The following is a 67,711-nucleotide window of genomic DNA, read 5'->3' on the forward strand; positions in this document are numbered from 1 at the left end:
ATGTATGTGGAAGTTCGAATATTCATTCCCCATCTGAAATAAAAGGCCCCTGCTTTCTCTTGCTCAGGGAGCCACGGCTTTGGAAATAATTCCCCATGGTCTCCTTATTTGCTGCAAATAAATTACACTTCGCTTGACAACTATTTTTGGGGAAGGCTTTGATTTCAACTCACCAAGAAGCAAACCCACTTTGGTTTGGTTAGAACAGGGCCATTGGGGAAAGGAAGAAGAGGGGGTAGGATTCTCTGGGGTGGAAAACACTGGAACTGGTCCTCTCCAGGCCTCCTTGAGTCCTGGGAAGGGTGTGTGTGTGTGTGTGTGCACACGCGTGTGTGCGTGCGTGCTGGAAGGGCTGATGCTACGATTTGGGGCTGGATAATTCTTTGCTGTGGGGGGCTGTCCTGTGCGTAGTAGCATGTTTAGCAGCATCTCTGACCTCTACCCACTAGATGCCAGTAGCCCTCACTGCCAGTCGTGACAACCAAAAATGTCTCCAGACATTACCAATGTCCTCTGAAGGACAAAATTGCTCCCACTTGAGAGTCACTGGGTTGGGGTGAAAATTGTCTCCCCGAGCTTAGTTTAGGACGGCTGCCTTCCCTCAAAGAACTGTTGGGGATGAGGAAAGGCACCTCGGCTCCGAAAGCAGCTGCTTGAGCCAATCACCAGCTTCTATGACCACACTCCAAGCACAGCTTTCAGAATGATGTCATTGTTCATGCAGTTTGTGTCTCCTTTGGGAGAGAGTCAACCACGTTCCTCAACCTGCACCCCATCCCTTAGGGACAACTGACATGGAAGCCTCCCCGACTCCACCACTCCAGGGCAGTCTAGCACCCTGGATGTAAAAAGAAAGAGCTTTAACCCTTTTGTCTGGGAACTGCCTTCACTGAGTGACACTGCTGCCCTGATGGCGAGACCCTGTGCTTGCCGCAAGGCCAGCCAGAGGCAGGACCTCCCTCTAGCCTTGCACTCGGGAACCCCCACCATTAGGCCAATCTCTTCTCATTATCTGGCCCCTCCTGCCCAACAACCCATTGTAGGACCCAAGAGGACTCAAGACATGATCTAAGTACTCAGGAATCCTGGCTATGTAGAGAGGGTGCAGGCTGAAGCTACAGAGAAAGACAGACAGGACATCTGGGCGTCCTTCTATTCAAGCTCTGTGGGTGTTAGCATTGCAGTCAAGGATCGACCTGGGTCCCAAATGGAATTAGAGGGATACCCCAGTTAGTTTTTTGCTGTTGTTGGAAACGGATGCAGGATTCTATAGTTCTTTCTCACCTTTAAACCAAGTGCCCTGAGACTCTGTATGGGGATGGCATTCGCTGCAAAACCTGGAATAATTGGGGCCTCTTAATCCTTATATTTTGGTCAGAACTGCCGTGCTAATTCCTTTGGATTTCCACTTTACAACGCACATCTCCATGGCAACAGCAGCTCCGGGGCATCACTGCGTAAGTGTTTCCTGCCCAGTAATCGAAGGTTGATGGTGCCAGGGAGTTGTTAGCGCTGCTATCCAGTACCTCATCAGCGCTTATAATTTAGCCGCTCCAGACTAACTCCAGTAAGTAGGGGAAGGGAGGGTGACATAGGGCCACAGAGAGCTCACAGAATCCGAAGCCAGGATCCTAATCAGAGTCGGGGCTCACGGGACTGCAAGGGAAGCGGCCACTCTCTAAGCGATCTGACCTAGGCTTCTCCTCTGTGGGTCCATTCCATTCTCCTCTGCACACAAGCCCTCTCTGCTAACTCACAGGCATGCTCACAGGACCCCGGGATACATTTGGAGCTACAATTAGACCCTTCTTGTCTATAAGGAAGGCTTCTCTGAGGCTAGAGGAAGGGAGGAATGTCAGTTTTTTATCCAGGAGCGGCTCCCATTGATGGCCACAGGGCAGGGAGGCCTCAGCTGGGATGTGGGTGCTGTGCCCTGAGTGGGCTGGCAGGTGAGCTCGACTCACCTGGCAGACAGTTATTTTCAGCTGCGGCAAAAATTCATATGGGTTTGACGCAAATGAAATTTTCAATATTGGATAAAGAGCCAAAGCCCCTGTGATGGCACATCCTAAGAACGGCTGTCTGCGCAGCTGTGGCCCAGAGTCTCTCAGCTTCTTGTGGGTGGAGAGTGTGGCCTACCTGCTCTGGGCAGGTCATCACTGGGCTGCGGCCCATCCCTTTATCTCCGCCGCTGCTGCTTGTTCCACCAGGCTTTCCCTTAACCATTGAGTCATGACTGGCTCCTGCAAGCTGTTCGATGAAACTACAGGTAAGTTTCATCCTCTAAAGCTATAGGTAAGAAGATGGATATAGGTGGACATGCCTTCTAGGTTAGGTTAGAGACCAGGAAGTTGAGGTAAGTCTTACCTGAGAGCCTCAATTTTCTGTTAAGCTGGAGGCAGGGTGAGAGGGGAGAGGTCAGGTGTGTGAAGATCAGGACTTCCCACCAGGTGCCCCAGCCTGGGTGCCTCGGATGAGTTACAGGGCAGCGGAGACGTCCTTGGCACTCAAGATGGCCTATCAGGCTGTGTGGTTTTAGGGCAGTATCATCAGAAACAGGGAGGAGGGGGTTGGTATGGGAGATTTCATAGAGGTAGAAGCAAGAGCACTTGACAACTGGTTAAATGCCCAGGACGAGAGACACAAGGACGAGAGGAGATAATTTTGTGACCTCAGTGCACTGGGATAAGCTCAGAGTCTAGTAGTTCCTGCAACACCCAAACACTATCCGTTCTCTTTTTCTAGATTGTAACACCTATGGGAGAGGCATATGGACAAAATTATCTTTGCACCCTAGAGCCTTAATCAATTAGAAAATTAATGGTGGTTTATTCATAGATGAAACTCTTCTGGTCACCTCCAAGCCTCAATGAAGAGTGAACACTTTCTTCTTTCTCAGCCCATCCTCCTGGGTAAAGAGCTGAGTCATATGTGTGTGCGGGCGTGTGTGCATGTGTGTGATGGTGCTTGTGGTGGTTTGGGTGGAGAAAGTGCCCACAGGATGTGGATGCCCACAGATGACCAGGCCATTATGGGTTAAAGGAACGTACTCGAGGCTAGTACCTGGCACAGGGACTGTGAGCTGCAGCTGACTGGCTCATCCTCTCTTCCTGCCACATGGGGCACTGCCAAAGTGACTGATTCAGGAGGCCTGTCCAGTGTCAGCCCACTAACAAGGTCACTACTTTTCATTAATGTGGGCCTGTAGGAGGCAGTCACAGGGGATCTTGTGAGACATCGCCCCTCTATGCAAGGCGAGGGTGTCTAGACAGTCACCTTTGGCCAGTGTTGCATAAACCAGTGGCCTGCATGTCCTCTGGGCTGCACTCACAACCCAGCTGCAATACCTGATTCTTGCCACGGCTGTCAGTAAGGACAGGGTGCTGGGCACAGGGGTGGCCAAGGTGCCAAGGACTACAGGGTAAAATGAAGCAACATGCATGGGTGCAGAAAGAAAGGGTGCCCGGGGCTGGGGCATTTACAGGAGGCCAGGAGGTACCACCCCTCCCCGCGAGGGAGGAGGCAGTACTGAATTGTGGGTGCTGACTGTGGAGTGCAAGGCCAGAGAAGGGAAAAGGCTGACAGTTAAGTTTCCCCTCTGCTGCCTCCGCCATGCCCTGCAGGCTGGCTTCCCCCTCTGCCCTGCACCCTCAGCCAGGGGGATTAGAGCGGGGTCCTGAGGGTTGTTGTTGTAGCCCTTGACAAACATGAGTTAGATTTCTTGGTCCTTGTTCCTGTAGGGGAGGAGGTGCCTGAATTCAGCTGATGGGGTTGGACAAGGTTTGCAGTGGAGAAATGAAGCTAAAGGGATCTTGTGAGGAGCCCGATGTCTTTGCTGCTTCTACACCTGAATACATCACAGGAACTGATGGATTATACGCTTGCACTTTTCCAGTCCCTTAAGGGTTAGAGGGGGTTTTTCCATTCAGGGACTGCTGTATGTAGAGGGTGACAGTGGGACATGCAGATCACTCCCCAACCCACCTCTCTTTCCCCTCCCGGATGATCCAGCAGAAACAATAAAGAATATAAGGTTAAATCACAGTTTCACTTAAAAACTTGATTGCTGCCAGTGTTTGCAGAGAGGCCATTTCTCAGTGCAATAGCGCCGTCTGTCGGATGCAGACACAGGTACACCTGCTACTGAAGAACACCAGACCCAGGAGGCTTGTAACTCTCCAGCCTGGTACCCCTATTTGGGGGTGAATCAAGTCGGACCTGATGACCAACAAGATGAGAAGAGCCTAAAAGGCCTCGTTAGTCAAGTAGAAATGGTATACTAAAGAGGACGGTCAGCCTGGCCCCAGAAGGGTTTTTCACGAAAAAATGGCAGTATACTGCTTGGGGAGAAATCACCTAAAGCAAAGATGTGGATCAATGGGTCCCTCAAATCTCAGAGGTTTCCCTAAATGCCTGGGCTTTGTCTACTGATGTCTTAACTAAGTTGAAAACTTCTGTGGGCCATTGGGTGGCTGCTGCTTCCAGGCTCAGGGCCAGCTATGTAAAACTGAAAGCAGACATCACCACTGTGCTCAGGGGGCAGAGCTAAAGGCCATTCTCAACATAAGTCTGGCCAGCACTCCCCCTGATGGACCTTGTTACATTTTACTGACTTGGGCTGTTAGCCAATGGCCTGGCTGTTTGGTTTGCCGCTTGGAAGATGACAGATAGGGAAAATTAAAGACACCCTTTAGGGCAGCGAACTATGCAAACACCCCTTGTCTCTATCTGACAATTGGGTCATTCATGTGGATGCTTATGGTGGGGACCTGGTCTCTGATAAGACTGACTGGCACCAAGCTGTTGATCAAACCTGCACCTTCCAGAAGCTCCGTCTCCCTTCTGGTAAACGGACACCATCGAACCTTTGACACTCTCTAGGGGCTTTCCTGGTGCCAGTGACCCTGTTCCAGTCTGATCTGCTGACTCAGGCCACATCATTACGGCCCTTGAAACTAAACTATGTCATGTTTTAGGCTTTGAAGACCCTCTACAGTCTGACAATGGTGCGCCTTTTGTCACAAAAGCCACCCAGTAGGCCAATAGTCGGAGTGTTGGATGGACAATCCACGCTCCCTACCATCCTCAGCATCTGGTTGCCAAGCACTGGAACAGCCTCCTCCAAGTCATCTCTACCTCCCTGCCCTCCTCCTGGGTCCACACACCTTAGTAAGGCAGCCTGGTCACCGAATGTGACTTTCCCTGAAAAAGTTCGTCTCCTCTTGGTCAGCCATCTCTTGGGCAATGATCACGATGAAAGGAGTGGGGAGCTGTCCAGACTTATTTTGAAAATTAAAGACTCTGCCCTGACCATTCCTTGGGATGACATTTCTTTTTTTTTTTCCTATCCCAGGCCAGCCTGGTTGGTAGACCCACTGGGTACAGCCTGCTGAAAAGGGAGCCTAGGGAATTCCAACCTAAATCCAGTGCAGCCACAAAGATTCTCTTGTTGGACTGACATGGTTCTAGATCATGAAGACAATGACCAGTTGATTGAAGACACTGCTCTCCAGCTCCCCTCCAGTGGCCCTCACATGCTGTGGCAGGCCAAACGATGGCCCCCAAAAGATATCCAGGTCCTTATCCTTGGAACTTGTGAATGTTACTTTATAGGGTAAAAGGGATTTTGCAGATATGATTAAGAATCTTCAGATGGGGAGATCATCCTGGATTTACAATTAAGTTAAGGATCTTCAGATGGGGAGATTAGTCTGGATTATCCCAGTGGGCACTAAATGTTATCCCAAGTGTCCTTATAGGAGGGAAATAAAGATTTGACAACAGAATGCAGTGTGACAATGGGAACAGAGGGACTTGAATTTTTTTCTGTAGTTTTAAAATACAATGCACTTTAAGAAATGCTCAATGAATTTACTTCCAAAGCACGTATAAGCAACTGATTCAATCTCAAAGGCATCTTTAAATTTCACAATAACCATTGTTTTATGAGTTGTAAATTATCTCAACAATGTTTCAAAAGCATTTTTTTTTTTTTTTTGCAGGGGAAGATTCGCCTTAAGCAAACCTCTGTGGGCAATCTTCCTCCTTTTTTGCTTGCCCCCCCCCCCCCCCCCCCCCAAACCCCCCCTGCATAGTTGTGTATAGTTTTAGGTGTTTCTGGTTCTTCTATGTGAGCCACCACCACAGCATGGCTACTGACAGATGAGTGGTGTGGTTCTGCACCTGGGAACCGAACCCCGGGCTGTCGAAGCGGAAAGCGGGGAACTTTAACTGCTAGGCCATCGGGACTAGCTCTTAAAAGCATTTGAAACAACAAAAAGACAAAGGAGTTCTTTAGCATGTGAAACAGCAATGCAAATTATCAACTTTATTAACACCAGAATAATTCTTGGTTTTATTTTAGCATTCAGTCTAGCTGAAAAGCATTGTACTCCTTAGAAGCTGCCTACCATTGAAAAGAGTTACATTTTTCTGACTTCATTTTTCCTAAGTGAGGCATATATGATTTTCTTCCATAACCATCTCAATTGGCTGAGAGGTTTTCCCCTGGGGATTAGAATGAGACAAACTCTTTCTTAATTTCCCCTTGGCCAGAAGACCCCTCTCCCGCAGGATTTCTCCAGCCCCTTCCTTTGAGGATTGCTGGCCCTTCCACTTCCCTTCATCTGGGCTTCTAAATGGAGAGATTGCTTAATTCACATAAATCACCGTTATCACCAGAAAACATCTCCTGGTATCTGCTAGTTCTAGGTACCAGAATAGGCTCTGCAGGATCAAGACACAGGTCTCTACCTGCTTTCTAGAGCTTACCCTTTGGGTCAGGTACAGACATATACTAAATGAGCCAGCCAGACATGTGGGGGAAGCAGGAGGGGTAAAGGCAGTGTACATAACTCGCTTGCGTGTAGGAGTGCAGAGACGGCTGGAGTGAGTTAGGTTTGCCGGAGGTGAGCTTTGAAAGGCTGATGGCGATGGAAGATAGAGAGGGAGGTTGGGAAGGGTTAGAAAATGCCCGGGATGTTCCTAGTACTGAAGGTAATGTCACTGCTTAGGAGGAGGTAAGACAGGACATGCAGATGGAGCCACTCAAGACCAGGCTCCACCCCAAACTATTCATTCATTCACTCGCTCAAATATTTAGGTGCCGCAGCGTCAGGTACAGTGTTGGTCACAGGAGATACAACGATGAACGACACAAGACCCTTGAAGGGGTACGTGTGAAAGAAACAGACGTGAGGGCCAGTGTGGCTGCAGGGTCGCCTGCAGGCAGGGCTGGATCATGCAGGGCCTTGCGGGCCGTGGTTGGGAGCTCGGATCTTATTCTGGGGCAATTACATGATATTTCATTCATTTCGCAACAGCCTTAGAAACTAGGCAGTCTTATCCCAATTCTACTGAACTATAAGGATGCGGTGGGGTTAAGTAACTTGTTCAAGGTCAGCCGCAGGAAAGAGGCGGGATCAACCTCCACGACCATCTGTCTGCTCCGGGGTTTTGAAGGCCTGGAGCTTTCCCGGTCGCCGGCCGCCTGCGCCGCCTGCCGCGGACCGGCGCCAGGGCAGCGTGCGCCGCGGGGGCACTGAGCATGCGCCGCCTCCGTACGGAAACCGGGAGGGGGGGGCGGGGCCGAGGCTGGCGGGCGCGGGGAAAATGGCGTCGGCGGGGGTTGCGACGAACGGGACCGGAGGGAGCAGCGGGATGGAGGTGGATGCAGCAGGTAACGGGCCCCGCGGGGGCGGCTTCTGGAGACCCCCCTCGCGGGGCGTCAAGGCCTTCCTGGGCTCCGCCGAGAAGTCAGGAGGGCGGGACGGCAGCATCGCTCCTGGGATAACTTGCGGGAGGGATGTATGGCCCCGGCTCTGCTGTGCCCGCTCTCATCTCCCGGGAAGAACGTGAGGCCCGGGATCTCACCTTCCTTCCTTTTCCTCCACTCTTAGTAGTCCCAAGCGTGATGGCCTCCGGGGTGACTGGCAGTGTTTCAGTCGCTCTTCATCCCCTCGTCATTCTCAACATCTCAGACCATTGGATTCGCATGCGCTCCCAGGAGGGGCGGCCCATGCAGGGTGAGTGTTGGGCATAATTCTCCAACGTCCTGTCCTTGGTCACCTCCTTCAAATAGTGGTCTCTTCCCCTTCCTTTCCTGAAGCCAGCTCTCCCTCCCCTAAATCACTGTATCCCCAGTACTTGGTTCGGACCGACCTCACACCCTCAGGCTATAATAATTCGGAAAAAGTTTCGGGGTTTCTTACCTTCGCCGCTGTGTGTTGTTCTCTCCCCCAGTGATTGGGGCTCTGATCGGGAAGCAAGAGGGCCGAAATATCGAGGTGATGAACTCCTTTGAGCTGCTGTCCCACACCGTGGAAGAGAAGATTATCATTGACAAGGAATATTATTACACCAAGGAGGAGCAGTGTGAGAGGGGAATAGAAGTGGGGGAGACGAGTGGGAGTGGAAAAAAGCAGAGTGGGAAGATGGGGAGGGTTGGGAAGAAGCAAACAGAATAGGATGAGAACGGAGAAAAGTGAAGAGAGAGTAGCTGAAGAGATCTCAGAAAAAGAAAACATTCTAAATTGAGCCGGGATTTGAGTGGGGAGGGGAGAAACTGGTGAAAATACACCGGGAGCTTCAAATTAAGGAAGGTTGGTTTAAAGCAATACTGTGTGCTCTGGCCTCTTCCTCTCCAGTTAAACAGGTATTCAAGGAATTGGAGTTTCTGGGTTGGTATACTACAGGGGGGCCGCCGGACCCCTCCGACATCCACGTCCATAAGCAGGTATACATGTTGCCACATGTGCGTGCTGGGGGACAGAGAATAGAGGATGAGGAGAAGAAAGATGGGCATTGACACGTGTGTCCATCCTCCCCCTCTTCCAGGTGTGCGAGATCATCGAGAGCCCCCTCTTTCTTAAGCTGAACCCTATGACCAAGCACACAGATGTGAGTTATACTGACCCCACGCCCAGTTGTCATGCTTTGTCACTGTGCCTTTTATCCTCATCCCCTGCTCTCCTTTACTGTATGACATCTCCATTGAGTTGAATTTCCATTCTGCCACTTACTAGCTGTGTGACTTTGGGTTAGACATGTAACCTCTACACTGCATTTTCCTCAAGTGTAAAATGGGGTAATCCCTATTTCACTGGGTCCTTGGGAAGATTACATGAGAAAATCTAATGGGAAAGGGCCTAGCCCAGTTTTTGGCTCATAGTATAGGCTGAGGTGCATTTGATGTTAGTAAGAGCTGTTCTCCCTCCTCTTTATAGCTTCCCGTCAGCGTTTTTGAGTCTGTCATCGATATAATCAATGGAGAGGTAATGCCCTACCCTTCACTTCTCAGATCCTGCTCCTGGCATTTCTGGCTTTTGACTCTCCTTACGTGCCCTGTAGGCCACAATGCTGTTTGCTGAGCTGACCTACACTCTGGCGACAGAGGAAGCAGAACGCATTGGTGTAGACCACGTGGCCCGAATGACAGCAACAGGCAGTGGAGAGAACTCCACTGGTAATGGAGGCTGGAGGGGCTTCCTTGGAAGTGGGGGTGGGAGGTGTGGCCACACGCCTTCTCACCCTTGGTCTGTCCCCCATCCCCCTGCAGTAGCTGAACACCTGATAGCACAGCACAGCGCCATCAAGATGCTGCATAGCCGTGTCAAGCTCATCTTGGAGTACGTCAAGGCCTCTGAAGCGGGTAGGATAGGTGTCTGCCTGGCACTTTATACCACTTTTCCTCTCTCCTGGGGAAGTGACAGCATCTGCATTAACACAACCTCTTTTTGTGCCTTTAGGAGAGGTCCCCTTTAATCATGAGATCCTGCGGGAGGCCTATGCGCTGTGTCACTGCCTCCCAGTGCTCAGCACAGACAAGTTCAAGACAGACTTTTACGATGTGAGTGTAAAACCCAGGATGGGGAGGTGGGGCTTATCGGACTGTTGTTCTTCTCCAGGCAGCTGGTTTTTTCTGTTCCCTCTCAGCAATGCAATGACGTGGGGCTCATGGCCTACCTTGGTACCATCACCAAAACGTGCAACACCATGAACCAGTTTGTGAACAAATTTAACGTCCTCTATGATCGACAAGGCATCGGCAGGCGGATGCGGGGACTCTTCTTCTGATGGGGTACTTGAAGGAATGATGCACAGGGGTCAGACAGTAGCTGTCCGGGAGGGGAGGGGTGCTGTACTTCCTTCACAGAAACCTGTCATTAATAAAAGGGGGAGCAGCCCCTCAGCACCCCTTCCAGTGGCTCTGTCCTCTCTGTTAGGCACCACACAGGTTTCTCAAGATGGATCTTAGAGGCTGTTGGTTCCAGACCTGCTCAGGGGCACGAGCCCCATCTTCAACTCTTCTTGACACCCTCCAGTGATTGGGAGCTCACTGCCACTTGAAGTGGCCCCATGTCCAGTCAGGTGGACTGTCTTTATATTGAGCCAAAGGCTGGCAGCTTCCACCCAAGAGAGCTGTCAGCCTATGACATCAACTTACAAAGACCAACCCTGTAAATAAGACAGATGACTACTTGCCCAAGCTAAATTGTTTTTCACACACAAAAAGGGGAGTGGGAGGAAGCGGGATATTAAGCACATCTGTATAAGGGGCTATGGGCACCACGTATTGCCAAGAGGCAGGCGTTTCTCAATTACTGCTAACATTTATTGAGTGTGCCTGACCCATAGGGCCCCTCAACCCTAGCAGGCAGCAGCTTGTACTTCAGAGGTCAGGAGATGGTCTCAATACAGGGAGTGTTACATAGTTACTTATGCCAAGTACCATATTTCCATGTGCCACCCTCCAGGTCCCCAATTTTCATCACCCCCTAAATAAGGCTTCAGAGTGGGAGTTGGGACTAGGGAAGTATGAAAAATGAGATGTCTGATGTCAAGACGTAGAAATGAAGGAGAGTTGGCTCGGAGAGGCTCTGGATCCCCAGAACCTGAGGGACACACAGAAGTAGGCCCAGTAAATACTTGAGACGGCAGGAGGGGGGATCAGAGTGGAGCTCCATCACCCACATAATCTGCATACAGGAGGCTTCTCCTTCCTGTTTGTATCCCTGGGTCCGCATTGGTATCTGGCAGGTAGAACAGGTACTTTATTCAGTAAATTTGCTGAGTGGATGGAATAAGACAAGCATAAGGGGAACAAGGTATGGATCTAGAAAATTCACAATATCATTTTAACAGAAGGCAGCAATCTACAAACACTTTATTAGCAAAAGAAATGAATAAAACAAGTGCAGCTCTGGAAAAACAAGCGCAGCGCCTTTCTGGTTCCATTAGACCTCCAGGGCACCGTTAGACCTTTGAAGAGGGTTAAGCATGGTGTGCAGCGTAGACCCCACTGTCTCAAGCGGGTTGGAGTCAGACGAAAGTGATCCGTGTCCGGGCAGTATTGACCTGCCAGACGTTTAGCTCCTCATACTCATCTAGAGCCGCCTGGAATTGGGCAGGTGTGAAGCCACGAGATATACAGCGCTGCTCCGCCTCAGAAAACCGGACACTCCGGCCCTCTGAGACCAACTCACGGACAGTGGCAAATATCACATCTGCTGGTCTCTGAGTCCTGAAGGAAACAGGCGTGGTGTGAAAGGTCAGGTACAAACAAGAATACCCAACGTGAGCAAAGAACAGTGGTCAGTGTTAGAATTCTGAGGCCAAGATCATACACGTGTGGATACAGAAGCCACAAGGATAAGTGGTCTGTCTGCTCAAGGAAAGTCAAGGTGACTCCTGATTTCATCCTTCATTAAACCACTCACCTAGCTGTTTGCCCCTTGTCACCCAGAAGTGAGTCCTTTGACATCTCCATTAGCCTTATGGCTTCATTTACATCTTCCTTCTCCACTGTGTCCACCATTCGCAGACGCGCCTAAGGGGAAGGTGGGGAGAGATGGGAACGGGAGGAGGGGAGTGGAACAAAGTCAGGGAACCCCCTTGCTCCAGCTTTAAGGTTGGCCAACCCATGTGTTGCCTACTCACAAAACGAGTGGAGGCCCCTCCCGTCCCCCCAAACATCCGCCGTGTGGGGCCGGCACTGTCAGACCGAGACAAGTGCAATGCCCGGGGCAGCGTCCAGCAATTGCCCAAGTCTCCGCCTCTCAACACTGGCCAGTCCCGGTGTTCAGCTGTCCTGTGAGGGAGACCAGACTCTTCTGAACTCCACTGGGCTCCCCACCATGACAGATGGAGGTTGGGGAGCTCAGCCAAGAAGGCGATTGGCAGAGAGGCTGTGTCCCTGGGGCTCGGGAAGTGCTAGCTCAGCAGTAGGTCAGGTAATCACACTACCTGCACGAACAGCACTTTGGAGCCCCCAGGACTAAGGTCCAAGATGTGAGGACAGAAATGAAGGTTTCTAGCACAGGATCTAGGACATAGGGAGTGAAATTAACCCCATCCATCCCCTTGGTGAGGTCTGAGAAGCAGGGAGGCGGCCTTTCCCTCCAGGGACGCTGTGCGTGCCCTACTGGAGCAGCAAGTACCCACAGTGCGGTAGCATGGAGAGGACCACTATCTGCACTGTCAGCACTTTAGCCCCGGCAGGGCCTGAGTGGGAGGGAGGAAGCAATGAGTGAGGACATTATCAAGGCAGGCTGCCCAGAGAGGGTCCAAACTGACCACCCTCCAACAGAACGGGGCCTGGCACTCACCAGAGCAGTGGACAGTCGCAGAATGGCCAGCAGAGTCCGGGCAGAAGTGTAGGTGGCGTCTTTACTAGCCCAAGCCTCTCGCCTCATCTCCACATACGCTGCTGTGATATAGTCAGCCAGAGACTCTGGCACTGTGGGCTGCTTCTCCCGGCACATGGCTATGTACCGTCTGTGGGAGAAAAGGTTTGTGGGAAAGCAGAAAAGGGATATGGGGAGAGTGTGTGTTTTTCCTGCGTGAGTTTTCGGTTTGAGGAAACTCTTGGGGGGGGGGAGATGGGGGGGCTTTTAAGTAAGAAAAACTAGTGGATGATTATTTGCTTGGCTTGAATATCACTGATGGGTTCTCCACATGGTGCATTTCAAATTATTTCCAACTTTTCAAGAAAATGGCCTTTGCATGAATAAGACAAAGCTGCCTGTCTTAAGAGATGGTCAAGTCCTCTCCCCTGATTCTATGACATGGCTAAAAGGAGCAGAAATATATTTTAAGAGATAGGTAAAAGAAAAACTTGAGAGATGACCGGAAGGCCTCGCACAGACCCCGTGGAGAAAACAGTGATATCAAGTAACCGCGGGACAGGATCCAGCTTTGCCTAAAATCTGAACCTGCCTCAACCCTGAGACAGGCAGGTGGCAGAGGTGGTGTGAAAGCAGGTTCTGAAGCCATGTTCTTCTCGTGTGGCTGGGCTGGGGGTGGGCCCAAACTCACTGTTCTCAGATCCAGGACACAGCAGGAGGGGGAGGGGTGAAAAATACACACCCTAAGGCTGAAAGCTTTTCAGGAGATGCACGCATGGCCCAAGACACTGCCACATGTGGTGACTGGTGAAGTATACTGGTCCTTACCCAGCTCTCCTACCTCATAAGCTTCATGTCCAAAGGTTCAAACTGGGTGGGGGGCTGCCGGCTGTGCTGGTGCACATATGTAATGTGCTGCGCCAACCTGGGAGAGTGGAGGTAAGCAGTTAACAGTCGTTCTGGTGCCACACACCCTGTGCCCCAACTCTATATCTTCTTCCCTTAGCTCCACCATCTCCTCACAGCGTGGCAGGGACACTTTTTCCCAAGAAATGCTCAGCGTTTCAGCCCTGACTCCCCTCCTAAGAACTGTGGACGAGCCCCTGCTATAAGAGGAAGGCTCTCGACTCTCGAGTTTCCACAGCAGAGAATTTAAGAGGTTTTCTAATCCCCCCCAAATCATTACTAAAGGATGTCTCCTTGAGTGTTGAGCTTCATTCACCGTAGGTCATTGTCTCGGTCAGGCCGGTCCTGGATCAGCCAGAGGAGGTCAAATCGGGAGAGCAGCGCAGCAGGAAGCTGTATGTTCTGCTCCAGGCTGCGGCGAGGGTTGTAGCGTCCGTAGGCAGGGTTGGCAGCAGCTAAGATGGAGCAGCGGGCGTTGAGTGTTGTGAGAATGCCCGCCTTGGCAATGGAGATGGTTTGCTGCTCCATGACCTCATGGATGGCTGTGCGGTCAGCCTCAGCCATCTTGTCAAACTCATCAATGCAGCACACACCCTGGTCAGCCAGCACGAGGGCCCCGCCCTCTAAGGTCAGTTCTCCACTCACAGAGTCTCTCAGCACAGCGGCTGTAAGCCCCACTCCGGAGGAGCCCCGGCCTGTTGTGTACTGGCCTGAACGGCAGGGTCGGGAAGAGAGAAAATAAGCAGACATGTTTAGGAAGAGGGAAAGGAACAAGGAAGGGAACAAGCATAGGGCAAAGAACACAAGAAATGGGGACAGTGAAGTGAGGCCTGCACTGAACTGCTCTGCCTACCTGTCCAGGCCTTCTCCAGGCAGGTGAAGATCTGTGGGGTCTTGGCACGGGCAACACCTCCCCTCCCCACCTTCCCAAGCCTCAAGGAAGAGAATAAACATGGTGGCCCTACCCCTGTCTTCTACGCTCACCTCTCCCAGGTCCGATTACTCACTGCGGGGGGCCAGGCGATCAATGTAGGACAAAAGCTGAGACTTGGCCACACCAGGATCCCCCATCAGGCAGATGTTGATGTTGCCTGAGGAAGGGAAGGAAGCCCCTAGGTGACTATTCTTTCAAGGCACGTTGTTCAACAACAGAGAAAAATACCTCTCAGGTCTGCTTCCCCACCATACTCAGCACTATTTCTTCTGATCCCCCCCTGTGTCCATGAAGCCAAGATGCTGACTTTTATTTTCTGACCTACAGGACACTAGTCCTTGTTATCCTTTCTTCTACCCAAATGCCTTCACTCACCCAAGCCTCTCCCTTATTTTTCCTCTTACCCCTGATTTTCATGCCTCGAGGAGACTGGTCCACACCCCCCACTAGCAGAAGCAGCAGCGCCTTCTTCACGTCTTCGTGCCCATATATCTCTGGGGCAATGGAAGCTGCCAACTTTTCATAGAAATCCTCCTCTGTGAGAAAGTGAAGATTAATGAGTATTTTTTTGGGTGGGGGGAGAGCTCTAGAAGAAACTCACACGCCCAGTGTTCCCCCTGGCCTCTCACCTGCAATCTGCCTCAGCTCCTCCCTGCTCAGCTCTCCAGCACCAGCCTCATCATCCTCACTCTTATTCATCTTCACAATCCGATGGGCTTCCAGGTATGTTTCTGAGAGCAAACCCTTGGGCAGGAAAATGCCAGGAGACTAATGAAGTCCCTTTAACTTGCCCATCCATTTGAGTCCCTCATCCACCTGAGACCCCCCAGGAGTGCCTGACAGAACCCTTTGTTCTATTTTGTTTGGTGGTTTGCTGTTGGTTGTTCTCTGTGGGGCTGCTGAGAGTGTTCGGGTGAAGAGGAAAGGGGAACATCTCCCCCTCATCAGAAACTCCTTTTCTTACCTGTACCACCTGTCGGAACCCAGTGCGCAGGATCGGCAAGAAGATACCAGTGACGCTGACGTGGTCCCCAGGCTGGGCGATCCTTGTGTTCTCTCCTTCTACTAGCACCGTGATACTACGAGGGATGTTTCCCACAGGCACTTGGTCACTCTATGGGGGAGGAGGGTACATGAGGCTAGGAGACAGGAACACGAGGCCTACAAGGGTCTGACCTTCCCTGTCTAGGCCTACCACTCTTCTACTTCTTGGCCTGCCCAGGTGGAGGGAAGCTGAGATCTCCTTGACTTCTTCCCAGCTTAATCAGAAAGTTCCAGTTAAACCTTCCTCCTGCCCTTGGCGATTTCTCTGCCTCAGCTCTTCCCGCTTCTGTTCTCCTTTCTCCCACTCCATGAGTGACTGCAGGATTTCAGTGGACTCCCAAGCTCGACCTTCCCTGGGCCACATACCACAAACTCACATGTTCCTGCATCTTCATTTCCTGGAACTTGATGAATTTGGAGCCACGTGTCTGCAGATATAGCCGCCCTCCTGAGCGGTTGGTCTGGCACTCCTGGCTCGGGCACATGATCAGAGGCATGAAAGTGGGAGACTGGATCTATGATGTAAGAAAGGAAGTAATGAGGAAATCAGAAGGAAATGAGCCCCTTAGGATCAGTCACTCAAACCCCATTTCTTCTTCAATATCAACAGGCACCAAGAACACAGAATGAATGGAAACACCACCACATACCAGAAAAAGAATAAAAAGTGAACACACAGGCATGTTTTATAATGAACAGTGAACATGACAGATAAACACCAGCAGACAAGATTACTTCTTTCAAAATCCACTAAGAGTTAAGCATGTTCCTGTTCCTTGCTCTACACATACCGGCTGGTAGGTCTCTGCCCCACACTGGTCACAAGTGTAAGTGGCCACCACCATTCTGGGTTTGACTTCAGAGACGCGAGTGACAATTCCACGCACTGTTACCAATTTCCCCACAGAGTCAGCCCGTACTTCCCTGATGACACGAGGCTTGTTACTGGTTGGGCCTTGAAAGTACAGCTCACTAAGAGAGAAGATAATAATCAGCAAGGTCCTGGAGGATAAATTCCCATACCCTTGCCCACTGACATCACTTACAATCTGCGCATGAGTTCAGGAGGGTACTGGTTCTGGGGACTTCGGGCTGCCCCAGGGTCCCGGTTCCGCTGTTCCATCATCAGCCGGTGTTCAATGTAAACGTCCAGGACATCTTTATTTACTACCTAAAAGTGGGAGAAAGATAGGAAAAATGAGCGGCAGAATGGGGAAAAGACAGAGCCAGGCAGAAATCATTGCCTCTCTTTCTGCTAACTCAGAAAACACTCTCTGAGGAGCCTCTTGACAGAAACCCAAGTTCCTTGCCCTGTATTTTTCTGCAACCACTCACCTCCCTCTCCTTGTACTGAGGCAGCAGCTCCTGGACAGCATCAGCAAAGAGCCTCACATAGCGCTTGGCGTTCTCACAAATCGAGTCCACCAACTCAGGGTCATCCTCAGCTATATCATCTAGGTCTATGTACATTGCCACTTGTTCCCGGTGAGCCAGTCGAACCTGCAGCGGGGAAGAGACAACAACAGAGCCAAGTTTACTGTGCTCACCAGTATTCACGTGCAAGGACCCACCACTGCAAGCTGAGCACACAGGTTCCAGGCCTCCACAGAGGAGAAAGAGGGATGTGACACAGAGCAATACTCACTTCTCAGCCCCCAAAACACAGCCTCCCAACTCCTAAAAACACCTTAGTTATCACGAACGTAGTGTTCTATTCACTTACCAGGTATCAGGTATGGTGCTAAATGCATGTCACTTACAGACAAACATAACTGCTGAAATAAGCCGGGCCACCTCTTAGAGCTCCTTAATCAACCACCCCCCTCCCTCTACCTAGTCTTAGACTTACCAACTGGTTCCCATACTTGAACTGCTTCTTGGCAAATTCCTCATCCTGGTAAAACTCTTGTAGGAACTTCTTCACCTTTTCTGTAACATATATGTAAAATCATGAGGATCAAGCTTTCCTTCTTTCACATCCCTTACTGTAAACTCCTCTGATAGAAATCTAAGAAACCCCCTTTTATTTAAAACAAGAAATGTGAACTAGTTAATTATGTGAACACTTAAATAAGCCTAGGAAATTCTCCCCCGACTGGGCAGAACTCCTTTTCACAAGTCTGTTTTCACCCGGGGAAGAATCAGGCGCCCCTGGCACTTAAGAGTATTACCCAACGCCCTCCTCCCCGGGGAATTCCAGTCTCTGCCTTAGTTAGAAATCTTTGTAGCCTTTCCCAAGGGTCTCTCACACCCAGCAACATACTCAGCTCTCAAGGTTCTCAGCTATTTTTCCACGCGTACGACACTCCCTTTTCTTTCGGTCCCCTCAACCTCCGCTCTCATTACGATCGCGGCCACTAGGCCCTTCCTCCACCCGCTCTCCCGCCACTGCTTCCGCTCTTAGTAAACAAAGAAGCACATGGGCCCCGATGCCGCCGCCTCACAGCCCGGGATTCCTCCGCCCAGGGCGGGAGCCCGTCTGGCTACTGGCCGGCTAGTCCAAGGCCACTCTATCCCCCCACTACTATTGCCCTTCTCGGCCTCTCGCTAAACCCCCCAATTCGAGGCACGCCCCCACCCTCGGTAGCTCTCTCCGAGGCCGCCGCGCGGAAGAACACTGTTTACACACGACACTCCCTCCAGCCTCGTCGCGCAACTTCCGCCCGCCTTCACTTCCGCTCGGAGGTTGGCCTAAAATGGCCAATCCTGGCGCGCAGCGGCCCGAGACTGCCCGCCCCCGGGGCTTCGGCGCGTCTCGGGAGGACGCGGGCACTCGGAATGCCTAAGGGCGCGGGGGGAAGGGGCCGGGGGCTGCCTGAGTCTCAGCCAACGTCCCCTGATGTCCCGGCCTCTCCTGGGCGCGAATCTCCCCTCTGGAGCCCCAGCCAGGCTGCCTGCCCCCGATCAGGATCCCCCACTGTTTTCCTGGACACGTCTATAGCTCTTCTCGCCCTCGGTGCCCCGCGAGCCTCCCAGGCACCATCTGCCGCAGCCCGCCGCCTCCCGATCCCGCCTCTGGTCTCGCGCGCCCAGAGCCCGCCGGCCCCGGACCCCCAGGACCCCAGGTCGCACCAACAGGTGTTGGCCGGGAGGCTTCCCGCGCAGGACGCCCCTCCCAGGCTTGTACACCCTTACCTTTCTCGAGCGCGTAGTCCTTAAGCGCCATCACTGCTGAGGGCCGTGCCGCAGCAGTTGGCGGGCTCAAGGATCTCACTCCCCGGATAGCAGAGAACGCCCGCGCGGCGGACTGCGGCCGACCAACCGAAATTGGCGCGAAACGTCGCCCCTCACGTGACCGGCGCCACTGCGTGAGGGCCAATCAGAGAAGAGATCTTCCACCCCTCCCATTCGCCTCAGGCCCCGCCTCGGCCAATCACCGGGCGAGTCTGGGCTGAGTGACGGGGAAGCTGCGCGGGTGTCGGGAGGGGAAGACTGGGCGAGGCGGGGCGGGCGCCGGGTTTCCCGCGGTCGGAGGAGAATCGCTCTTAAAGGGCCAGTACGCGCGTCCTTTTGTTCCGGGGCCGCCGGGCGGGGCAGGCCTGCATTTCGCTGTCTCCTTGTCTGCTCTTCCGAAGGGCCATGATTTCCCAGTTCTTCATTCTGTCCTCCAAAGGGGACCCGCTCATCTACAAGGACTGTATCCTTGACCCGCGAGGCGGGGGACGGGGGTTGGAGAGCCTGGGTGGGAGCAGTGCCCCAGAGCTAGCCTGTGTTACCCGCTCCTTAGCTGTCCTGCCACTCGGTCAGTCCGCGGGGACAGTGGCGGCCGGGATGTGGCCGAGCTCTTCTACCGGAAGCTGACGGGACTGCCTGGAGACGAGTCCCCGGTTGTCATGGTAACCACTTGCGGGTCGGGGGAGGGGCACTAGGGGGTGCGCCTGACGGGTCGGGGTAGGGGGGCCGCCTCCTCCCGGGGCTGTTTCCCTAAGAGCTTCCACCTGGGGTAGTACGTTCCTCCAAATAATATTAACGTAAGTTTATTTAGCGCTGGCAATGTACCAGGCGCAGCTCCTCACGCGTCTTGATCCTCAGCAATTCTGGGGTAGGTACTATCATTAACTCCCTTTACACATTAGGAAGCTGGGCCCTAGGGAAGTTTCCTATCTTGCCCGAAGTCACACGGATAGTCAGTAGGGGAATCAGAAAAGGAGCCCCAGGCTTATGGGCCCTAAAGCACGGCAACTCTCTTTTCCTAACGCTGTTTCCCCGCCTCTGCCTCAGCACCACGATGACCGTCATTTTATTCACATCAGACACAGCGGCCTCTATTTGGTGGCCACGACTTCAGAAAACATCTCTCCCTTCAGCCTCCTAGAGCTGCTCTCCCGGTGAGGAGGGCAGGGCTGGGTACCTGGGCTTGGGGGTCTCAGAGGAGGGGCATATGCACACTGTCCTGTCTCCTTCAGCTTAGCCACTCTCCTGGGCGATTACTGTGGTTCCCTGGGTGAGGGCACCATCTCCCGCAACGTGGCTCTTGTCTATGAACTCCTGGATGAAGTGCTGGTAAGGCCCTAGGATTTCCCTCACTGTCCTATGATCCCTGAAGATATATCGTGTGGTTGCAAGGCTAAGTCCACTCATTTCCACCCCTTCCCTCCACTGACCACCCAAAGACTGTCCTTCCTCCCTTCCTCTGCCCATAGGACTATGGCTATGTACAGACCACATCCACAGAGATGCTGAGGAACTTCATTCAGACAGAGGCCGTGGTCAGCAAGCCCTTCAGCCTCTTTGACCTCAGCAGCGTTGGCTTGGTCAGTAGAAGGAAAGAAGAGGACGAGGAGGGAGGAGGGTTGGCAGGGAGTATCAAACCTGAGGATTGATTGCTTTGGGTGCTTTACAGTTTGGGGCTGAGACACAACAGAGCAAAGTGGCCCCCAGCAGTGCAGCCAGCCGCCCTGTCCTGTCCAGCCGCACTGACCAGGTGAGGGAGGGATTGAGGGGTTCAGACCCTCTTTTTTTTCTGGGAGTCCAGGGTCTCGGTGTATCTTTCCACCTTCCTTACCCCCGTGTCCCCACCCCGGGCCCTGGCCTCCACTGCCCTGTTCTTTCTGCCTGTCCACTTTAGAACACAGGCCATTCAGCCTCCAACCACGTAAATCCCTTTTCTTCCTCAGAGCCAAAAGAATGAAGTGTTTTTGGATGTGGTGGAGAGATTGTCCGTACTCATAGCATCTAACGTAAGTTTAGGTCCCCAGCCCTGGAGCTGAGGACAGATGGTATTTGGGAACCGTGTCGGGGCGGTCACCTCTGGACGTGAACCTCCCTGCCACTCTCAGGGCTCACTGCTGAAGGTGGACGTGCAGGGAGAGATCCGGCTGAAGAGTTTTCTTCCCAGCGGCTCTGGTGAGGAGTTTGCAGGCGGGAGCCAGGGTGGGGTTTGGGACAGGCTCCTTGCTGGTGTGTATGGCAGTATTTGGTGGCTTTCTCTGATGTTCTTTTCTCTGACAGAGATGCGCATTGGCTTGACCGAAGAATTTTGTGTGGGGAAGTCAGAACTGAGAGGTGAGGAGAAAGTGGTCTTTCTCTAAGTGTATATAGGTCAGTGCCAGAGGTTTCATGGAGCGAAGTTAGAGACAGATTATCCCCGACTTCCCGCTCTTCTCCCCCAAGATATGGAGAGGAGTCTCTCTCTCTTTCCAGGTTATGGGCCAGGAATTCGGGTGGATGAAGTCTCATTTCACAGCTCGGTGCATCTGGATGAGTTTGAGTCTCATCGAATCCTCCGCTTGCAGCCACCTCAGGGCGAGGTCAGGATCAGGGTGGCCTAGCATATTACCTCTACCGTGGGGAAGGGAGGCAGTTCAAATGTGAGGAGACCAGACTGACCTCCGTTCCTCTCTGGTCTCAGCTGACTGTGATGCGGTACCAACTCTCAGATGACCTCCCCTCCCCGCTGCCTTTCCGGCTCTTTCCCTCTGTGCAGTGGGACCGAGGCTCAGGCAGGTGAGACCATTTCCCCTGTACCAGAACTTCTCTGGAGCCCAAGCTAATACCTGCATTTTCCCAAGACTTATGGGTGAGTGGTGGTGGTCAAGGTAATAGGGTGCAAATTGGAAAAAGGCACTCTCCTCCAAAGTGGACTCAGCCTTGTGAACGCTAGTGGCTAGTGGAGCCCTTCTCTCGCCTTCTTAGGGCACCAACACAGCCACACATGGGGGCCCTGGGTGGGGGATGGTAAGATGCCGTGAGGGTATGGCCCGAGTAACCGTATTGTACCCTCTCACCCAGGCTCCAGGTTTATCTGAAGTTACGATGTGACCTGCCCCCAAAGAGGTACAAGTGGGGGTGCCCAAGCCTAGTTCAGCTATGTAGGGTGGGAGACCAGGCCCACTCACTGTTGCTTCCGCCTTCAGATGCATCACCAGCCTCGGAATCCAGTTTAGTTAGACGCTCTAGAGTTTGGGAAGGGGTTGGGGTGGTCCTTGTGCAGATGTCCAGTTGTGACATAAATGAAGAATATGAACAAATCACTACCTTCCTGGGGCTGACTGTTCCTTTCTTTGCAGCCAGGCTCTTAACGTCAGGCTGCATCTTCCCCTACCGCGAGGGGTGGTCAGGTTAGTTGTATGCACCGTGGGGGCTTGGGTGGTTTTACCAGCTTCCCGGGACAATAGGATGGCACTGAGGAGGAGTAAGCTTGGGGTGGGACTGGCCTGCTCCCGAGGAAGGCAGGGGCTGAGTCCAGCACCTTTCCTCTCCAAACTCCAGCCTGTCTCAGGAGCTGAGCAGCCCAGAGCAGAAGGCAGAGCTGGGCGAGGGCGCCCTTCGCTGGGACCTTCCTCGGGTGCAAGGAGGCTCTCAGCTCTCAGCCCTTTTCCAGGTACCAGCTACCGATTCTGTAAGGCCCTCTCCTTCCACCTCCATTTCCAGCCCCCCCGGCCCACCCCTCCTAATGCAGTTGCTGCATTGTTCCCGCCAGCGTGGTCAGCTTCCTGGTCCCTTGGCTTCCCTGCCCCCTTTCTTCTCTGTGCCTTCAGCACCCCTCCCCCTGCCTCTGCCCCTCACAGATGGACGTCCCAGGCCTCCCAGGGCCTCCTGGCCAAGGGCCCTCCACCTCGGCCCCTCCTTTGGGGCTGGGCCCCGCGAGCCTCTCCTTTGAACTTCCTCGGCACACGTGCTCTGGCCTCCAGGTTCGCTTCCTCAGGCTGGCGTTCAGACCCTGCGGCAGTGCCAACCCCCACAAGTGGGTGCGACACCTAAGCCACAGTGATGCCTATGTCATTCGGATCTGAGGCTCCCCCCACGAGGACACGAGCAGCAAAGGCAGTGGTCTGTGGATCGGCAGAAGGACAATACGTCTTTTCCAGCCTTCTGGCCTGTGGCTATGGATCTGGCTGGAAGAGTCCTGAGTCCTAGAGACCAGGTGGACTTGTAGAGTTTGACCCTCCTGTGGATCTGACACAGGAAGGACTGAGGTGGATCAGAACTTACAAATCAAACTTTTATTTTGAGGAACTGGCTATACAATATCTAAAAAGAAAGTAATGTGGTGGAAGCAGAGTACTACTTCCTTCCACCCAGCGTGTGTGTGTGTGTCAATCAGGGGAGAGAAGGTCAGCAGATGTGTGACAGCATCAAGGCGCAGGCTGAGGGGAGCCAGATCCGGGGGGCTGTGAGCCATTAGCCTTTGGAGTCCCTGGAGCTGGAGGGGGGCTATCCCCAGCTTCCTGTTTCCCCCCACAGAGAGCGCTGCTCCCAAGTGGGGAAGGGGCTGAGGATGGAGGAGGGGCTGGAGAAGGATGGGAGGTGGGGCCTCCTTTGCCCTCTCCTGTCGGGGGAAGAGAGACCACGATGTACTTCTGGACACTGCCAGGACCAGAGGGAGCAGTGCTGGGTGGGGTGGTGGTGGCGGTGGAGACCAGCTTAACAATGGGCTGCACGCTGGGGACCGTGGTGGTGACGGGAGAGGTAGTGGTGGAGCCTGAGCCAGGGGCTGAGGTGCTGAGGGACAGGACCTGGGGGCAGAAAGGAAAGGTAGTCCGGTTGCCTTGTGCCCTCCCCACTCCCCAGGCGTGGGGGAATACTTGTGCCAACCAAATAATTAGTTCCCACCCTCTGAGCCTGTAGGCTGCTGCCAGCTCGAGAGCCTTGCTCAGGATAAGCAGCTATGGCCTCACAGGCCCCTGGGAAGTGCCCTTGCCAGCTCCTGTCCTTGAGCCCAGTAGTGACTGGGTTCTACTCGGGCCACCCAGGGTTCTCTGAGGTAACCTGGCCCCTTGGGGCAGCATGGTGACACGCTCCCCCTCATCCCTGGTCCCCCACGGCTCCACATACCTGTTGGGTGGATGAGGCACTGGAGGACGATGACATTACAATAAACTTGGTGGGAGGAGGGGAAGGCTGAGGTGGGGCAGCAGCTCGTGCAGACACCAGTGTCTGGACAGGAAGTGCGATGGAGCCAGGGACCTTCAGCAAGCCAGGGGTCCGAGGGCCAGGCTGAGGGGCCTGCGAGAGGGTCAGCGTGGGCCGAGGCTATAGGAAGAAAAGGCAAGAAGAAAATGTCAGTGTCTAAGAAAAGAAGGGCTCCTCTGGCTCCTCCTCAGTGGATCTCCCTGGGGTCGGGGCTTCATTCACTAAGAGGGCCTGGACTCCCCCAAGACTGCTGAGGCAGGGTACTGTGCTTTACAAGTGAGTACGTGTGCATGTTTGTGAGTTCCTGCCCCGAGGGGAACCCCGGCCCTGTCCCAGCCCTGAGTTCTTCATTTCACCTTACCCCTCCTCTCCACTGGGTCACTGACCTGAGTGATGGTTAGAGTGGTCCTGTTGACCTGCTGAGCCTGCAGAGCAGCCTGGGCCCGGGCCTTGACCACGTGGGAGCAGAGGAGGGGTCCGAGGGACCCAAATTCTGCACGATAGGCATCCTGATTGTCAGGCGGTGGGCGCAGCTTTGCCAGAACAGGGGCACAGTGTTTCTGCAGAGAGAAGGCAAAGAAAAGGCAGGTAGAGAGGGCTGGGACTCTCAGTAGTGAGAAGGGGTGAAAAAGATTACTCATTCTTTCAGGTATGTTCCTCTTAGAGGCCAAACTGTGCTGGGACAGCAGTGTGTGTAAGGAATGCTGTTGTTTTTCTTCCTAAGAAAATGCGGGCATCCACTGGTGTGAGTGGAGAACTTGCTGAATACACTGGTGACTCAAGGCTGGTTGGTCCAGAGGGCGTGTGCCTTGCACAGAGCGGGCCACAGAGTGATGCAGAAGCCCCGGGGGCAGTGCAGTCTAGAAGTCACAGGCTGAGAGTTAAGACCTCTGACCTCTTACTAACCCCTGGGTGCCTCAGTCTTTCCATCTGCAAAACAGTATCGGACTCCGAGGCACGCTCTGAACATATGAGGCAAAGATGGGATAAGTGAATAAAAGACACCATGTGCTGGCTGAACGTTGTACCCGTGTTGTGTGTGGTCGGGGTGGTGGGGGTGGGGGTGGGGGTGGGGGTGGGGGAGGGGCGTTTGGTGGGAAGAAGTTGGGCAAAGGCAGGAACAGGGGGCTTTGGTCACCAGGAGGAGGCTCTGCACATGGTCAGCTCCGATGCGGTCGATGTTGCTCAGCACGGGGCCATCCAGGACACCGCGGATCCGCTCCCCCTCCTGCTGGAGCCGTGGCAGAATCAGAGTCTTAATCACCTGTTGGAAAGGAAGGGGAGAACCAGCGTCCTGGGGTCAACACAGGGTCTCCTGGGTTGGGGGCTGTTGCCGGCTGTGACCTCATGATGCCTCCCCTTCCCCCCTGGGGCCTCACATCGTGTCCCAGCTCTGCCAGGCCTGCAATGGAGCCGTAACGTGTTGTCCACGGAGTCTTTTCATCCACCCAGCTCTGTAAGGGGACAGAAAATAGACCCAGATAACGGGGTCTGAAAGGCTAATTGGTAAGGCCCTAAGTCTCTGACAAACACACTTCCCTTGTAGATCATTAAGACACTACAGATGCGGCTCAAGTCTCAGTCCCTCTGCCCTCGGCCCCTTGTTTTCAGTGTCATTTCCCCCAGCCACAGCTGACCCCACTGGTTTGGGTGAAGCTCGCATTGTTCTGGTGACAACCCTGAAACAGCTTACACTCCTCGTTCTCCTGGCTCACCTTGGTGAAGGTCTTGGTGATCCGGGACTGGATGTTGTTAGTGGTTGTGCTGAAATGCTTGCAGATCTGGGCCACCAGGCGGGCAGCAAAGTCTCGGAGCGCCCAGTGATTGTCCACATCTGGCCGCAGACACAGCTGCCTGCTGACGATGCAGGTCATCACAGCCGGAATCAACTCATGCACCTAAGGAGAAGTGGCGAGTCAGCTAATTCTGACACATGGCTTGCTGTTGGTGGCAGCGAGGTCCCCAGCCCCTGGGATGAGAGGTGGGTGTGCAGGACCACTCACGTATTTTTCTAGATACAGTGTAGGGTTATCCATCAGGGCCTTCACCATGCGCATCAGATAGATGAGCAGGGCCAGGTTGTTCTGCACCACATTCACACGGACCTGTGGGAAGGAGAAGTAAGTGACGGGGTGGTGAGACCCCTCAGATGAGCTCCCTCTGCCACGTCCTCACGCCTCCTCACCCCCGGAACCTCATCCCAGCTCCTGGCCTTCCCAAATCCTCTTACCCCCTCTGAGATGAAGGTGCTGAATCGTGGCAGCATCTGGTAGAGCCCTGGGTCTGTTGCAATGCTCTGCAGAGCTTCCTGTGGGAGAAGGGCAGCGAGTGAAATGGGGCCAGATTCTGTGGGGAGGAACTGGAGTAAAAGAGGAGTCTTGGAGTAGAGGCAGGACAGGGGGCCCTCACCGCTCTCTTGGCCTCACACGACCCCACGCAAGCTTCGGTGATCTCTTTGTAGTATAGCTGCTGCTCCACAGACAACTCGTGGATACTCCGGGGCTTTAGTCGCAAAGGGGCCCCCTCCAGCAGGGGTGGTGCCTTCTTCTCTTTCCCTGATGGGTTTGAAAAAGAAAGCTCCAGAAGAGGCATCAGTACCAGACAAACCTTGACCCTCCACTCCCCCACCGAGGGAGTCCCCTTCCCTTATGTTTCTTGATCCTTCCTGGGGACCTCTGGCCTGAGGTCTCGTCCCTGGCCCTGACCTCCCCCACTTCACAAATGACCATCTGGCTTTGGGGCAAGAGCCAGGAGAGGCCTGGCCTAGCAGGACTGACCTTTGCCATCGGCTGGAGTGGCCCCCTGACCTTTGCCCTTCAAGGGTCCGTCTTCCTCCTGGCCTGGCTTTGTTGACTTCAGGGGTTCTGTGGCCTCAGCCTTCTGCTGCTCTTTGGGAGCTGGTGGGAAAGCAGTCACAGCTGGAGTGATGAGAGCAGCAGATGTAAAGGAAGAAGGGAGAGAGGGAGGGGGCGGGCTCTGGGCGCAGAGAGGGTTACCTGGGGGTGGATTCTCCGGTATAGCTGGCTGGCAGCCTTCAATGCTCAACCAGTGAGCTGCAAGGAAGGGAGGTGTCAAGGTGAATTGCTGGACCTGGACACTAGGGAGTCACTCCACACTAAGGAATGTATATTTTCATTTCTGTCCCCATCTCCTGCAACGCACTCACCAGGGATCTCACACTGAGTTGCTTCACTGGTGAGCTTCCTCAGACCCATATGCATGGCTCCTCCTTCCCCTCCTCCCTGCCACCCTGCTCTCCCTTCCGCCAACCTTTGAGGCAGACATCCAGGGGCACCCGGGGCAGAGGGGTATTGATGATGTCGCTCAGATCAACCTCCTTCTCCTCGTAGAAGTAAAGCTCCCGGCCCCCACCAGAGGCGAAACGGAAGGGAATGAACTCCTGAGCGTGGAAGCCATAGAGTGGCTGTATCAGAAGAGAGAGACACTGGGATGAGAAGGTAGCCTGTGGGGGTGTTGCTGAAGGCAGATGCAATGTCTGGGAGGACAGTGTCTCACCACCCTGTCCCCGTCTCAGTCCTGTGCATCCCAATCACCTCGACATTCTTTAGCTTCAGCGCGTAGTCAATGTCACTGGTGGTGAGCTTCTGCCGCTTCCCCATGTGCATGAACTTCAAGGCGTCCTGGGGGTGGGAGAACAGACATTAGCTGGAGACCCTGAGGAAGAAGGTGGCCCAGGCAGCATCCTCCATACAACGCAGGGCTGGGCAGAGGGGCCAGGTTACCTGTGCAATCTCCTTGATGCGGTAGCTGACCTCATCTGTCAGCAGCTGGCAGGTCTCCTCCTGAATCTGAGCGATGCCCATTGACTCAGCCACCACCTTCATCGACTCCGAGGGTAGCACAGTGTTGCTGAGCTTCAGCTTCTTCTCCTCAGCCATTCTGGAGCCCCTCCTCCCCTCCCCTGAAGGATGATGCCCCAGGGTGGAGAGATGGAGTCCCTGGCAGGGGGATAGGGCAGGCAGAAGAGAGAAAACGTGAGACCCCAAGAAGAGGGGCTGTTGGGTCAGGAGAGGAAACAACAGAAGGAGGACCATGAGATGTGAGGGGGGGAAGGGACTCAGGGGTGCCTTCTGTCCATCCCCACGTGAGTCAGCACTGGGTGTAACAGGAGGTAGCAATCCAATCAAATTCAACACCATTTATTGAGCTCTGATTCTCCTGAGCTCAATAGAACATTGAGCTCTGATTCTACTGTAGAATCTCTAGATTCTATCCTAGGCACTGGACAAGGGAGGCACAGCAGAATGATCTCGGCCTTCAGTCTACATCCCAGCCCTAGTACTACCGAGCTGTGTTACCTGGGCAAGTTACTTAAATTCTCCCAGCTCTGGGTTTCTTCTTTGCAAATGTGGAAAATGTCTTTTTTCCTATGATTGTTAATGTGCATACCTTCATCTCTCTTGCCCCTTCTTGCACCATTATTCATGCTTGACGAAAACACAATATTGATTAACTACAACTCTCTCGCTCTACAGACCCGTACAATTGAACATGAGAAAACACACAACCATCTCGACCAATTCCCACTTTAAATTCATGGCCACAAACTTCAAAGGGGCCCTTAATGCTGCCAGACAATCATACTACACCTCAGTGCACTCAGTCTCCCTTTGTTTGTTTTTTTTTTTTGAGGAAGATTGGCCCTGAGATAACATCTGCTGCCAATCCTCCTCTTTTTGCTGAGGAAGACTGGCCCTGAGCTAACATCCATGCCCATCTTCCTCTACTTTATATGTGGGACGCCTACCACAGCATGGCTTGCCAAGCGGTGCCATGTCTGCACCTGGGATCCAAACGGGTGAACCCCAGGCGGCCGAAGTGGAACGTGTGAACTTAACCACTGTGCCACTGGTCTGGCCCTCTTTTTTTTTTTAAAAAAAGATTTTATTTCTCCTTTTTCTCCCCAAAGCCCCCTGGTACATAGTTGTATATTTTTAGTTGTGAGTCCTTCTAGTTGTGGCACATGGGATGCCGCCTCAGCATGGCCTGATGAGCAGCGCCATGTCCCTGCCCAGGATTCGAACTGGTGAAACCCTGGACCGCCGAAGTGGAGCGTGCAAACTTAACCACTCAGCCACGGGGCTGGCCCCAGTCTCCCTTTGTCTTATCTGACACCTCTTCTCCCTCATTTTGGCCATCAGAAGAGACCTCCAGACTCCCACCACCACATCTACCCAGTGAGCAGCACCAGTGTCCACACACTCCTCCTTCCCACCCATAACTGCAGAGAAACTGCTCATGCCCCTCACCAACTCAAGCCTTGCTCCAGCCTTTCTCCCATCTCCTTGTATCATTATCAGTTTCTCAACCTGCCGGATCATTCCCATCAGCCTACAAAATGCAGTTATTTTTCCCATGTAAAACAACAAAACAGTGGCCTATCCATACAATGGGACATTATTCAGCCTTAAAAAGGAAGGCGATTCTGAAACACGCTCCAACATGGATGAACCTTAGAAACATTATGCTGAGTGAAATAAGCCAGTCACAAAAAGACAAATACCATATGATTCCACTTATATGAGGTTCTTAGAGTAGACAAATGCAGAGACAGAAAGCAGAAAGGGTGGTTACCAAAGACTAGGAAAAGGGGAGAAGGGGATGTTAACTGTTTGACAGATACAGAGTTTCAGTTTCACAATGTGAAAAAGTTCTGGAGATGGATGGTGGTGATGGTTGCACAACAATATGAATGTTCTTAAACACTTCTGAACTGTACACTTAAAAATGGTTAAGATGGTAAGTTTTATGTTACGTGTATTTCACTAAAATTAAAAACTGAAAAAAAAAATCTTTTCTTCATTCCACTTTCTCTAAAAGCTATACCGTTTTTCGGCTCCTCCTTGCAACCAAACTCCCTGAAAGAGTTGTCTTAACTGTTTCTGATTCCTGTCCTCTCCTTCTCTCTTGAACCTACTCCAATCAGGCTTCTGACTCCACTTGGTGCCTGAAACTGCTCATCAAGGTCACCGATGACTCCACATTGCCAAAGCCAAGGGCCATTCTCCTTCCTCATCTTACTTGACTTCTCAGCAGCATATAGCATAGCTGACTAGTCCTTTCTGAAAACACTTTCTTTACTCCACTGCCACACCACCTTCTCTTGGTTTTCCTCCTAGAGGCCTCACTGACCACTCCCTCTGTTTCCTTTACCGGTTCATCATCTTCTCATCTGCGTAATGCTGGCGTGTCCTGGGCTCAGTCCTCGGTCTTCTTCTGTAGTGACATTTACTCCCTTGGTGACCTGAACCACTCTCACAGCTTTCAATATAGCTTATAGGCCGATGATGGCCAAATTTATATCCCTAGCCCAGGGTGTTCTTCCTAACTCTAGACTCATAGAGCAAACTGTCTACATAAAATCTCTTCTGAACCTGAACTCCTGATCCCCCACTCCCCACCTGCTCCAGCCTCGGCTTTCCTCATCTTCACAATAAGGGGCTCATTTTTTATGTGAGTCCTCACATCAAACCCACAGGTAATCCAACCTGATTCTCTTACTCTCATTCTCTATCATCTGGGTACCTTCTGACAAGGTCTGTCTGCTCCACCCCTGCCCCCTACATCTATTCCCAAAACAGCAGCCAGAGTGAGTCTGTCAAAATGTCGATCAGATTGGGTCACTTCTCTGCTCCCCAGCTGCCATAGAGTAAAACCCCAAATCCTTACTATGGTCTACAAGGCCCTTCGTGATTTGCCCTCTCCCCATTACATCCTCGACCCCCTTTCCTTCCTTATTACACCTTGATCCAGCCCCACTGTCCTCCTCGCTGTCCCAACCTGACAGGCAGACTCTTGCTTTATGGCTTCTGCTCTGTTCCTTCTGCTTGGAATGCTCTTTCCCAGATGTCAGCTTGGCTGCCCACTCCTACCACCCTATTTAATACCGCACCCCACCCTCACTCTGCCCTCTTATTCCCCACAGCATTTAACATCTGCTAATGTATACTGTATCATTTCTTGCTGTTTATCACCACCACAGCTCCCCTTCCCACACTCTGTGGACAGAGATCTTTGTTATGTGGACTGATGTATTCCAAGACCCCAGACTGGTGCCTGAGACACTGGAGATACTCAATATTTGTTGAGTAAATGAATGAATTGTAAGGCCTACAGACGGAGATACTCAATAAATACTAGGTACCACTATTATCAAAATGAACAAGATAAAGGCCAAGCTTGGAATCTACTTTGCCGCCAAAAGGAAGGTGGTCTGCCTGAGGACGGCATTACTAAGACTAATGTCAAAGTGTTTAGGACTGACTGCGGGTGTAGGTGGGGGACAGGTGGGGCGTGCTGGAGGGGTGGGAAGATGGAAGCGAAAGAGAATCTGGTTTTCTCATACCATCCCAGGTCTCCTCCCCCACGTTTATAAGTCTTATCTGCAGGGAACACATTTATTCAACACATACTCTGTGCCTGAAGCCGGGTATACAAGAAGCAGTCGTGTCGCAGTTCCCTGGCGAACTCCTACTAATCCTTCAATATCCTGCGGTACCCTCTGCCAGCAAACGCTCATAAAACACTCTACCACCTCAGGGACCCCTCAGGCCAGTGGAGTGGGCAGGAAGGCTTCACAGAGGAGGGGGAACTTGAACTACATCTGTATAGGAGCCTCCTCAGCAGGGATGCGGGTCGGAGGTCCCCAGGCAATGGGTCCAGCGCGAAAGGAGGCGCAGAGCCCAGCTCATCCCCCCAGCATCCCTCCTATGCAAACACACACACGGAGTCCCCACGCGCACGGACACACAACCAACCGTCCTCCTCCTGGTGCCCACACGGGCCCTTCAAAGGGTCTAGCCCCGGGTACCACTCAGACCCGCCCCTCCAGCCGAGCGTCCCGGGCAGGAAAAGTCTCTCACCGCCGCCAAAGCGCCGCTCACCCGGCGCTCGGCGCCATGTTGGCCCCGCCCCCTCCCGGGAGCAGGTCCTGGCAGGGAAGGAGAGCAAGTCAGTGTCCCTTCCTCGAGCCGGAGTAAGTTCTCGAGGCCCACGGCTTGAAATGCTATAAAAGACTCTGTTTCTGTGTCCACGTGTAAGGAGCACACCCTCCTTCTGCAATTACTTCAGTTTATTCCTTTACCACCCAGCGGCCAGGACCTTCCGGAGGCGCCACCAAACCCGGGCGGGGAAGCCTGGAGCGCAGTGAGACTCCACCCCCTTTCGGGCCGGCACTGCGCGTGCGCCGCCCCTGCCAAGCTGGATTTAAGTTGCCGCCGAACGCCTCGGGATTTAAAGGGCCCGCTGCCTTTCCGAAGTTGGTCTGAAGACAAGGGGTGGTTGGTTGTGGACAGCACTTTGTCATGGGACCTGTGCAGCTGGGAATATTGCTTTTCATTTTGGCTGTGTACGGTGCTTGGGCTGGGACGCCGAAGGAGGAGGACGATGACACAGAACGCTTGCCCAGCAAATGCGAAGGTATCTAAAGGGAGTAGCCTCTATTCGCCTCCCTCTGTCCCACCTCCTTCGTCTAGGCCGAGCCAGATGGACTGTGATGGCTGGGTTATTCGATCTCCTTGAAGGCCTGAGGGACATTCTGGTGGAGCTTGGTGGAATCCCTATGGGGTCAAGGGAAGGAATGCATAGCCCTACCCGAAAACTATGGCACTACAATTCCCATGAGACATCCAGAGGGAGCCCGCTTTTTCTTGTTGGCTTGGGCCCCAACAGTTTGTGGGAATTGTAGTTAAGGGACTATCTGCTCAGGACCGCCCACTCTACACAGCATCTTTAGTGCCTCTGTGTGTTCGTATTTCCCCCATGCCGCTAGACCTAAATCTGGAGAGCCTGCTGGAACAGCCTGTAAGGCTCGTACCTTGTAAATACCCTCTGCTCCACCCTGGCAGAGACGCTCCCAAATTACAGGCCCCACGCCCTCCAGAGGGGGTTTGGAGTGAGTAAATCAGCCCTTGACGCTCATAAATGAAAGAAGAGGCCACACAACTGGGAGAGGTTCCCCATACGTGTGAGGCTTTGCAGAGGGTGGGTACTGTACGGATTTTACAGCGAGCAGCATCTTCTGGGCTGCATCAGTGTTGGGCCCAGCTGGGAGAACGCACTTCAAAGCTGGGCCATTCAGTGTCCTGGCTCCCCAGTTTATTGCCTTCCTGACTTTAATTTCTTCCCTGGATTCTTTTTCCCTTCACCTCAGTCCACAGTGCATTTCACTATCAGTATCCCCCATGACTTGGTCCTAATCTCTCCTCTCCTTTCACTTGTGTCCCCACTCTTCTCCCCCTACCTCTGCCAGTGTTTCTAAAGGGACCCAGTTGAGTCCTAACACCTCTGCAGGCCTCCTGCTGTGATCAGCATACAGCCAACATTTTTGGCATAGTGTCAGTCTCTTTGTTGTATGGCCCCCATCTTTCTTACATTTGCATATCCCACCTCCCATCCCCAAAAAGCCCAGGCCTCAGCCACACTGAACTTCTCAGAGTCACCGAGCCTGACCTACCCCCTCATACGTCTCTGCCTTTACAGGTTGCTCTTCTCTTTGCCTGGAATGACCATCTCCCTTCTGTATTTGGTTCTTCAAGAGATAGTTTAAATGTCACCTCCTTTGGAAGCCTTCTTCCTTTTCTGTCACCTCCCACTATACTGTAAGGTCTTGGAGGGAAGGAAAGTACCTGTGTCTCCCAGGTCCTAGCCTAGTGCCTGGCATGTTTTAGACACTTTTGTTACCTGCCCCTGTGTTTAGTTTGTTTGGCTCTTCTGTATAGGCCACTCCTTGTCTTGGGACCCACTATGTGCCAGGACATGTGCTGGGGGTGCTGGAAAGACAGTGGTGGAACAGATGCACTGCTCACCCTTAAGGAAATCGCAGGCTAGTAGGAAGTCAATAAATGACCACTGAATGAATTTTGTGTTTCCTAGTGACACTAAGTCTCTTGTTCTTAACCCCTAGCGTAGGGTCCCTCATACCATATTGTCATCATCTTTTTAGCTGTCCCCAACTACATGGCAGTGTCCTGTGGATAAGGATCATGGGTCTTACTGCTCTCTGTATTGTTACTGTGCATCCAGAAGGAGCTCAATAAATAGCTGCAGAACAGCAGCACACACTTGTACACTGCTCACTAGGTGCCAGGTACTATGACAGGAGTTTTATATAGATTGACTGATTTAATTCTCACCACACCCCTGAGAAGGAGGTACTATTATTATCTCCATTTTAGAGGTGAAGAAACCAAAGCCCAGCAGGATTGTCAGCTACTAAGTGGCTGACTCAGGATTCCAACCCAGTCATGCTGGCTGCAGAGTCTGCACTTATGACCATCATGCTCTGCTGCCTTTGCTCATCTGCAGAATGAGTTGTTGGTATGTTTGTTTGTCTTTCACATCCTCTTGGACATCTAGTGTGTAAGCTGCTGAGCCTGGAGCTACAGGAAGAGCTGAGTCGCACTGGCCGATCTCGCGAGGTGCTGGAGCTGGGGCAGGTGCTGGACACAGGCAAGAGGAAGAGACACGTCCCCTACAGCGTTTCGTGAGTCCTTCTTGGTGCTTCTCCACCTTCCAACCCCTGAAGGAGCCCTGGGAGCTCCCACAGCATCCAAAGGTGTCTTTGTTTCCCCTCTTCCTACAGAGAGACAAGGCTAGAAGAGGCCTTGGAGAATTTATGTGAGCGGATCCTGGATTACAGTGTTCATGCTGAGCGCAAGGGCTCACTGAGATATGCTAAGGTCAGACTCTTCCCCACGGCAGGATCCCACTTCTCAGAAACAACAACCTCTATCCCCTCATGCCTATTCCCCCCGACCCCGGCCCCAGCTCTGGAGTATCCTCTCCCTATTGTAGACTCCCTCATGTCACCTTCATGCAACTCGCCTGAGTCTCCAGTAGTTGACAAAACTGATCTGGCAGAATGGGGAAGGAGGAAGTGGGGCAGTGGGCTGGGCTGATCCCAAATTCCCATCTCTCAGGGGCAGAGTCAGACCATGGCAACGCTGAAGGGCCTGGTGCAGAAGGGGGTGAAGGTGGATCTGGGGATCCCTCTGGAGCTGTGGGACGAACCCAGCGTGGAGGTCACGTTCCTTAAGAAGCAGGTAGGAAGGATACTGCACTGCTTAGGGAGGAGAGAAGGGAACCTGAGCAGGGAGCTAGATCCTAGGGAGGTCCACCTCTGAGCAGGGAGAGGGGGCAGAGTGAAGACTGCCATCGATTAAAGTGAGCCCAGGAGCCTATTAAGAACTAATTACAGAGGCTAATAATATGGACTGTCACTTACTGAACAGCTACTATGTGCTAGATTTAGGGCCACATACTTTCCAGCTGCTGCCTCATTTTACCCTCACAACAACCTGACGTGGTAGGTACTATTACCATTTTTCATTTTACAGGCAAGGAGCTGAGACTCAGAGTTTAATAACCTACTTGGCACAGTAGGTGCTAGTAAATGTTTGTTGAATGAATGAGGATCACACATCTAGTAAGCCAAGTTTAACCTCCTGGTTTACCTGCCTCTTCAGGGTGGGGTGGGGAGACAGGGAGTGAAGAGCAGAGAGGAGGGTTTCCAAAACCCAGCAAAGCAGATACCCTTCTGACCCTTCCACTTGACCAGTGTGAGACGATGCTGGAGGAGTTTGAAGATGTCGTGGGAGACTGGTATTTCCACCATCAGGAGAAGCCCCTACAGCATTTTCTCTGTGAAGGTCATGTGCTCCCAGCTGCTGAAACTGGTAAGTGTGTGAGCTGGTCCCTTTCCTGCCAGACCACACCCTCCCCTACCCCCAGGACCAATGGCTAAATTGTTTTCTATCATCCAACTTAGCATGTCTCCGGGAAACTTGGACTGGAAAGGAGAAGATCACAGATGGGCAAGAGAAGACAGAAGAGGAGGAAGAGCAAGATCAGGAGGAGGAGGAGGAAGAGGAGAACCTGACCAACACACCAAGCTACCCCAAGCACGACCCAGAGGATCTTTGACCCTTGCCTTTGAGCCCCCACGGGGGCAGCAGTCATAGAGAAGCCTCTGAAGTCTGAGCTCTCCCTGCCCCACAGCTTTAAGAGTGTGTGTGTACGTGTGAGTGACCGCAGAGCTTGTAGCTGTTCTCTCCCATCTGGTCTCAGGCAGGATCCGGGGGTACAGCATGGCATGGCTATGGGGACAAAGGAGGGAGCAGCAGGTGGAAGCCCTGCCCCAACAGATGAGCCCTCTGCCTGCCGTCTAGCCCCTTAATTGTCAGGTGTGTGTGGTGACAGTATTGAAGCCTTTCCCCTTTAAATATCTCTACTACTTCTCCCCCCCCCCCCCCCCCCCCACCCCCCGGGGGTCAGCGATGGCACAGGAGTTGTAGGCCTTGGGAAAGTCACTTTGCCCCTCGGGGGTCTGTTTTTCAGACTTTTACAAGGGAAAAAGCCAGAAAGGACATTCTCTATAACTTAGACACACCGCCTGCGTCCAGGAGGCTATATGCCCACAAACTGTGAACAAGAAGGGACAGTGGATGGGGACAGGGCGATGTTGATAACTTACGTGGCGTAGATACTTGGTCTACTTCATATTAATTTCACCGAGGGCCCACCACATAATTTCGCAGGTGCCAAATTTTCTATATCGCTAGTAAATTTTTTTTTAAATCAGTTGGGCCCAAAGTATGAAGTGTCGTGCATTCATCATAGCAGGCCGATATGGCAGCGCCTTGAGAATAGGGCCGTTGGCCGCCGTCCTATAAGAAGCCAATTTTGCAGTCCAAGGAGGCTGGCAGGGCCCAGCGGGCTGAGAACCGCGGTCTTCAGGTTGGGGTCAGACAGCCCGTCTGCGCATGCCGCAAAGTGCGTCGGAATTAAAACTCAGTGTCTGGCGCCTCCTCAGCCGCCATACTTGAGCTTACGGGAACTCGCAGAGGACAAAATCGCGCGCGCTTTTCCGATTTTTATTTTTTCCGGAGTGAGGCAAGACCTAAGGCGATAAAGCTAGGTCCAAGGTAAAGAGCAGCTTCTGTTAGAGGGAGGTATAAGCAAAACCGATAGCTTCTGGAGGGTGACGGGTGAGGACGCACCACCCGAGACGAGCGAGGCGGGGACCACAGACGCCTAGGGCCCCGTGCGTTCACGCTGGAGGGAAGGTTGGGCGATACCATCTTCGGAAGGGGGGTGAGGGCGATACCACCGTAAGGAGGCGGGAGGGGGGGGTGGCCAAGAACTGAGATTTGGAAGGTGCCGCTGGGCCGAGGCTGGGCCTGTGTGGGAATCCAGAGGGAGTGCACAGTCGCCCACAGCCCCATTTCTTTTCCCCAGCCCGTCCCTCCCCTGCCATGAGCAGTCTAGTGCAGACCAAGCCGCTGCGTGGGGAGACCCCTCTATTGGTGCCCGGCGGCCCATACTCCGTGGTGGTTCTGCTGCAGGGCTACGCGGAGCCCGAGGAGGGCGACGCCGTGCGTGCCGACGGCTCCGTGACTCTTGTCCTGCCCCAGGCCTGGGGCCCTGCCTCCAGCCACGAAGAGCCCCCGCCCAAGGGTGGCGAGGCGAAGAGCGCCCTGGAGGAGGCGGCCCGTGGCCCCATCCTCGTGGACACCGGGGGCCCCTGGGCTCGCGAGGCGCTTCTGGGGGCCCTGGCGGAGCAGGGCGTGGCCCCTGGAGATGTGACTTTGGTGGTGGGGACCCACGGGCACTCGGATCACATCGGGAACCTGGGGCTGTTTCCCGCGGCGTCTCTGCTGGTCTCGCACGACTTCTGCCTCCCCGGGGGCCGCTATCTCCTCCACGGGCTGGGGGAAGAGCGGCCCCTGCGTCTGGGGCCCGGGCTCGAGGTGTGGGCCACGCCGGGCCACGGGGGCCAGCGGGACGTCAGCGTTGTGGTGGCGGACACAGCCCTGGGCACCGTGATGGTGGTGGGCGATGTGTTTGAACGCGAAGGGGACGAGGACTCCTGGCAGGCGCTGAGCGAGGACCCGGTGGCCCAGGAGCGGAGCCGGAAGAGGGTCCTAGACACTGCCGATGTGGTTGTGCCTGGTCACGGAGCCCCCTTTAGGGTGGTCAGGGAAGCCTCGCAGCCAGAGACAAAGGATCCAGGGAACAGCCGGCAGGATTCCGTGGTTGGAGACAAGGAGCCCACAATGCACGGATAAGCCCTGGGAGAGACTGGACTCCTGTCAGGGAAGCCACTCAGCCAAGGACCTGACGTCCCGGAGACCGAGAGGACCCGGACAGCCAATCAGAGGACTCAAGGTGGTCACTTCCAGCTCCTCTAGGAGGCCAGCTTTGCAGCGAGGATACAGTGCTCTTGCCAGTGCTGTCGCCAATGTCACTGTTTCTGCAACCAAACTGACCCCAAGGATGGCTCAGCTGTGTGCCCCCTCTCGGGGCTTCATTAGTAAAAGTGAGAGAATGTTCTTGGGAGGGTCGTCTAAAATAAAAACAGGAAACTGCATGGAAAATCGTACTGCCCTAATGTAAATATGAAGTATTAATAGCGATAATCATGCAAATGTAATCAGCAGCTGCAACACTTCAACGGGTCGCTTTGGCCGATTGTCTGTTTCTCCTAGGATGCTGTTGCTGAGAAAAGGTTAACACCTAAGGCATCTGACTTTAATTTATTCATACATTCCTTCATTCAATGAGTATTTGACACTTGTAATGTCTCAAGCACTGCTCTAGGTCATGGAGATAAAAGAGTGAGCAAGCTGGAGAAACTCCTGTCCCTCATGGAGATTATGTTCTACTGAGATGTACAAGTAAACAACAACAGTAACAGTAGTAAACCATATAATTACAGGTTGTGGTTAGAGATATGAAAAAAGAAAGCAGGGTGAGAAGGGGAGAGTGTGCTGGGGTGGAAGGGTGGTCAGGAAAAGCAGAGTCGAGGTTTGATAAGAACTGAACGAGAAGAAAGCAGGCCATACAAGGATCTGGAAGATAGGCCTTCCAGGCACAGAAATAGCAGGTATAAAGGCCCTGAGGCAGGACAGCTTGGCCTGCTTGAGCAGCGAGAAGACCGTGGGTTTCAACTGCAGAGTGCCAGGGAAGAGTGGCAATAGGTGAGGCTGCAGAGTTAGGCAGGGCCTTGTGGACCATGGGGAGGGGTTTCCATTTATATTGAGAAGCCTTTGACTTTTGAGCAGGCTAATGACCTAATCTCACATGTTTTAAAATTACCATTTGTTCTGAGTGGAAAAGTGGTTGGAATGGGGCAAGAGTAGAATTGGCTGTACTAGATGGGAAGCTATTGCACTCCTCCAGGTGAGAGAAGTTGATGGCACCTCCCCTTATTCCAGAAGTCCTGTTATGGCTGTGGCCTCTTCACAACTGTGTCCCAGTCCCCAGGCCCTCCAAACACACCTGCAGAAGCACTCAGGTGGGGCAGACAAAGGAGAGGAGGAAGTCCACCTTATTGTGGATGATGAACCGCCCTGGGTGGATGTTGGGCAGGGCCAGACTGCCAGCGTTTCCCAGGCATCCACAAAGGCCACACGGAGATCAGCAAAGGCAGCTTGGAGGGGCTGGTTCACCTGGAGGGTGAACCAGTCACTGCTGTACATGGACTGGTCGCTGATATTGGCCAGTTTGATGACCACAGGAGTGTCGGTTCCTGGGCCAGAAGCACAGCCACGGCTGCCTGGATCCTTGCCAGTCATTGCACAAAGATGGATGGAGGGGAAGTGGTGAAGTGGGTGCACTGTCATGGAGTGGAGGCCTCTGGCCAGGCCCCCCAGCTCCTGGACCATGGTGTGCAGGGAGGCTACTGGGGTGTGGAGGGGCCAGCTAGTGCAGCAGTATGCCCTGAGTGGTCTTCACGGCTGTCAGGGGCCTCAGCTGATATGTGGCATGTGGATCCACCAGGTTCAGGGCTGTGGGGAGGCTGAGAGAAGAGGAGATCGGTTATTTAGAGCTATGCACTCTCAACATGTACAAACAAAAATTCCAGTTTTGACTTACTTCCCAGAACATAGGTATTCTGCCCATGACTCAGGCCTTGTCATCTGGAACAATACATCCCTTTGGCCACACTGATTGTCTCCCGGATGGACAGGTCGTCTAAGTTAGTCCAGTTTTGGTAATCTTAGGGTTTTTGCTGGAGCTAGTGGAAAAAAGCATAGTTCTTTCCTGCAAGACTGACATGGGACGATGGGTCATATTGCCACCTTGGAAGAGCCACTGCTACTGGGGCCACCAAATGGAGACCAGGAATGAAGCTAAACAGAAGGGGGCAGAAGTGAGTAGTTGAGAGAAACAGACCTGATGACCAGATTGGGCACTGAAAGCCAGATCCACTCCTTAACTCTTTAGTCACTTGGGCCAATTAACTCCTTTCCTGCCTAAGCTGCTTTGACAGTCACTTAGAACAAGAGGAGTTGAATGGATGCAAACACTGGAGGAAATGATCCATTACAAGGAGGCAGTGAGGATGCTGTGGAGAAGGGTTGATAACAGGGAAAGCAGTGCTTAAGATATTAGGAGACTGGGCTCAGAGCGACTGTCCTCTTAGAAGTTCCTTTCAAGCTTCTTTTTTGGAAAACTCTTAGGGAAACTTGAGCTGTATGATTAGATTCCTCTACTCACAAATATTCAATGGCTCCACGTGGCCTGTAGAATAACCCAAACTCTCACCCAGTCCTCTTCAAGGCAGACTCTCCACTCCAGTTTGGCTGGACTGCCTGCTGCCTTCCAGACACGCCTGCATCCTCCTTCAGATACTCCCACCACTGCCAAAGTGTGGAGTTCCCCACCATGTGGATCTGAGCAGCCAGCCAGGCAGCCCAGGATGCTGTCAACAGTGGAGGAGGAGCATCTGGAGCAGGACAGTGAGCACCACAGATTTCAGTGATAGAAGCCAGAGAGTTTTGAGACCAGCTCAGAGCTGCATGGGAGCCATGGGGACAGGGCTATAGGAAAGGGAAAAATGGAACAGCTAAATTAATAAAAAGAACTAACATTTTTTGAGTGTTTACTCTGTGCCAGGTGCATGTACTTTAACCATCCTCTTATATTAGATGGGGAAATTAAGTGAGGTGAGCTGATAAATGTCAGAGCATGCATGTGAATGCAGGCTTCCAGACTCCACTGCCCATCCCTTAACCACTGCAGGGAGAGGCTAATCTCAGTTATGGACAGAACCCTCCAGGTGGGCTAACCTCCACCCCTAACTATCCCAGATGCACTCACTCAAGTTGCTGCTTCTCTTGGCTGCCATCTGGCTGTGGATCAGAGAAAGGCTCTGAAGGAGAGCTTTGTCACATTCCTGAAGAGACAGGTGTCTGTGACAAGAATGAAGATGATGAGGGCTGGTGGTCAGTGTGCTCTGCTTCAGTGGTGTGGGTTCAGGGGCTTAGTGGTGTGTGTTCAGGGGTTCAGATCCTGGGCATGGACCTACACCACTTGTCAGCCATACTGTGGTGGTGACCCCCATGTAAAGTGGAGGAAGATTGGCACAGATGTTAGTTCAGGGTTAATCATTGTTATGCAAAAAAAAAAAAAGAGGAAGATTGACAACTGATGTTAGCTCAGGGCTAAGCTTCCTCAGCAAAAAAAAAAAAAAAAAAAAGTCAATGAATGAATGGTGTATCAATTAGCTTTTATTGTGTTACAAACCACTGCAAATCCTAGTGGCTTAAAAACACAAATATTTATTATTTATTACAATTCTGTGGTTCATCTGGATTGTCTTGGTGAGAGCTGAATGGTCCATAACAGCCTCACCCATGCATCAGGTGCCTCAGCTGGAATTGGTGGAATGGCTGGGGCTGCTCTCCACATGGTTTCTCAACCTCCAGTAGGCCAGCTTGGGCTTGTTCACATGGTGGCAGAAGTGCTCCCAGTGTTAGAGCAGGAGCTACAAAGCCACTTGAGGTCTAGGCTCAGAAATTGCACAATATCCCTTACCTCACATTCTGTTGGTCAGAGGAAGTCGTAAGGCCAGCCCAGACTCAGGGATAAGGAAACGGCCTCTACCTCTTGACAGAAGGAGCTCCAAAAGATCTGTGGCCATTTTCGTTGTTGCAATCTACCATAATGGCTGTTCATGAGTTGGTGATGCTGAAAGTTCACCATCTCCAATTTTAGGTAGGTCTTAAATGCAATCTTTTTATGCCTTCTCCCATGTCCCAAAGCAGTCCTGTCAATCACACCACACCATTCCCTCCTCAGCCCCAGAAGAGAGCAGCACTTCTGACTTCACAGAGAAAGCAAAGACCATTGTCTCAGCCTTCTCTGCTTAAGACACCTTACCAGAAAACTCATCAGTATCTGCACCCAGGCTGTACTCCAGAAGAGGAGCAGTCCCCCACTCTCCTACCAGACATTTTCTTTATATCCTCGCTGATTCCTTTTCAGCATTTTCCATTCTCTGGCTCGCTCAGTCTGGCTCCGACCCTGACCACTCCACTGAAAGGGCTCTGGATGAAGTTGCTCATGAACGTCATAATTGCCAACTCCACAGGACACTTAGTGCTTATTTTACTTCACTGCCCAGCAGACTTGACATTCCGTCTTGAAACTTACATGCCCCCTTGGCTTCCTTGACCATACCCTACTCTGTTCTGCACTTACTGCCCACTTCCCTCTCAGTCCATACTGAGGGCTCTTCTTTCTCCTCATGCACCTTAAATAAAAATTTTTGTTGTTGATTGGTCATAAGAACATCTATAAAATAAAATGTATGGAGAACCATAATGCAACAGACCACCCAATTTAAGAAAAATATATTGTCATTACTTTGAAGTCTCCTTACTTTTTTCTCCAATCCTATTCCTTTCCTGGTCCCTCAGAAGCAACCACTATCTTGACTGGGATGTTTATCATTTTCTTGAATTTTTTTGTGGTTTTACCATATGTATTTGCATTTCTACACAAGGATTGTTTTTGTATGTTTTTGAACTTAAAATAAATGAAATCGTATTGTAAATATTCTTCTACAACTTGCTTTTTTTCACTCAATATTATGATCCTGAGGTTTGTTCATTTATTATTTTCGCATGCGTAGTATTCACTTTCATGAGTAATGACAGTGTTGGGAAAACTGGATATCCACATGCAAAAGAGTGAAATTGGACTCATCTTACCATACACAAAAATTAACTTGAAATGGATTAAAGACTTAAATGTAAGACCTGAAACTGTAAAACTCCTAGAAGTAAGCATAGGGAAAAAGTTCCTTGACACTGGTCTTGGTCGTGATTTTTTGGATATGACACCAAAAGCAAAGGCAACAAAAGCAGAAATAAATAAGTGAGACTACATCAAACTAGAAAGCTTCTGTACAGCAGATGAATCAATCAACAAAATGAAAAGGTAACCTGTGGAATGGGTGAAAACATTTGCAAGCCATGTATCTCATGAGCACTTAATATCCCAAATTTATAAAGAACTCATACAACTCAATAGCGAAAAGTCCAAAAAACGCAATTTAAAAATTGGCAAAGGACATGAATAGACGTTTTTCCAAAGAAAACATACAAATGGCCCAGGTTCATGGAAAGTTGCTCAACATCACTAATCATCATGGAAATGCAATCAAAACCACAATGAGATATCCCTTCACACCTGTTAGGATGGTTATTATCAAAAAGACGAGAGGTAACTAGTGTTGGAGAGAATATGGAGAAAAGGGAACACTTGTACACTGCTTGTGGGAATGTAAATTGGTACACCCATTATGGAAACAGTATGAAGTTTCCTCAAAAAGTTAAAAATAGAGCTACCATATGATCCAGTAATCCCACTTATGGGTATATATCCAAAGGAAATGAAATCGGTATCTCAAGGAGATATCTGCACTCCCATGTTCATTTCAGCATTATTCATAGTAGCCAAGATGTGGAAACAACCTAAGTGTTCATTGACAGATGAGTGGATAATGAACATGTGAGATGTATGTGTGTTTGTTTATGTGTGTGTATGTACACGCACACATGAATATTACTCAGCCTTAAAAAGAAAATCCTGCCGTCTGTGACAACGTGGATGAACCCGGAGGACATTATGCTAAGTGAAATAAGCCAGACACAGAAAGACAAATACTGTATGATCTCATTTCTATGTGGAATCTGAAAAGTCGAATTCATAGAACCAGAGAGTAAAATGGTTACTTCCAGGGGCCGAGGAATGGAGGAAATGAGGAGATGTTAGCGAAAGGGTACAAATTTTCAGTTATGAGTAATTTATGGGGATCTAATGTACAGCATGGTGATTATAGTTAATAATACTTTATCCAGACTTGAAATTTGCTAAGAGAGTAGATCTTTGTTCTTGCCACACACACAAAAATGTAACTATGTGGGGTGATGAATAGGATAATTAGCTTGATTGTGGTAATCATTTCACAATGCATACATATATTAAGTCATTATGTTGTACACCTTAAGAAGTCACGTTGGGGGCTGGCCCCATGCCCAAGTGGTTATATTCGCGTGCTCCACTTTGGGGGCCCAGGGTTTCGCTGGTTTGCATCCCGAGTGCAGACATGGCACCACTCATCAAGCCATGCTGAAGCAGCATCCCACATAGCACAACTAGAAGGACCCACACTAAAGATATACAACTATGTACCAGGGGTGCTTTGGGGAGAAAAAGGAAAAATAAAAAAAAAATCTTAAAAAAAAAGAAATCATGTTGTACAACCCAAATATACACAACTTTCATTTGTCAATCATGCCTGGGGGAAAAAAGAATAAAAAAACAAACACAAGTCAGAGTTTATTTAATATTAGGTATTGAAATGACAAATTCAACTCAAAGCTGCTAACAAGAGCAAAAGACTAAAAGAAGAAATTGGAGAGAAGAAGGCCAAACAGTAACCTATGGGAAAGATGGTTGTAAGGCCCCAAAGAATGTAAAGAACAGATAATGGATCTAAGTCATAAACATGTTTTGTTCTGGGTAAGTTACCTCTATTAATACTAACACCTTATGGTTAATCTAAATGTGACACAAACGAGATCCCTTGTTCATTAATTTGGTATTGAATTTTCTATTAATTTGGTACTGGATTCAGAGGTTACCAAACTGGCATGAAAGAATCCCAGGCAATAGTGGGATTCTCCAAGGAAAATTAGTATTTGCTTCTGCCAAAAATCTAGGCCAATAAGTTCCTAGACCCTGTTAAACTAACACAGCCTGAGATTTTCCAGACCACTCTGATTTGTGAATTTGGGCTACACATCCACCTGAGGGCTGGCTCGTGGGTATCAATTCTCTAGGAAGACATTTTTCTAACCACTCTGGACCATGGTCCGTCCACGACAGTCAGGTTCTTTGCTGTCTTCTGGTTAGGTGTAGGGTGGTGGTTTCTAGGTCACACAGTTTGAAAGAGTAGAATTTGGAGACTCCGGCTTTATGCCGGTGTGCCGTCTCCTGTAGGACTACCCACATTGTCCAAGGCTCCCCACATTGTCTCCTGCTCTTGGCTTCCTGAACACCCATCTCAAGTTTGCTGAGTTTGGTAAATGCCCCCAAGGGGAAAGCAAGCTTCAGTGGTCTATTACCACTCTGGTCTCTAGGTTCCCAGTCTCACTAAGTTTTTGCCTTGTGATAATTCCTTTAAAATTTGACAGGTTATTAATACATTTAAAGATATGAAAAATATTTTTTTCAAAAAATGTTTTTGGAGTTATAGAAGTATAATTTGCATACAGTAAAATTTACTCTTTTTAGTGTCATAACTACATATTTTACAGTCACATGTAGTCATGTAACTGCAAATACAATCAAGGTATAAAACATTTCCATGACCCCAAAAACTTCCCTCATGATCCTTTGTAGTCATTTCTCCCCCTCCATCTCCAGCCCCCCAGCAACCACTTGATCTGTTTCCTTTTAAAAGAATTTTACCTTTTCCAGAATGTCATATAAATAGAATCATAGAAAATGTGGTCTTTTGAGTTTAGCTTCTTTTCACTTAGCACAATATGTTTAAGATTCATCCATGTTGTTACATCTAAAAGTGATCTGTTCCTTTTTATCGCTGAGTAGTTTTCCATTGTAAGGATGTATCAGTTTGTTTATATTGGGGTTGTATTTGAAGGATATTTGGGTCATTCCCAGTTTTGAGTGATTATGAATAAAGTCACTATAAACACTCATGTACAGGCTTTTATGTATGAGCATAGTTTTCATGTCTTTGGTGCAAGTACCCAGGAGTGTGATTCCTGGGTTGTATAGTAAGTGTACATTTAATTTTATAAAAACTGCCAAACTGTTTCAGAATGGCTGTACCATTTTGCATTCCCATCGACAATGTTTGAGAATTCCAGTTACTCCACATCCTCGCCAGCATTGGTTTGTCAGAAAAGTCGTTTTTACTGGGTATAGAACTCTGGGTTGGTAGCTTTCTCTTTCAGCACTTTAAAGATGTTATTCCTTTTTCTTCTAGCTTCTGACCTGAAGCTGTAATTCTGTTGTAATTCGTATCTTTGTTCCCTCCTTATGTAAGGTGTCGTATTTTTCTTATGGCTATCTTCAAGATTTTTCTCTTTCTCTTTGGTTTTCATTGGTCTAAGTATGATGTGTTTAGGTGTATACGTGTGTTTGTGTTATATGTGTTATTATTGGAGTTTACTAAGCTTCTTGGATCTGTGGGTTAATAGTTTTTATTTTTGGAAATTTTTTAGCCATTGTCTCTTCAAATACTTCTGCACTACTCTTCTCTCTCTTTTCCTTCTGGGATTCCAATTACCTGTATGTTAGACCTTTGATTATTGACCACAGCTCTTGTATGTTCTGTTCTCTCTCTCCTCTTGTATTTCAGTTATGCTACTTTTTTAGGGACCTATCTTCAATTTCCTGGAAATACTCTTTGAAATCTACTGTGGCATCCTGCTTTCATTAGATTCTCTAAAAAATCCCAACTGCCTTGTTGGAGTGGACCAGTGGCACTTGCACCTGGGCCTGACCAGCCCAGAGCTGGGAGAAAGACAACAGGTATGTGCCATTCTCCAGATCCGAGACATCCCCAGGGATCCCTGCCTGCAGGTCAGGTCCCAGCACCTGTACCCAAAACAGATCCCCACTGTGGATCTTGGGTCTGTCCTGGTGGTGTCTGGTCACAAGTACGGCCTCCAGGTAGCCTCCCAGGGCATTGCTGCCCTGGGCAGGACCTCTCAGGTGTTAGGTGGAGGTCTGGGGGCTGGTGGAGGTCCGAAGTTTACCCTTATCTCCCAGAGTCAGAGGCCAGTAAAGAAGATGGGTCAAGTCTGAGAGCTCTTGGGGGAGACAATTCAAGAGAGAGGCAGGTTCTGTGGATTTGGAGAGAGATTTAGAGAAAGAGTGAGGTCCTGGGGGCTGGTGGATAGTACTGTCAGGCTAGGACAACTTGCAATAGAGGATCTGTGCATAGATAAAGAAGAATCTATCAGTGGTTTGTGTTTCCCTCACTTTTTTCTGGGAGGGAGATTTTGCCTTACCAAAGCTAGTCCCCCTACCAGGTAGGACCCAGAAGTCCTGTCCTGCCTGCACAGGCTGTCTGTCACTCATCAGCCTTGTGTCTGAGTCACCACCTCATTGATTTGAAGGTAATAGCTGTTCTTTATGGGGTTTGTTTGTTTGTCTTTGGCTGAGGAAGATTTGCCCTGAGCTAACATCCACTGCCAATCTTCCTCTTTTTGTATGGGAGCTGCTGCCACATTATGACCACTGACAGACAAAGGGTGTAGGTCTACACTTGGGAACTGAACCCAGGCTGCTGAAGCAGAGTGAGTTGAACTAAACCACTAGGCCACTGGGACTGGCCCATAGCTGTTCTTTATGAAGGAAAAATTTATGTCCATAGGTTTTTTCTGGATAAAAGAAAGAAAAATAACAATGGTATCATCTCTGCCTTCTTATAAGAATGGCCTTCTTGCTTTCCAATATCTCCCTCTCACCTGCAAAAAACAATAACAAAAAGATAACAAGAAAAAGTCATTTGGGGAAATTGAGAAACCCAATTCTAAAAATGCGTGGATCAAAGAAGAAATACAAATGGATATTAGATAACATTATGATCACATGGTAACTTGGGGGAATGCAGTTAAAGCAGTGCTTAGAGGAAATTTTGTAGTCTTAATGCTTCTATTTGAAAAGGAGAAAGGCTGAAATGGACTGAGCTGTATATCTATTTCAAAATGTTAGGGAAAAAAGGGCAAAATAATCCACAGGAAATGGAAAGAAGTAAATAACAAATACAAAATGAGCAATTTCATAGAAAACAAACATAAAATAGAAAGGATAGACAAAGCCAAAATGTGGCTCTTTGAAAAGACTCACACAATTAACAAACTTCTGACAAGATTTATCAAGAAAAAAATAAAGAAAGCAGGAGTGGGCCAATGTCAGAAATGAGAAAGGAGACATAACTGTAGCTGGTGCAGATATAAAAAAACATAATGTCTGTGGCAATAAATCTCAATATTTAAACAAAGTAGACAAATTTCTAGATAACTGTGCCCAAACTGACTCACAATGAAGTAGAAAACCTATTATAACCAGTAAAAAAAAAAATGAACCAGTAGTCATTTCCCACAGGAAAAACTATAGGCTCACTTGGCTTCACTGGTCAGTGCCATCTAAAATTTAAGAAACAAGTAATTCCAAAATTGCAAACATCTCCCAGAGATGAGAAAAAAGATGGGTAAACTCCCCAAGTCCTGTTATAAGGCTGGCATTGCCCTGGTGAAATCTAACAGGGATATTATGAAATAGGAAAATTACAGGATACCTTTCCTTATGATCATAGATGCACAAATTCTAAACAAAATATTAGGAAACTAAATTTAGCAATGTATAGAAAGATAGCGCATCCCGACTAGGTCGAGTTTATCTCAGAAATGCAAGCTTGCTCTTATATTAGAGAAATAGCTTGTGTTGTTCATATCTTCTATAGTTATGTGGATTTTTTTGTCTATTTAATAATTAAGAGAAGGATATTAAAAATAACCACTATGGTAGTGGACTTATAAATTATTCCCTGTCATTCTAAAAATTTTTTGCTTTTTAAATTTGGATGCTATTTTATTAATGCATTCTTTAGAATTGTAATATACCCTCAGTGAAGTGAATTTTTATTATTTTGTAATGACCTACACTATTCCTAGTGGTTCCTTTTGTCTTAAAGTCAATTTTTCTTGTATTGCTATAGTTAAGTCAGATTTATTTGGTTGCAGTCTGCCTGACATATTTTTTCTTTCTTTTACTCCAGGCTTTCCCTCTTTTTATGCAGTTTGTTTGTCTCTTGTAAACAAAACATAGCTCTATTCTTTTCCAAACATTTTATTATGGAATTTTCATGATATACAAATAAAGAAAGAATAATTCAATGAGCCACCATCAACCAGTTTCAATAATTATCAATTGAGGCCAATCTCATTTCACTTATATGTCTACCCACTTCCTCTCCCTCTTCTCTATATTATTTTGAGGCAAATACCAAACATCAGATTATTTTATCCCGAAGCATGTAATATTTATATATTTTATCTGGAAGCATTTGAGTACATATACTGTGTGTACTTACATATACACGTATAACAAGCATATACTTCAGTGCGCACTAAGAAAACCTTAAAAAAACATAACCACAATACCATTATCACACTTAAAGGATTTACCAATAATTCCTTAATATCATCAAATATCTATTCACTGTTTAAATTTCTCTGATAGTTTTTTTAAAGACTGTATTTTTTAAGAGCAGTTTTAAATTTATAATAAAACTGAGAGGGAAGTACAGGGTTTCCCATATACCCCCCGCCCCCACACATGCATAGCTCCCCCTACTCATTATCAGATTCACTCACTAGAATGGTACATTTACCAAAGATGAACCCATATTGACACATCATAATCACCCAGAGACCATAGTTTACCTGAGGTTTACTCTTGGTGTTGTGCATTCCATTGGTTTGGACAAATGTATAATGATATATATCCATCATTATAATATCATATAGAGTATTGGCACTTTCCTAAAAGTCCTCTGTACTCTGCCTATTCATTGCTGCTCACTGCTACCCCGTCTCCTGCAACCAGTGGTCTTTTTATTGTCTCCATAGTTTTACGTTTTCCAGAATGTCATAAAGTTGGAATCAAACAGTATATAGCCTTCTCAGACTGGCTTCTTTCACTTAGTTATATACACTTAAGGTTCTTCCATGTCTTTTCACAGCTTAATACCTCATTTCTTTTTAGTGCTGAATAATATTCCGTTGTCTGGATGTACCACAGTTTTTCTACCCATTCACCTGCTGAAGGACATCTTGCTTGCCTCCAAGTTTTGCAAATTATGAATAAAGCTGCTATAAGTATCAGTGTGCAAGTTTTTATGTAGACATAAGTTTTAAACTCCTTTGTGTAAATACTAGGAAGTGTGATAGCTGGATCTTATGGTAAGAGTATGTTTAGTTTTATAAGAACCATCAAACTGCCTTCCAAAGTGGCTGTACCATTTTGCATTCCCACCAGCAATGAATGAGAGTTCCTGTTGCTCCACATCCTTGCCAGCATTTAGTGTTATCAGTGTTCTGGATTTTGGCCATCCTAATAGGTGTGTAGTGGTGTCTCATTGCTGTTTTACTTTGCATTTCTCTGATGACCTATGATGTGGAGCATCATTTCTTATGCTTGTTTGCCATCTTTATATCTTCTTTGAGATGTCTGTTAAAGTATTTGGTCCATTTAAAAAAAATTTTATTGAGTTAATGATAGGTTATAATCTTGTGAAATTTCAGTTGTACATTATTGTTTGTCAGTCGTGTTGTAGGTACACCCCTTCACCCTTTGTGCCCACCTCCCACCCCATCTTTCCCCTGGTCGCCACTAATCTGTTCTCTTTGTCTACATTTTTAAATTCCTCATATGAGTGGAGTCATACAGAGATTGTCCTTCTCTATCTGGCTTGCTTCACTTAACATAATTCCCTCAAGGTCCATCTATGTTGTTGCAAATAGGACGATTTTGTTCTTTTTTAAGGGTGAGTGGTATTCCATTGTATATATATACCACATATTCTTTATCCACTCATCTGTTGATGGGCACTTAGGTTGCTTCCATGTCTTGGCTGTTGTGAATAATGCTGCAATAAACATTGGGGTGCATAGGACTTTTGGGATTGCTGACTTCAAGCTCTTTGGATAAATACCCAGTAGTGGGATAGCTGGGTTGTATGGTAGTTCTATTTTCAATTTTTTGATGAATCTCCATAGTGTTTTCCATAGTGGCTGCACCAGTTTGCATTCCCACCAGCAGTGTATGAGGGTTCCTTTCTCTCCACAACCTCTCCAACATTTGTTACCATTAGTTTTAGATATTTTTGTCATTCTAATGGGTGTAAGGCGATATCTTAGTGTAGTTTTGATTTGCATTCCCCTGATGATCAGCGATGATGAACATCTTTTCATGTGCCTATTGGCCATCAGTATATCTTCTTTGGAGAAATGTCTGTTCATGTCTCCAGCCCATTTTTTGATCAGGTTGTTTGATTTTTTGTTGTTGACTTGTGTGAGTTCTTTATGTATTATGGGTATTAAGCCTTTCTCAGATGTATGATTTGCAAATATTTTTTCCCAGTTAGTGGGTTGTTTTTTTGTTTCAATCCTGTTTTCATTTTCCTTGAAGAAGCTCTTTAGTCAGATGAAGTCCCATTTGTTTATTCTTTCTATTGTTTCCCTTCTCTGAGAAGACATGGTGTCCAAAAAGATCCTTTTAATACTGATGTCAAAGAGTGTACTGCCTACATTTTCTTCTAGAAGCCTTATGGTTTTAAGTCTCACCTTTAGGTCTTTGATCCATTTTGAGTTTATTTTGGTGAATGGTGAGAAAGAATGGTCAATTTTCATTCTTTTACATGTGGCTTTCCAGTTTTCCCAGCACCATTTGTTGAAGAGACTTTCTTTTCTCCATTGTATGCCCTCAGCTCCTTTGTCGAAGATAAGCTGTATATAGATGTGTGGTTTTATTTCTGGGCTTTCAATTCTGTTCCATTGATCTGTGCACCTGTTTTTGTACCAGTACCATGCTGTTTTGATTACTGTAGCTTTGTAGTATGTTTTGAAGTCAGAGATTGTGTTGCCTCCCGTTTTGTTCTTTGTTCTCAGGATTGCTTTAGCAATCCGGGGTCTTTTGTTGCCCCATATGAATTTTAGGATTCTTTGTTCTAATTCTATAAAGAATGTCATTGGGATTCTGACTGGGATAGCGTTGAATCTGTAGATTGCTTTAGGTAGAATGGACATTTTAACTATGTTTATTCTTCCAATCCACATGCATGGAATGTCTTTCCATCTCTTTATGTCGTCATCCATTTCTTTCAGAAAGGCCTTGTAATTTTCTTTGTATAGGTCCTTCACTTCCTTAGTTAAATTCACCTCGAGGTATCTTATTCTTTTTGTAGCGATTGTGAATGGTATTGTGTTCTTGAGTTCTTTTTCTGTTAGTTCGTTATTAGAATATAGAAATGCTACTGATTTATGCAAATTGATTTTATACCCTGCAACTTTGCTGTAGTTGTTGATTGCTTCTAAAAGTTTTCCAATGGATTCTTTGGGGTTTTCTGTATATAAGATCATGTCGTCTGCAAACAGCGAGAGTTTCACTTCTTGCCTCCCTATTTGGATTCCTTTTATTCCTTTTTCTTGCCTGATTGCTTTGGCCAGGACCTCCAGTACTATGTTAAATAAGAGTGGTGATAGAGGGCATTCTTGTCTCATTCCTGTTTTCAGAGGGATGGCGCTCAGTTTTTGCCCATTGAGTACGATGTTGGCTGTGGGTTTGTCATATATGGCCTTTATTATGTTGAGGTAGTTCCATTCTCTGCCCATTTTGTTCAGAGTTTTTATCATAAATGGCTGTTGGATCTTGTCAAATGCTGTCTCTGCCTCTATTGAGATGATCATGTGGTTTTTATTCCTCAGTTTATTGATGTGGTGTATCACGTTGATTGATTTGCAGATGTTGAACCATCCCTGTGTCCCTGATATGAATCCCACTTGATCATGATGTATGATTCTTTTGATGAATTGCTGAATTCTGGTTGCCAAAATTTTGTTTAGAATTTTTGCATCTATGTTCATCAGTGATATTGGCCTGTAGTTCTCTTTTTTCGTGGTGTCTTTGTCAGGCTTTGGTATCAGCATGATGCTGGCCTCATAGAACGTGTTAGGAAGTGTTCCATCCTCTCTAATTTTTTGGAATAGCTTGAAAAGGATAGGTATTAAATCCTTTCTGAAAGTTTGGTAGAATTCCCCAGGAAAGCCATCTGGTCCTGGGGTTTTATTCTTTGGGATGTTTTTGATTGCTGTTTCAATCTCTTTCCTTGTGATTGGTCTGTTCAAATTGTCTGCTTTTTCTTGAGTGAGCTTTGGGTGATTGTAGGAGTCCAAGAATTTATCCATTTCCTCTAGTTTATCCATTTCGTTGGCATATAGTTTTTCATAGTGTTCTCTTATAATTTGTCGTACCTCTGCAGAGTCTGTTGTTATTTCTCATCTTTCATTTCTGATTTTGTTTATTTGAGCTTTCTCCCTTTTTTTCTTTGTAAGTCTGGCTGGGGGTTTGTCAATTTTATTTATCTTCTCAAGGAACCAGCTCTTTGTTTCATTGATCCTTTCTACTGCCTTTTTCATTTCAATAGCATTTATTTCCGCTCTGATTTTTATTATTTCTCTCCTTCTGGTGACTTTGGGCTTTGTTTGTTCTTCTTTCTCTAATTCAGTTAGGTGTAGTTTAAGATTGCTTATTTGGGATTTTTCTTGTTTGTTAAGATGTGTCTGTATTGCAATGAATTTTCCTCTTAATACAGCTTTTGCTGTATCCCATATGAGTTGGTATGGCATGTTATCATTTTCATTTGTCTCCAGGTATTTTTTGATTTCTTCTTTAATTTCTTCAATAATCCATTGCTTGTTCAATAGTGTATTGTTTAGTCTCCACATCCTTGTGCCTTTCTCAGCTTTTTTCTTGTAATTAATTTCTAGCCTTATAGCATTATGATTGGAGAAGATGCTTGTTATTATTTCAATTTTTTTAAATTTGTAGAGGCTTGCCTTGTTTCCCAACATATGGTCTATCCTTGAGAATGTTCCATGCGCACTTGAGAAGAATGCGTATTCTGCTGTTTTGGGATGAATTGTTCTATATATGTCTATTAAGTCCAATTGTTTTAGCTTTTTGTTTAGCTCCACTATTTCCTTGTTGATTTTCTGTCTGGATGATCTGTCCATGGATGTGAGTGGGGTGTTGAGGTCCCCTACTATTATTGCGTTGTTTTTAACATCTTCCTTTAGGTCTGTTAATAGTTGCTTTATGAACTTTGGTGCTCCTGTGTTGGGTGCGTAGCTATTTATAAGCATTATTTCTTCTTGATGAAGTGTCCCTTTGATCATTATATATTGTCCCTCTGTGTCTCTCTTTACCTGCCTTATTTTGAAATCCGTTTTGTCTGATATAAGTATTGTGACACCTGCTTTCTTTTGTTTGCTCTTAGCTTGAAGTATTGTCTTCCATCCCTTCACTCTGAGCCTGTGTTTGTCCTTGGGGCTGAGGTGTGTTTCCTGGAGGCAACAAATTGTTGGATCACGTTCTTTAATCCATTTTGCCACTCTGTGTCTTTTTATTGGAGAGCTCAATCCGTTTACGTTGAGGGTGATTATTGATGCATGAGGGCTTAATGCTGTCATTCTGTCACTTGTTATCTGGTTTTCCTGCGTTACCTTTGTTTCTCGTCCTGTGTGTTTTAGTCTACCCATTGACTTCTGCAATTTCTTATACTGGGTTTCTCAGATTTTCCCTTATTTATGTTTTGTGTCCCTGTTCTGTTTTTTATTTTAGTGTCTACCCTGAAGTTTGTATTCAGAATCTCGTGTATAACATAGTCCATTTTCTGGTGGTCTCTTACTTGCTTGGCCTAGACTGATTTAGTCCCTTTCCTCTTCCCCTCCTAAATTATTATTTTCATCTCTTATTCCAACTTGTGTTATGAGTTTGTGTTTAGAGTGATAAGATCATCCTCGCTTTGGTGGTTTCCTTCCCTTTATCCTAATGCTGTAGCTGAATATTTGCTATCCTATTCTGGTTCTATCTATTTGTCTCCCTACTCTGTGGTTTGTGACCCCTTTCTCCCTTTTTTTCTTTTTTCAGGTATGAGAGCCTTCTTGAGGATTTCTTGTAGTGGAGGACTTTTGGTTACAAATTCCCTTAACTTTTGTTTGTCTGGAAAAGATTTAATTTCCCTCATATCTGAAGGATATTTTTGCTGGATAGAGTATTCTTGGCCGAAGATTTTTATCTTTTAAAGTTTTGAATATGTCGTTCCATTCTCTCCTAGCTTGTAAGGTTTCTGTAGAGAAATCCACTGAAAGTCCGGTAGGAGTTCCTTTGCAGGTTATTTTCTTCTGTCCTGCTGCCCTGAGTATTCTTTCTTTGTTACTCGTTTTTGCCATTGCAGTAGGTCTTTTTACATTGACAAATCTAGGAGATCTGAAAGCTTCCTCCACACACATTTCTCCCTCAATACCTAGGTTTGGGAAGTTCTCTTCCATAATTTCATTAAGCACACTTTCTGCTCCATTTTCCTTTTCCACACTCTCTGGGATTCCAATAATTCTTAAATTGGATTTCCTCATTGAATCTGCTATTTCACGGAGATTATTTTCATTTTTTTAAAATTCTTAGTTCTCTTTCTTCCTCTGTCTGGAGCCATTTAGCCTGTCTATCTTTGATTATGCTAATTTTCTCCTCTATGGTGTCTACACAGGCATTCAGGGAATCCGTATTCTGTTTTATCTGATCCATTGTATTTTTTATCTCTAGTATTTCTGATTGATTCTTCTTTATAGTTTCAATCTCTTTTGTGAAGTAACTCCAGAGCTCGTTGACTTGTTTCTCTATATTTCCCTTTACCTCATTGAGCTTTTTGATGATAGCTACTCTGAACTCATTTTCACTTAGTTTACCTATTTCCAAGTCCTCAGGACTTAATTATGTGTTTTTATTGTTTTCCTTCTGGTCTGGAGCTTTTATAAATTGCTGAATGGTAGAGGAAAGGTTTTGGGCATGATGGTATTATTCGGTTGCAGTTACAGCCTGTCTCCACTAGATGGGCATCAAGAGCCACATGTTCTGAGCCCTCCGCCTTCAGCTGCAATGGCGGCGTGCAGCGCAGGTTTGGGGAGGAGGGGCACTTTCTCTCGCGTGCCAACCTGGATTCCGATCAGCTCTCGCTCTCTGGTTTCCCGGGGCCCTGGCTTGATGGGGTCCCTGCATGCAGAAGCTTTCCCTCGTTAGCAGGTTTCTGCTGCACTGGCAGTGGGAGTCCTGGACGATCCCCCGGATGCGCGACCCCTCCCCCACTCCTTCCCTCCCCGGTGGCCGCGATCCCAGTCTCTAGGGGAGGGAGCGAAGTTCTCTCTTACACCATTCCAACTCCTCTGAGGGCAGCTCCAGCCTCTCCACCCTCTGTCGTTTTGCTGCTGTGGGTCTCTGACAATCTCTGTATTTTTAGAGTTATTGCTTGAAGTTCAGTTGTTCCCGGTTTTGGTTGTAGTTTGGAAGGGAGAGAGTCCACCAGCTCACTCCACCATTTCACTGACCTATTTGGTCCATTTTTAAAGAGTAAAAAAGAAAATTTTCCTTTTTCTCCCCAAAGCACCCCAGTACATGGTCGTATATTTTTAGTTGTAGGTCCTTCTAGTTGTGGCATGTGGGATGCTGCCTCAGCATGGCCTGATGAGTGGTGCCACGTCCATGCCCAGGAGTCGAACCAGTGAAACCCTGGGCCGCCAAAGCGGAGCATGTGAATTTAACCACTTGGCCACGAGGCCGGCCCCTGGTCCATTTTTAAATTGGATTGTTTTCTTATTGTTGAGTTTTAAGAATTATTTGTATATTTTGGATAACGGTCACTTTATCAGATGTGTCATTTGTTTTTCTTTATTTTTTCCAATTATTTTATTGTGGTCATAATGGTTTATAACATTGTGTAATTTCAGGTGTACATTATTATTTATCAGTTTCTATACTATATAGACTGCATCGTGCTTACCCCCAATAGTCTAATTTTTATCTGTCATATATATATATATATATATATATATATATATATATCCCTTTGCCCCTTTTGCCCACCCCAACTCCCTTCCTCTCTGGTAACCATAATCTGTTCTCTTTATCCATGTATATGTTTATCTTCCAAATATGAGTGAAATCATGCAATGTTTGTCTTTCTCTGTATGGCTTATTTTGCTTAATGTAATACCATCAAGGTCCATCCATTTTGTTGCAAATGGGACAATTTTGTCTTTTTTTGTGGCTAAGTAGTGTTCCACTGTTTATATATGCCACTCTTCATTATCCATTCATCAGTTGATGGGCACTTTGGTTGCTTCCATATCTTGGCTATTGTGAATAATGCTGCAATGAATATAGGGGTGCATAAATCTCTTTGAATTGTTGATTCCAAGTTCTTTGGATAAGTACCCAGTAGTGGGGTAGCTGATTGTATGGTATTTCTATTTTTAATTTTTTGAGAAATCTCCATACTGTTTTCCATAGTGACTGCACCAATTTGCATTTCCACCAGCAGTGTATGGGGTTTTCTCCGCAGAAAAGAGAACATTTGGTACTTTTTGTCTTGCTAATCGTTAGCCATTCTGACACATGTCAGGTGATATCTCATCGTAGTTTTGATTTGCATTTCCCTAAGGACTAGTGATGTTGAACATCTTTTCATGTGCCTGTTGGCCATCTGTATATCTTCTTTGGAAAAATGTCTGCTCATATCCTCTACCCATTTTTTGATTGGGTTGTTTGTTTTGTTTTTTGTGTTGTTGTTGTTAAGTTGTGTGAGTAGTGCAAATTATGAATAAAGCTGCTATAAAATATCAGTGTGATATCAAAATATCAATGCATATTTTGGAAATTACCCCCTTGTTGGATATATTATTTGCAAACATTTTCTCCCAGTTGGTAGGTTGTCTTTTTGTTTTGTTCATGGTTTCTTTTGCCTTGCAGAAGTTTTTCATCTGATGGAGTCCCATTTGTTAACTTTTTCTTTTGTTTCCCTTGCTTGGTCAGACATAGTATTCAAAAAGATGCTGCTGAGACTGACATCAAAGAGTGTACTGCCTATATTTTCTTCTAGGAGTTTTATGGTTTCAGATCTTACATTCAATTCTTTAATCCATTTTGAGTTAATTTTTGTGTATGGTGCAAGACAATGGTCTACTTTCATTCTTTTCATGTGGCTTTCCAGTTTTCTCAACTCCATTTATTGAGGAGGCTTTCCTTTCTCCATTGTGGATTCTTGGCTCCTTTGTTGAAGATTAACTGACCATAGATGTGTGCTTTTGTTTCTGGATTTTCAATTCTGTTCCATTTATCTGTGTGTCTGTTTTTGTGCCAATACCATGCTGTTTTGATTACCATAGTTTTGTAGTATATTTTGAAGTCCAGGATTGTGATGTCTCCAGCATTGTTCTTTTTTCTCAAGATTGCTTTGACTATTCGAGGTCTTTTGTTGTTCCATATAAATTTTAGGATTCTTTGTTCTATTTTTGTGAAGAACGTCATTGGGATTCTGATTGGGATTGCATTAAATCTTTAGATTGCTTTAGGTAATATGGACATTTTAACTATGTTTATTCTTCCAATCCATGAGCATAGAATATCTTTCCATTTGTTTATATCTTTTTTGATTTCGTTTAATAATGTCTTATAGTTTTCAGTGTATAGGTCTTTCACCTCTTTGGTTAAATGTATTCCTAGATATTTTATTCTTTTTGTTGTGATTGTAAATGGGATCGTATTCTTGACTTCTTTTTCTGCTAATTCGTTATTAGTGTATAGAAATGCAAATGATTTTTGTAAGTTGATTTTGTACCCTGCAACTTTACTGTAGTTGTTGATTATTTCTAATAGTTTTCTGATGGATTCTTTAGGGATTTCTATATGTAGAATCATGTCATCTGCAAATAATGAAAGGTTCATTTCTTCCTTTCCCGTTTGGATTCCTCTTATTTCTTCTTCTTGCCTACTTACTCTGACCAAAACCTCCAGTACTATGTTGAATAGGAGCGGCAAGAGTGGGCACCCTTGTCTTATTCCTGTTCTCAGAGGGATGACTTTTAGTTTTTCACCATTAAGTATGATGTTGGCTGTGGATTTGTCATTTATGGCCTTTATTACGTTGAGATACTTTCCTTCTATACCCATTTTATTGAAAGAGTTTGTATCATAAGTGAATGTTGGATCTTGTCAAATGCTTTCTCTATTGAGGTGATCATGTGATTTTTATTCCTCATTTTGTTGATGTTGTGTATAACATCAATTGATTTGTGGATGTTGAACCATCCCTGCATCCCTCATATAAATCCCACTTCATTATGGTGTATGATCCTTTCAACGTATTGCTGTATTTGGTTTACCAATATTTTATTGAGCATTTTTGCATCTAAGTTCATTAGTGATGTTGACTTGTAATTTTCCTTCTTTGGGCTGTCTTTGCCTAGTTTTGCTGGCCTCATAGAATGAGTTAGGAAACATTCCATCTTCTTCAAGTTTTTGGAATAGTTTGAGAAGGATAGGTGTTAAATCTTTTTTGAATGTTTGGTAGAATTCTCTAGAGAAGCCATCTGGTCCTGGATGTTTGTTTTTTTTTGATGTTTTTTGATTACTGTTTTGATCTCTTTACTTAAGATTGATCTATTCAGATTTTCTATTTTGTCTTGATTCAGTTTTGGAAGGTTGTATGAGTCTAAGAATTTATCCATTTATTCTAGGTTATCCAATTTATGGGCGTATAGTTTTTCATAGTATTCTCTTGAATCTTTTGTATTTCTGCAGTATCCATTGTAATTTCTCCTCTTTCATTTCTAATTTTATTTATTTGCGCCTTCTCTCTTTTTTTCTTAGTGAGTCTGGCTAAGAGTTTGTCAATTTTGTTTATCTTCTCAATCAGCTCTTAGTTTCATTGATCCTTTCTACTGATTTTTAGTCTCTATTTCATTTATTTCTGCTCTAATTTTTATTATTTTCCTTCTTCTGCTGACTTTGGGCTTCATTTGTTCTTATTTTTCTAGTTCTGTTAGGTGTAGTTTAAGATTACTTACTTATTTGATATTTTTCTTGTTTGTAGAGCTGGGCCTTTATTGCCATGAATTTCCCTCTTAAGACTGCTTTTGCTGCATCCCAGGAGTTGGTATATTGTATTTTAATTTTCATTTGTCTCCAGGTATTTTTTAATTTCTCCTTTGATTTCTTTATTTATCCAGTTGTTGTTCAGTAGTATGTTGTTTGATCTCCATATATTTGTGACTTTTTCAGCCTTTTTCTTGTAACTCATTTCTAGTTTCATAGCATTGTGGTCATAAAAGATGCTTGACATGATTTCAGTCTTAAATGTGTTGAGGCTTGCCTTGTTTCCCACATATGGTCTGTCTTTGAGAATGTCCCATGTGCACTTGAGAAGAATGTTTATTATGCTGTTTTTGGATGGAATGCTATCTATATATCTGTTAAGTCCATCTGATCAAGTATTTCATTTAAATCCACTATTTCCTTGTTGACCTTCTGTCTGGACAATCTATCCATTGATGTAAGTGGGGTGTTGAGGTCCCCTACTATTATCATATTGCTGTTAATTTCTCCCTTTATATCTGTTAATAGCTGCTTTATATACTTGGTGATCCTGTGTTAGCTGCATATATAAGTATTATGCCCTCTAGGTGGATAGTCCCTTATATCATTATATACTGCCCCTCTTTGTCTCTCATTTTTTATCTTGAAGTCTGCTTTGTTTGATATAAGTATGGCAACACCTGCTTTCTTTTGTTTGCCATTTGCTTGGAGTATCATCTTCCATCCCTTTTCTCTGAGCCTATTTTTGTCTTTAGAGAAGAGATTTGTTTCTTGGAGGCAGCATATTGTTTGGTCCTGTTTTCTAATCCATCCAGATACTCTGTGTCTTTTGATTGGAGAATTCAATGCATTTACATTTAGAGTGATTATTGGTACATGAGGGCTTAATACTGCCATTTTATCACTTGTTTTCTGGTTTTTCTATATTTCCCTTGTTTCTTGTCCTGTGTATTTCTGTCAGTTCAGTTTGATGTTTCTCTATGATGGTTTTCTCATTATCATTTGTATTTCTGTTCTGATTTTTTGTTTAGTGGTTACCGTGAAGTTTGTATAAAAGATCTCATAGATGAGATAGGCCATTTTCTGAGAGCTTCTTATCTCCATTAGCCTAAGTAGGTTCCATACCTCTCCTCTTCCCCTTCTGAGTTATTGTTATCACAAATCATTCTGTTTCATGTTGTTGGTTTGTCACTAAGTTGAAGTGTCTATAGTTATTTTTTATGCTTTCCACCCCTTTATCTTTTAAGTTATAATTAGTATTTGCTACCCTGTTCTGATAGAGAGCTGTAGTTTTCTGATTTTGTCTGCCTATATATCTCCTTGCTCAAAGCTTTGTAGACTTTTGCCCTTTTGTTTCAGGTATGAGGGCATCCTAAATCATTTCTTGTAGGGGAGGTCTACTGGCTATCTCCCTTAGCTTCTGTTTATCTGGGAAAGCTTTTATTTCTCCATGATATCTGAAGGACAGTTTCACTGGATAGAGTATTCTTGGCTGAAAGTTTTTGTTTCTCAGTATTTTCAATCTATCATTCCATTCTCTTCTAGCTTGTAAGGTTTCTACTGAGAAATCCACTGAAAGCCTGATAGGGGTTCCTTTGTAGATTATTTTCTTCTGCCTTGCTGCCCTTAATATTTTTTCTTTATCATTTACTTTTGCCAGCTTTGCTATTACATGCCTTGAAGAAGGTCTTTTATTATTGATGTAATTAGGAGTTCTATTGGCTTCATGTATTTCTAAGTCCAGTTCTTTCCTTAGGTTTGGGAAGTTCTCAGCTATTATTTCTTTGAACAAGCTCTCTGCTCCTTTCTCCATTTTTTCTCCCTCTTGAATACCTATAATTCTTATGTTGCTTTTCCTAATTGAGTCAGATATTTCTCAAAGAATTCCTTCCTTTTTAAAATCTTAGTTCTCTCTCCTCCTCCACCTGAAGCATTTCTATATTTCTATCCTCTAAATCACTAATTCTTTCCTCCATAATGTCACCTCTATTTTTTAAGGACTCTAGATTATTTTTTTAATCTCATTGTGTCCTTCATATCCAGAATTTCTGCTTTGGTTTTTTGCTTTTAATAGTTTCAATCTCTTTGATGAAGTATTCCTTCTTCTCAGTAATTTTATTCCTGAGCTCATTGAACTGTCTTTCTGAGTTTTCTTATAGCTTGTTGAGTTTCTCTATGACAGCTATTTTGAATTCTCTGTCATTTAGATTGTAAGTTTCTGTAACTTCAAGGTTAGTTTCTGGATTTGTCATTTTCCTTCTGTTCTGAATTGTTGCTGTAGTTTCTCATGATGTTTGATGAACTAATCTTTTGCCAGCACATTTGTGGTAGTATCGGGTTGCAGATTTCACCTGCTACCACTGGGAGGAAGCAGGAGCTATTTTTCCAATCCCACCCCATCTACTGGAAGTTGTCTGGGTACAGTGGGTGCTCTCATCATCTGGGAAAGCATTCACACATGGCACAGGGCTTCCACTGAGCTGAGGCATGTTCCCACTTGTGGGGCTACAGCAGTACTGTAGGCATTTGTGCCAGCTGGGAAAGTGTTTGTGTGCATGTGTTTATCTGCTGCCACCTCTTCTTATGGTCATGCTGCGCACTGTGCTTGGTGGGCAGGGCTTCCTCATGGAGCCCAAGCCTGGGCCACATGTTGGGACTGTAGGAGCAGGGTGGGCTCTCTCACTGGCCAGGAAAGCATTCACCTGTGGTCCCAGGGCTGCTGCCACCCCTTCCCACTGTCACACTGAGGCACATTCTGAGTTTTGGGGCTGCAGTGGTACTATGGGTGCTTTCACTGGCTGGGAAAGCATTCAGGCATGCACACAGGACTGCTGGGGAAGGGTAGGAGAGTGCTCATCTAGCTCCACCACTTCTAGGGAACCAGTCCATCCACCTTCAGATGTATAGCTGTGTGGGTCTCTCAGGCATCCTGTTGTTCTATGTGGGTATCGTCCATTGGTCAATGAATGCCCATTTACTTGTAGTTCAAAGAGGGAGAGATAAAGGGAAAAGCTCATTCCTCTGTGTTGCTGACACCACTCTCCAGAAGTTTTAAATTTTAATTAAGTCTAGCTTATCAATTATTTATTTCATACATCATGTCTTTGGTGTTGTATCTAAAAAGGCATCACCATACAAGGTCATTGAGGTTTTCTCCTATGTTGTCTTCTACGAATTTTACATTTAAGTCTATTATCCCTCCTCTTTTTTTGGTGAAGAAGATTGGCCCTGAGCTAATATCTGTTGCCAAACTTCCTCTTTTTGCTTGAGGAAGATTGTCACTGAGCTAACATCTATGCCAATATTCCTCTATTTTGTATGTGGGACACCATGTCAGCACAGCTTGATGAGCAGCGTGTAGGTCTGCACTCAGGATCCAAACCCATGAGCCCTGGGCTGCCAAAGTGGAGCACACGAACTTAGCCATTATGTCACCAAGTCGGCCCCTCTGTGATCCATTTTGAGTTAATTTTTGTGAAGAGTGTAAGGTCTGTGTTCCAGATTCATTTTTTTGCACATGACTGTCTGGTTGTTCTGCACCATTTGTTGAAGAGACTGTTTTTACTCCATTGTGTTTCTTTTGCTCCTTTTTCAAAGATGAATTGACTATATTTATGGGGATCTATTTCTAGGCTCTCCATTCTGTTCCAATGATTTACCTGTCTATTCTTTCACCAATACCACACTGTCTTGATTACTGTAGCTCTGTAGCAAGTCTTGAAGTTAGTTAGGGTCAGTCCTCCAACTTTGTTCTTCAATATTGTGTTGGCTACTCTGGATCTTTTGCCTCTCCATATAAACTTTAGAATAAGTTTGTCAATATTCATAAAATAACTTGCTGGAATTTTTATTGAGATTGCATTGAACCTGTAGATCAATTTGGTAAGAACTGACATCTTGATGATCTTGAGACTTCCTATTCAGGAACATGAAATACCTCTCCATTTCTTTAGTTCTTCTGCGAAATCTTCATCAGAGTTTTGTAACTCATATAAATCTTGTATATGTTTTGTCATATTTATACCTAAGTATTTCATTTTGGGGGGTGCTAATGTCAATAATACTGTGTTTTTAATTTCAAATTCCACTTGTTCATTGTTGTTATATAGGAAAGCAATTGACTCTTGTGTATTAACCTTGTATTCTGCAACCTTGGTATAACATTTGTTAGTTCCATGAAGTTTTTACTTTTTTGTCAAGTCTTTTAGATTTTGTACATGGATAATCATAACGTCTGCAATGAGACAGTTTTATGTCATCTTCCCCAATCTTTAGACCTTTTATTTCCTTTTCTTATTTTATTGCATTATCAAGAATTTCCAATACAATGTTGAAAAAGAGTGGTGCGAGGGGACATCCTTGCCTTGTACCTCATCTTACCAGAAATGCTTTGAGTTTCTCTCCATTAAGTATGATGTTACCTGTAGGGTGTTTTTTGTAGATAGTCTTTATGAAGTTGGGAAAGTTCCACTCTATTCCTAATTTATGAAAGTTTTTCTTTTATCATGAATGGGTATTTGATATGGTCAAATGCTTTTTTCTGCATCTATTGATATGATCATGTGATTTTTCCTTTTTAGCCTGTTGATGTGAGAATTGCATTAATTAATTTTCAAATGTTGAACCAGACTTGCATGCCTTGGATAACTTCCACTTGTTCATGGTGTATAATTTTTTAAAAATACATTGTTGGGTTTAATTTGCTAATATTTTGTTGAGGATTTGCACATCTTTGTTCATGAGAGATATAGGTCTGTAGTTTTCTTTTTTTTTCCTTCTTGTAATGTGTTTGTCTGTTTTTTTTGGTGTGTGTATGTGTGTGAGGAAGATTAGCCCTGAGCTAACTTCTGTGCCAATCTTCCTCTACTTTGTATGTGGGATGCCTCCACAGCATGGCTGATGAGTGGAGTAGGTCCGCACCTGGAATCCAAACCTACAAAACTGGACCACCAAAGCAGTGCATGCAGAACTTTAACCATTCAACCACGGGACTGGCCCTGTTTGTCTGGTTTTGAAATTAAGGTAATGCTGGCCTCATAGAATGAGTTAGGAAGTATTACCTCTGCTTCTATCCTCTGAAAGAAATTGTAGAGAATTGTTATATTTTTTTCCTTAAATGTTTGGTAGAATTCACCAATGAACCAATCTGGGCTTCTTGCTTTCTGTTGTGGAAGATTATTAATTGTTGATGCAATTTCTTTAATAGATTTGGACTATTCAGATTATCTATTCCTTATTGTGTGAGTTATGGCAGATTGTGCCTTTCAGGGAATTGGTCCATTTCATCCAGGTTATCAAATTTGTGGGAATAGAGTTGTTCCTAGTATTCCTTTATTATCCTTTTAGTGTCCATGAAATGTATAGTGATGTCTTCTCTTTTATTTCTAGTATCAGTAATTTGTATCCTTTCTCTTTTTTTCTTAGTTAGCCTGGCTAGAGGCTTGTTGATTTTATTATCTTTTCAAAGAATTAGTTTTCGGTTTTGTTAATTTTCCCTATCGATTTCCTGTTTTCAGTTTCACTGATTTTGCTCTAATTCTTTTATTTCTTTTCTTCTGTTTACTTTGAATTTAATTTGCTCTTCTTTTTCTAGTTTCCTAAGATTGCAACTTGGATTATTGATATTATATCTTTCTTCTTTTCTAATAAACCCATTCAATACTATAAATTTCCCTCTACACACTGCTTCTGCTGTGTCCCACAATTTTGATTAGTTGTGTTTTCATTTTCATTTAGTTCAAAATATTTTCAAACTTCTCTTGTGATTTCTTCTTTGACCTATGTGTCATTTACAAGTATATTGTTTAATTTCATGTATTTTGGGATTTTCCAGTTGTCTTTCTGTTATTGACTTCCATAGTTTAGTTCCACAGTGGTCTGAGAACAGACATTGTGATTTCTATTCTTTTAAATTTGTTAAGGTGTGTTTAGTAGCTCATAATGTGGTCTATCTTGCTGAATGTTCTGTGTGAGCGTGAGAAGAATGTGTATTCTATGGTTGTTGGATGAAGTAATTTATAGATATCTATAATATCCAGTTGATTGTTGGTGGTGTTGAGTTCAACTATGTTCTTATTGATTTTCTGCCTGTTAAATCTGTCCATTTCTGAGAGAGGGGTGTTGAAGTCTCAAACTATGATAATGGATTCAACTATTTCTTCTTAGAGTTCTATCAGTTTTTACCTTGTGTAATTTTTTTTTTTTTTAGGAAGGTTAGCCATGAGGTAACTACTGCCAATCCTCCTCTTTTTGCTGAGGAAGACTGGCCCTGAGCTAACATGCATGCCTGTCTTCCTCTACTTTATACGTGGGATGCCTACCACAGCATGGCTTTTGCCAGGCGGTGCCATGTCCACACCTGGGATCCGAACCGGCAAATTCCAGGCTGCCAAGAAGCGAGATGTGCACACTTAACCACTGCGCCACTGGGCCAGCCCTACATTTTGTAATTTTATGCTCTATTGTTAGGTGCATACATGTTAAGAATTGTTATGTTTTCTTGGAGAATTGGCCACTTTATCATTATATAATGGCCTTCTTTATCCCTGAAAGTTTCCTTACTTTGATATCTTCTTTGTCTGAAATTAATATAGCTACTCCTGCTTTCTTTTGATTAGTGTTAGTATGATATATTTTCTTTATCCATTTACTTTTAATCTACTTGTGTCTTTATATTTAAAGTGGGTTTCTTTTAGACAATATGTTGTTGAGCTATGTTTTCTGATCAATTCTGAAATTTCTGTCTTTTAATGGGTCCACTTAGACCATTGACATTCAAAGTTATTATTCATATAGTTGAATTAATAGCTACGATATTCATTACTGTTTTCTATTTGTTGCCCTTGTCCTTGTTCCTGTTTTTGTCTTCCACTCTTTTTCTGCTTTTTGTGGTTTAAACTGAGCATTTTATATAAATGCAGTACACACTATAAAAACCTAATGGTTATTGATTTGATTTAACCCAGGGACAGAAAGGTGGTAAGAAGGTGGGAGCTAGCATTTATTGAGTGTTGCTGTGGGCTGGTAGACAAAGACTTCCATGTTTGTTCCCTTTAATTATTTCAAAATCTTTATAACTAGATATTTTCCATTTTAAAGATAAGGACACTGAGGCTCAAAGTGTGTAAAATCTGCTTAAGACCCATGTCTAGGATATGGCTTGTCCATGGCTTGAATCCAGGTCTTTGTGACTCGAAAGCCCATTATTCATTCTGCCGAGACAGGTCATCATTTCCAGAGATTTTTTGGACATAGAAATTTAGGAGTTTGCTTTGTGAAAGGTAAGAACAGATGACCTAATAGGAATCTCAGCTTTGTCACTTTTTCACTTAGGCCCTAAGAAAAAATTTGAAGCTCCCCAAAGTAAGGCCTCAGTAATCAGCTCATCTGAGGAACAAGAAGCTAGAATGGTGCCAAAGGGCCTGACCCCACCAGCTCATTGCAAGGCCTGTCCTGTGGTGGGGTAAGAAGGGCCTAGACACCAGGAGCCACCACCTCAGGAGGCTGGAAATTTCTCCCCTGACGATGAAGCCTCCAGTGACCTGGACCTGGACCAACTCACAGAAGATGTTGGAAAAGAGCCGGAGCAGCGGGAGGAGCTGCTGCATAGAGACAACGCAGAGGAGCTCATCATGGCCTTCTTTGAGGAATAGTTGTGTGCTCTTTTCTCCTTCCTGCTGTCTCACCCTCCTTCCCTGGGAGCAGGAGGGACAGCCTCTCAGACGGTCCCTGAGAAGCTGATAAGTGTTGGGGCTGTTCATTGGCCCCAAGGTTAATTGGCTAAATTTGGAGT

The 67,711-nt window shown here is 47.0% G+C and overlaps 6 protein-coding genes and 1 pseudogene across 12 annotated transcripts; 4 read left to right on the forward strand and 3 right to left on the reverse strand.

The window, feature by feature from the left end:
* Positions 1-7,574: 7,574 nt before the first annotated feature.
* On the forward strand, positions 7,575-10,197 carry COPS6 (COP9 signalosome subunit 6). The gene is made up of 10 exons (XM_046667146.1): positions 7,575-7,678; positions 7,899-8,024; positions 8,242-8,373; positions 8,646-8,734; positions 8,836-8,898; positions 9,225-9,272; positions 9,349-9,463; positions 9,557-9,649; positions 9,747-9,847; positions 9,934-10,197. The coding sequence occupies exons 1-10, from the start codon at positions 7,612-7,614 to the stop codon at positions 10,072-10,074; spliced, it is 975 nt and encodes a 324-aa protein (XP_046523102.1). The 5' UTR covers positions 7,575-7,611; the 3' UTR covers positions 10,075-10,197.
* Positions 10,198-11,130: 933 nt separating this feature from the next.
* Positions 11,131-18,787, reverse strand: MCM7 (minichromosome maintenance complex component 7). Of its 3 annotated transcripts, none has more exons than XM_046665224.1 (15): positions 18,643-18,787; positions 17,357-17,436; positions 16,843-17,007; positions 16,554-16,678; positions 16,299-16,479; positions 15,885-16,022; positions 15,428-15,577; positions 15,093-15,207; positions 14,868-14,999; positions 14,537-14,620; positions 13,846-14,239; positions 13,465-13,548; positions 12,606-12,774; positions 11,718-11,827; positions 11,131-11,521 (listed from the first exon to the last, which is right to left on the reverse strand). In XM_046665224.1, the coding sequence occupies exons 1-15, from the start codon at positions 18,671-18,673 to the stop codon at positions 11,320-11,322; spliced, it is 2,160 nt and encodes a 719-aa protein (XP_046521180.1). In that variant the 5' UTR covers positions 18,674-18,787; the 3' UTR covers positions 11,131-11,319. The 3 variants fall into 3 exon arrangements, with proteins under 3 accessions (XP_046521180.1, XP_046521182.1, XP_046521181.1); XM_046665226.1 differs by lacking the exon at positions 18,643-18,787 and adding an exon at positions 18,086-18,170; XM_046665225.1 differs by lacking the exon at positions 18,643-18,787 and adding an exon at positions 17,771-17,959.
* Positions 18,788-18,929: 142 nt separating this feature from the next.
* AP4M1 (adaptor related protein complex 4 subunit mu 1) lies at positions 18,930-22,793 on the forward strand. 2 transcript variants are annotated; one of them, XM_046665230.1, is made up of 15 exons: positions 18,930-19,144; positions 19,255-19,343; positions 19,729-19,835; positions 19,914-20,010; positions 20,151-20,261; positions 20,351-20,431; positions 20,625-20,687; positions 20,787-20,853; positions 20,959-21,012; positions 21,151-21,257; positions 21,359-21,453; positions 21,739-21,783; positions 22,017-22,067; positions 22,219-22,330; positions 22,518-22,793. In XM_046665230.1, exons 1-15 carry the CDS (start codon positions 19,087-19,089, stop codon positions 22,740-22,742), a joined length of 1,362 nt encoding a protein of 453 aa, XP_046521186.1. In that variant the 5' UTR covers positions 18,930-19,086; the 3' UTR covers positions 22,743-22,793. The 2 variants fall into 2 exon arrangements, with proteins under 2 accessions (XP_046521186.1, XP_046521187.1); XM_046665231.1 differs by lacking the exon at positions 22,017-22,067.
* A 144-nt stretch (positions 22,794-22,937) lies between these two features.
* Positions 22,938-31,854, reverse strand: TAF6 (TATA-box binding protein associated factor 6). Of its 3 annotated transcripts, none has more exons than XM_046665227.1 (15): positions 31,746-31,854; positions 27,606-27,821; positions 27,417-27,503; positions 27,133-27,286; positions 26,859-26,915; positions 26,640-26,759; positions 26,272-26,417; positions 26,093-26,170; positions 25,866-25,967; positions 25,578-25,760; positions 25,242-25,316; positions 25,001-25,126; positions 24,249-24,422; positions 23,785-23,982; positions 22,938-23,465 (listed from the first exon to the last, which is right to left on the reverse strand). In XM_046665227.1, the coding sequence occupies exons 2-15, from the start codon at positions 27,759-27,761 to the stop codon at positions 23,085-23,087; spliced, it is 2,037 nt and encodes a 678-aa protein (XP_046521183.1). In that variant the 5' UTR covers positions 27,762-27,821; positions 31,746-31,854; the 3' UTR covers positions 22,938-23,084. The 3 variants fall into 3 exon arrangements, with proteins under 3 accessions (XP_046521183.1, XP_046521184.1, XP_046521185.1); XM_046665228.1 differs by having other exon boundaries at positions 31,641-31,777; XM_046665229.1 differs by lacking the exon at positions 31,746-31,854 and adding an exon at positions 31,296-31,724.
* Positions 31,855-32,046: 192 nt separating this feature from the next.
* CNPY4 (canopy FGF signaling regulator 4) lies at positions 32,047-36,462 on the forward strand. The gene is made up of 6 exons (XM_046665235.1): positions 32,047-32,301; positions 34,240-34,366; positions 34,466-34,562; positions 34,803-34,925; positions 35,441-35,558; positions 35,651-36,462. The coding sequence occupies exons 1-6, from the start codon at positions 32,187-32,189 to the stop codon at positions 35,803-35,805; spliced, it is 735 nt and encodes a 244-aa protein (XP_046521191.1). The 5' UTR covers positions 32,047-32,186; the 3' UTR covers positions 35,806-36,462.
* A 264-nt stretch (positions 36,463-36,726) lies between these two features.
* On the forward strand, positions 36,727-38,515 carry MBLAC1 (metallo-beta-lactamase domain containing 1). Of its 2 annotated transcripts, none has more exons than XM_046665234.1 (2): positions 36,727-36,806; positions 37,120-38,515. In XM_046665234.1, exon 2 carries the CDS (start codon positions 37,137-37,139, stop codon positions 37,947-37,949), a length of 813 nt encoding a protein of 270 aa, XP_046521190.1. In that variant the 5' UTR covers positions 36,727-36,806; positions 37,120-37,136; the 3' UTR covers positions 37,950-38,515. The 2 variants fall into 2 exon arrangements, with proteins under 2 accessions (XP_046521190.1, XP_046521189.1); XM_046665233.1 differs by lacking the exon at positions 36,727-36,806 and adding an exon at positions 36,876-36,947.
* A 221-nt stretch (positions 38,516-38,736) lies between these two features.
* Positions 38,737-41,809, reverse strand: LOC124242570 (NXPE family member 3-like; annotated as a pseudogene).
* Between the last annotated feature and the right edge of the window lie 25,902 nt (positions 41,810-67,711).

This window comes from Equus quagga, chromosome 7 (assembly GCF_021613505.1).
Source record: "Equus quagga isolate Etosha38 chromosome 7, UCLA_HA_Equagga_1.0, whole genome shotgun sequence".
In the NCBI taxonomy this organism is placed as follows: Eukaryota; Metazoa; Chordata; class Mammalia; order Perissodactyla; family Equidae; genus Equus; species Equus quagga.

Coding starts and splice junctions, on each gene's coding strand:
- MCM7 (XM_046665224.1), bottom strand. CDS start 18,673: ATGGCGCTTAAGGACTACGCGCTCGAGAAAG. Junction 16,679..16,842: donor CTCAGTACAAGGAGAGGGAG/GTGAGTGGTTGC, acceptor TCCCACTTTTAG/GTAGTAAATAAAGATGTCCT. Junction 15,578..15,884: donor AAATGAAGATGCAGGAACAT/GTGAGTTTGTGG, acceptor CCTCCCCCATAG/AGTGACCAAGTGCCTGTGGG.
- COPS6 (XM_046667146.1), top strand. CDS start 7,612: ATGGCGTCGGCGGGGGTTGCGACGAACGGGACCGGAGGGAGCAGCGGG. Junction 8,025..8,241: donor GGAGGGGCGGCCCATGCAGG/GTGAGTGTTGGG, acceptor TCTCTCCCCCAG/TGATTGGGGCTCTGATCGGG. Junction 8,735..8,835: donor ACATCCACGTCCATAAGCAG/GTATACATGTTG, acceptor CCCCTCTTCCAG/GTGTGCGAGATCATCGAGAG.
- TAF6 (XM_046665227.1), bottom strand. CDS start 27,761: ATGGCTGAGGAGAAGAAGCTGAAGCTCAGCAACACTGTGCTACCCTCG. Junction 26,418..26,639: donor CACTCCAGCCGATGGCAAAG/GTCAGTCCTGCT, acceptor CAAACCCATCAG/GGAAAGAGAAGAAGGCACCA. Junction 24,423..25,000: donor ATGTGCAGAGCCTCCTCCTG/GTGACCAAAGCC, acceptor TTCTCTCTGCAG/AAACACTGTGCCCCTGTTCT.
- MBLAC1 (XM_046665234.1), top strand. CDS start 37,137: ATGAGCAGTCTAGTGCAGACCAAGCCGCTGCGTGGGGAGACCCCTCTA.
- AP4M1 (XM_046665230.1), top strand. CDS start 19,087: ATGATTTCCCAGTTCTTCATTCTGTCCTCCAAAGGGGACCCGCTCATC. Junction 19,344..19,728: donor ACGAGTCCCCGGTTGTCATG/GTAACCACTTGC, acceptor CCTCTGCCTCAG/CACCACGATGACCGTCATTT. Junction 20,262..20,350: donor ACCTCAGCAGCGTTGGCTTG/GTCAGTAGAAGG, acceptor GGTGCTTTACAG/TTTGGGGCTGAGACACAACA.
- CNPY4 (XM_046665235.1), top strand. CDS start 32,187: ATGGGACCTGTGCAGCTGGGAATATTGCTTTTCATTTTGGCTGTGTAC. Junction 34,563..34,802: donor GCTCACTGAGATATGCTAAG/GTCAGACTCTTC, acceptor CCCATCTCTCAG/GGGCAGAGTCAGACCATGGC. Junction 35,559..35,650: donor GCTCCCAGCTGCTGAAACTG/GTAAGTGTGTGA, acceptor CATCCAACTTAG/CATGTCTCCGGGAAACTTGG.